The following is a 72089-nucleotide window of genomic DNA, read 5'->3' on the forward strand; positions in this document are numbered from 1 at the left end:
TCTAGATCTGGAGTATTTCTTTACTGGAGCAAAGCATTTCAAAATGTGTCAAGCTTAAAGGAGGTTTGTTCAGTGCAGTACTGCACAGAAGTGAAAGGAATGAAGGGGTGGTTGCATTCAGACACCGGCTTGAGTTTGGGACACTATATGGCTTCATAGCTTTTAAGACAAGAAGGAACCATTTTGATTATCCAGTCTGACCTCCTGTATAACATAGGCCCAGGAACCTCAGCCAATAGCTTCTGCATAAAGCCCATACCTTCTGTTTGAACTATAGTATATTTTATATAAAAAACCCACCAAAGCTAAACTAGTAAATTTAAAAAAAAAATCAATCATGATCTAAAGACTTCAAGTGATGGAGAATCTACCACATCCTGTGGTAAGTTGTTCCAATGATTAATTACTCTCTCTGTTAAAACTTTTGCCTTATTTCTAGTCTGAATTTGTCTAACTTTGGCTTCTAACCCTTGGAGCTTTCGTCTGCTAGATTAAACAGACATCCACTATTAGAAATCTCTTCCTATTTACAATACCTCCAAGTAGAGATTTATAAGACATTGTTTCCCAGAACTCCCAGGGCACAGAAAATATGTGCCCACTGCACTTTGCCTTAGAACTGTTCTATGTGCACTCTTCATCTTTTTCTGCCTCCTCTGAGACATCCAACACTTGGAGTGATGATAACAGAAAGTAGTTCCTGTGATCTCCTGAGTCAAATTTTGCCCTACCACCCTGTGGACCACATATGAGCCAGTTACAATCTGGTCCACAGTAGCTTACTTACAAAAACAATTTCATATTTCTAAGTTGAATCAGAGTGCATGGAAGCTATTTTTGCCTCTTATTTGAAATAAATGAAGCCGACAGCAATAGTTCCTATGCCTGAAAGATGATGTTTCTAACCTTAGTCACTGGGGATATTTTTCCTCTTTAAAATTAAAACATGTAATTAAAATGCAAATCAGTGCCATAATGATATGATATAATGTACAAGTTAGTTTGAACTTGGCTGCTTCTACGGTGGGGTAGAGGTGTATATAATAAACTATAAATAGTGAGTAGTGCATTCCAATTACAGAAGACTGTCAATTCCACTCCTACTGCAGTACATAGAACTCATTGTGGAAATATATAGTTCATCTTCTGGTGTTTTTGTATGATGTGTGTAAATGGCTATTCTGGTAGCAGATGACTTGGGATGAGAGGAAAAAACAGAGAATTTCTAAGGGGGGCGGGGGGAATAAAATGCCACCAGTAGTCTACTCCTTAGTTGGGTTTCATCAGTAAAGAGGTGTCTGCAAGGATGTTTGCAAAATAAGTACAGTCATACATATTGGCCAACATTTTCAAACTTGGATATCTACGTTAGGTGCTGAGGATGAGATCCATGAAGGAACATAGCCATTGCTATGCTGAGTGATATAATGCCTAACTTTTGGGTGCCTAGAAAATTACAGGAATAACACTCCACTCCACAAAGTTAGGTACTGAGGCTCCCTGAATAATAAAAGGGAGAGATAGGCCCCTATGTATGTGATCCACAAAAGCCAGCACGCTATGCAGCTCCCTGCTAAAGGTAGCCAATGGGAGATGCTGACAAGCGGGGTGTGTACTAAACCCTACTCCTCTCTTGGAGACAGGCACCTATGTCAGCATAGTGATCCATGAAAGGGAATCCACTTACTGAAATCAGGTGGCTTAGACACCTAAACTGCTTTTTGAGGGAATGAGTTAGGTGCATGCCTCACTCTACACAAATCAGCAAGGGAAGGAGGAGGTGGTGGAATGTTGCCCTTACAAGCTTTATCCCAGTGGTTAGACCATTCCCCAAACCCAGGTTCAATTCCCCCTATCTGGGAAATTCAATTTCCCCTCTATTTATCCACAGTGGACTAGTCAGAGACTCTGTAGTCCAGTGGTTAGGTCACAGAGTCCCTAGACCCCTACCCCAGTCGCTCATTTATTATTTATCCAGAGTGCATCAGCTTCAACAGGAGAGACGGAGAGAACCTGTCATACTTAGGTATCTAAGAACCTTTGTAGATCCCAAGCTCCACTGCTCTCCTGAGATCCCACAAAAACACCCTTGGACACTTTGTATGCTAGCACCATCAAGAGTTTTATTTATATTACCTCCACCAAACCACCATCACTATCCCATACAGCACCCCTATCTACAGTTTTCCCTGGTATTCAGTCTTTTCTCCAGGGTAAGAGAAACACCACCCTGAGGTCTCTCAGCTTTGCTAACCTCCCTGCTTGCATTTCCTTTCATGATTTTTAACTACCCTCTCAGCTAATGGGATAATTAGCTCCCTAGCTCATCAGCCCCTTCACTCTAGCCTGATTAGGTAATTGAGTACTTCACTCCTCCATCAGGCCTTTTTGGGAGAAAATAATTAATGCTTAAGTGATCAGAGTACTGGGCTAACTACTGGCTCTCAGTGCTCTATCCCAGAGCCTCATCCAATAGCACAGTGGTTAAGGCATGCATCTGAGACCTGGGAAATCCCTCTTCAAATCCTTTCTCCCCCTCTGGCAGAGGAAATGAACTTGGATCTCTAGACTGTTGTCCCCAGTTTATAAATAGCTCCGGGGCTTGGGCAAGAGAGAGGCATCTGGATGCCTAGAATGAAGTAGCAGTAAACATATCCTGAGGCCAGAAAATAGGTACTTAAGGAACCATTACTCTGAAAAACTTAGGCAATGAGTGAGTTTAGGTGCCTGCAAGGTTCAACAGGACTTCTTCTATGGAATGCAGTGGAGCCAAAACTCTCATAAAGCTGACACTTAGGTATCTAAGAACCTTAGTAGATCCCACCTATACCGCAATGTTAAGGCAGCTTAATATAAGTGTCCTGATTCTTTTCAGAGGTGCTCAGCACCTACAACTGACTTTAATTTCAGTGAGAGTTTTGAGTGTTCAGACCCTCTGAGAAAAACAACAATTAAGGGAATTATATTAAGATGCTTAAACAAGGCTGTAAGTGTTTAACTTTAGGTTCCCTAACCTGCAAATTTTGGCCAATACTTTTACAACTTACTGTAGCTTTAATGAAGGTAGCATTTCAAATTAACTAGATCAAATAAGTGTAGGCCTGGTTTAACATGAGTAATTGGACATGGGTGTGACCTTATTTTTGTGGAGACAGGATTAGGGAGATAAATGGATCAGCAGGCTGAAAACAAGCTAGCTAAAAAAAAGGAGAAATACACAGGAAACCATTTACAATAGACAAAATAACAATGAATAAAATATGGAGCAAATGTAAAAATGAGGTAAACAATAAGTTGTACATGGACAATAAGTGGCAAAGCATGCTGTACAGGGATTGGTTCCTACAAAGTAACCAAGCCAATCACAAAACATGGAATGCAATATATAGAAAATACAATAATGTGTAAATGTATATAAAGGAAGAAGTTTGCTATGTAACTTTGGATGTGTGGTATGGTTGAGTCTAATCAACTCAGCATAGCTTTGCTATATGCAAAATAAAGGAACCTGTCTGATAAAACTGAAGTTGAACTGAGTTCTTGGGGAACCAAGTAGAAGAGGTCTCTGGGGAATGCCAACAATAAGCACTTTATGTAATTTTATGGTAATTATTTATGACTTGTCAGAAAATTTTTCACGTGTTATTTAGGGGCATGACACATACAGTAAATAAGTCCCACACAAACTTCACTAAAGGAAAGTTAAGCTTGGATGCAGTGTTTTGAGTGCATGTTAGGAAACTCCCCTCCAGGCATACAAACATGTGAAACCCAGGCATTCAGCGTGGAGTCTACTCTTCCACAAGCAACATTGTTACACCCCAAAAGCTTAACTTTCTCAGTAGATTCATGACAACGTATTCTAAAACTGTTTAAAAAGTATTGAATACTTGTTCTTTTTCCAGTTTGACTAAAAGAAACCTGTGTCTTCAGTCTGCTTAAGCAGAAGGCAGTTAAGAGACTGATGGTGAAATTGTTGATTTAATTTGTGGGACAAGTCAAAGAAGGAGGCTTTCTGAGCAATGCTCGTGAACTGGACTCCTGATACAGTTGAGAGGTGCCAGGTGGCTAAGAGGGCTGTGGCGGTCATTGAAGTGAAAGCCCAGGCTTGGGAGGAGGGACCATTTTGGAGGGACCATGGAGAATGACTACCAGACAGCCTCAAAGGTGTTCTGGCAACCATCTCCCACCTTAGGAGGGGTCAGCAGGACGTTGCCTAGACTGTACTCATCACAGGTGGTGAAATGCTAACCTTGACTGAGGAGATCGTTGAGAGGTAGAAGGAGCACTTTGAGGAACTCCTCAACCTGATGGACACGTCCCCCTTCCAGGAGGCAGTGCCAGAAACCTCAGGTGAGATCGGATCTATTTCTGAATCTGAGGTCGACACGGCGGTAAAGTGCCTTCATAGTGGTAAGGCAGCAGGAGTGGATGAGATTTGCTTGAAGATGTTGAAAGCACTGGACAGTGTTGGGGTGTCATGGTTAATGCACCTCTTCAATGTGGTGTGGAAGGCAGGTGCAGTACCTCTGGACTGGCAAACTGGAATGGTGGTCCCAATCTTTAAGAAAGGAGACCAGAGGGTGCGTTCCAACTATAGGGGGATCACATTCCTCAGCCTCCCCGGCAAAGATGCCCCCTGGGAGGCTTCCTTTGGAACTCTACCGGGTATGTCCCAGTGGAAGGCCCCAAGGCTGAACCAGGACATGCTGGAGGGGTTATTTCATCCTTGCTGGCCTGGGTATGCTAGGGAATCCCCCAGGAAGTGTTGCAGAGGAAAAGAGTTCTGGTCTTCCCTACTCTCCATGCTGTCGCTGTGACCCTCACCAGGAAAAGTGGTATAACATTAAAAAGAAGAAGAAATTTGTGGGACAACTGTGAAATTTCTGCTCCTGAGGAGACAGTAAGCATGGTAAAAACGGACAGTTTCACGGAGGGTGGCAGATTTATGATATCAAAGGGAGCAGTGAGAGAGAGCACAATCCCCTGCACTAGCAGAGACTTCCTGTCTTGTCTCATTTCTACTGTGCTAGGTTCAGGCTTCAGGTGGGAGGAAGAAAGATAAAAGAGAGCTAGTAATAATCAGTGGCATTCTAGATCAAATTTCAGGTGGAGCACTGAAGTCCCACAGCCTGGGGCTGAAGCCCGGGACTCTGAGCCCTTCCACCTGGGACTGAAGCAGAAGCCTGAGTGACTTAGCTTCATGGGGGGCCCCTGGCAATTGCCCTGCTTGCTACCCCCTAATACCGGTCCTGGCTTTTATATGCAGAAAACTAGTTATTGTGGCATAGGTGGGCCGTGGAGTTTTTATAGCATGTTGGGGGGGCTGGGGAGAGAGGAGCTCAGAAAGAAAAAGGTTGAGAACCCCTGCTCTAGGGCAAATTCAGAGGTGATTTGTACTGTAAGATTCATTTCAGGAAGTGGAGTAGGCAACCTACCTTAGTCTAAAATAATCTGAACCGGTGTAATTCACATTCAGGGGTCAGAATGAAGTGTAAATTAAAGGAGGAAATGTCCTGTGAGTTGTTTTTCCAGTGACATACTCCAAAATGTTCATGGAGAGGACTAAATTATATCAGATTAGACACCATTTGATTTTCTTAGTTTCACCTGTGGATTTGTCCATATCCTTATAAACAACACTTGAAAACATATTTACATTTCTTGTCTTCTCTGTCATTATTTAATGCTGTAATTATAGCATTGATTTGAATGGAGGTATGCCAGTTCATACGAGCTGAGGTTCTAGCTCATACTACTTAACGCTGCATGATGGTATACAAAACAAAATTGTATTAGTTTAAAATAAAGAAACTACATTCCCCATTAAAAACCAAATTATTTCATAGGCAAAAAAAAAAAAAATTCTCTCCCCCATTGTACAGTGAATTACACAAGAAGTTAGGGCTTTGTTATTTTATTTTTATAAAACAATTGCCAGTTTTTCTTTTTAAACTTGTAAAGCAAAAAAAAAAAAAAAAAATCAGGAAAATTGCTTGAATCAGTTAGTTGTACTTTATGCCAATTAACATGCTGTACTTGACATTCAGTGAAATGCTGAATGTGACATTTATCTGAAATTCATGCATACTGAAGATGTTCCACTGCTTAATATTATTGCATGGTATTTATATTTTCTATGGTAACATAAACATATGGAGAAAACCCAAGTAAACCTGCAGTGTAAATTGCAGTGATATACAATATACACCACTTGGAGTAGGTAAAGGCAGGATTGGGTGGCAGGGGGAGACGGTAGGAGAAAGAGAGAATCTGATCCTCATGGTTATAGCAGTCCCAAATGGAGCAAGGAGTCAGAGACAGAACAAGAAGCACAGCATTGAAGACACACGTGCTTTCTCCTGGGTGTCTGCCTCCTGTAGTATTCTAGGATGCCTTTTTTGGGATGAAGTCAAGGACTCAGGATTGGAAGAAAGAGAAAAGTTCATTGTGTGGGTGAGGGACTGGAAATAGAATCTGCCCTCAAAGGCAGTGCTTGAGTGTAAGGAGGAGCCTGCATGTGAGATCTCATGTGAGTCTGTGGTGGAAGGGGGCATTTTGATGGCTATGTGCCTCACTTACCCTTAATACATTTTCCAGAAGTGATGTTTTACTATCCTCATCTTTTCTAAAATAGGCTCTCTTGCTGCCATAATGATGTTTCTGTCACCATACTGAAAAGTCAAATAAACACAGTATCTCCTCGATCTCTTAGATCTTGACAGAGAGTGGAAAGACTCCCATTGACTTCAGTGGGCTTTGGATCAGACCCCTAGAACTTCCACTTATATAACAGTTCCAAATACAGATTCATGTTGAGTAAGTAGTCCATAATGAATAACATATTCCATTAATTTACCCTCTTTCTGTTCACAAACTGTCTGCAAGCAGATTACAATTTTCTTGTATTTATTTGCCCACAATTATTTGCTGAATAATTCTTGGACTGTAGCTTGTTCTTTATAGTATTTGAAAAAAAGTGTAGTGCATTGACTAGTTTTGATTGGATATCAATCTCTTGGCATTGTTTCTTTTCTTGATTGCATGAGCATAACTCATAGAAGCAGCGGTTTCAAGCTAGTACGTGGGATTACAGATTTTTAAAAAATTGCTTTCATTAATATTATTTAACTGCTTAAAATTTGTTTCCATGACATCCCTGCCAGTAGACTCATTCATTAAAATATGTCCAGAAACTGAATACAGTCTATTCAATCTGTCTTTTTCCCTGATGAGTGAATATGGGGGTTGTGGGGAGGATAGGTATACATCCAGCTCTGAACTTGAGTGCACGAAGAAGAGACAATAGACGCATCAGGAATGCTCTGTTAGTTGAAATGGTAATATAATTATACCTGATATCCAGGGCCGGAGCAACGATTTAGGCAAACTAGGTGGCTACCTAATGGTTGGGGGTGCCTAAAAGCCTGCTTAGGCGAAGAGGTGGAGTGGAGGTGAGCTGGGGCGTGGGGAGGGCCGCCCGCAGTAACGGGAGGGGGGAGGCGCACAGGGGAACCGCTCCCCACCCCAGATCACCTCCACTTTGCCTCCTCCGCTGAACACACAGCCTCCGCTCTAAGTCTCTTCCAATTGGCGCTGCAAGCCTGGGAGGGGAAGAGAATTAGAGCGGCGCCGGCATGCTCAGCGGAGGAGGCGGAGATGAGGACGAGGTGAGCTGGGGCGGGATCCCTGGGCGGGGTTAGCTGCCATGGGGGGGAGGGCTCCCCAGGTGGGGTTAGCTTCCACGGGGGGGAGGGAGTCTCTCCAGGTGGGGTTAGCTGCCATGGAGGCAGGCTCCCTGGGCGAGGTTAGCTTCCGCAGGAAGGGGGGGGTAGATACTACGGGGGGGGGAGGGTCTGGATTAGCTGCCGTGGGAGGGGCGGGGTTAGCTGGGTGGGAGGGGGCGTAAGGTGGAAGTTTCGCCTAGGGCACGAAACTTCCTTGCACCGGCCCTGCTGATATCTAGAATCAATAAGACACTGAAATACAAAAATCCCTTTTGAATGTTAGTGGGCAAGGCTCATCAACACAGAGACTATTATTTGTTCTCAATTCTCAAGGTAATTTATAGAAATGGTTAATTCTTTGATACCCTTCTCTGCTCAGTCTTTGGAATTGCATTGATCAGAGAGTAAATCTCTCTCTCTCTCTCTCTCTCAGATGGTTTGATCTGTGCTGCCTCCAATATAGGCCAATGCCTAAATGCCATGACTGTCCCGTTGTTATTTGCAGGTTTCCCTGCCATTTCTGGTGCCAGCTGAAAAGCAGGAGAAATGGCTAGAAAAAGAACTACAGGAAGTGTCATGAGGAAACTTGTTTTAATTTGGGGCCCATTTTACAGATGCGAGAGGTTCCCCTAGTGTCAGATAAAGTTTGAATAAGCTTCTCAGTTGAGACATTTTGTGACTTACGGACAAAGTCTTCAAATGTGATTAGTGAATTTGGGTGCCTCCGTTTTGGGATTTTTGCCAACTTGAGACCCCCTTAAAGAGACCTGATTTTCAGAGAGAAGTTGCCCAGCACTTTCTGAAAAAAGGTCTGTAGTGGGGCAGCTGCCCCACTCCCTGAGAGTATGGGCTGCGGCAGGCCTAGAGAGGTTAACTCTCTAGTACTGGTTTACAGCTGTTTAGAATCTCCAGACTGGTGCCAGTGGGCCTGCGCAGACACACAGCCAATAGGAGAAGGGCTTACTGGGAGCCAATAAGAGCCCAGATTGGAGGCAGCCAATCAGGGCCCGGCTCAGCCCTATAAGAAGGCTGCTCAGGGAGAGGAGAGTCAGTCTGTCCCAGGCCTTTGACAGAGGAAAGTCTGTCTCCAGAGCAAGGAGACTAGCACTGCGGACAGCACAGTGCTGGCCAGGCTCGGGGAGCAAAAGGGAGTTCTAGCCTGAGGCCTGCCAGGCTGCAGGCCCTGAAGGGAAGGGCCTAGTGGGTGCAAGGGGCTGTAGGGGAAGCGGCCCAGGGAAGTGGACAGACAAGGGGAGAGAAGGAGGACAGCATGGCTGCCAGAGGGTCCCTGGGTCGGGACCCAGAGTAGAGGGTGGGCCTGGGTCCCCCGTTTCCCCACTTGCGGTGCACCCAGCTATTGGCCATAGGGAGCAGCCATTATAGACCACGCCAGATCCCTGAGAGGAGGAATTAGACTTTGGGGTGTGTGGTTGACCATGGTGGCTGGACATAGAGACTGCTGATTGATTCCTCTCCCCCACCCAAAAGGGGGTGTGGATGGACTAAGGGGCACTGCTGGGGGCCAGTGGTCCAGAAGAGGACACTGTGAGTTGATGAGTGATGTGGGCTCAGAAGCCAACCGAAAGCAAGACAATGGGCGGGATACCACTGAGAGGGGATGCTCTACTGGACTGAGCTAATTCCCGGAGTAACAAATAGGAGGCGCCGTGGTGGTGAGACCCAACCTTGTTACAAGGTCCCTCTAAAGTAATTTAAGTTTGGAACCCAAAAATCACAAGTCACATTTGAAATTTTAGATCTGCACTGGAGGGGTGATAGAAACTGTTGTAATGAAAGATCCTGGAAGGAATTCTTGGTGACTCTGGAAGAACTCCTTCTGAAGACTCACAGAACTCCCTGGTGAATTTGTACTACTCTGGGATGATCTTGCCTTCATGCTACACTCTTTTTTTGGGAAGACTAATGCGACTATCTCCTTACTAGCCATATTATGCCCAGCCCCTGTATATGACCACAAGGGAGAGGGAAATCTCCTTAGACCCTCTTCCCACTTTCCTCACCACCAAGCTGCTTATCTTGCATATCACCAAAATCTTGCCCTAAGTCTTCACACATTGTGAGGTTTGCTCATGCCTAGTTTTATCATACCAGAAGTAGCCACCCTACAATTCAGGAGAGCTCTACAGCTGAACCTCTCAAACCCTGGGAGGATTTAATATTTATGGGAACACATTTTCCCATCTCTGTTAAATTCCATAGTGAGAACAAATTGACTGATGAATGATCCAATTCTTTACAAAACAAATCTGAAATGTGATTGATTTGTATTAATTGGTTTATTGAACAATGTAAATAACATCAAGTACCCAATTTAAATAAAGTTGTTTATGGTAGAAAAACCGCCAGAGTCGAAAAATGAAATATCAGAGTGTGATGCACATTGGTGCAGTGAAAACCATAAAACACAGTATTTGGCTCATTTCGGGAGGTATAGAGCACCATTGACTTCAATGGGAGTTCTGGGTGTTCACCACCTCTGATAATCAGGCTGTGTTATCAAGAAACTTCAAACTAAATATTTAAACAAGCCTCTGAAATTTTCTGCCACTTCCAATAACTAGCTCTGCATTTTGTATTACATGCAATGAGTTTTAAACACCTGTTGTAGTCACTAAGGCCCCCATTTAGCAAAGAACTTAATTGTGGTATGTGGAAAACAGTATTGAAATTGTAGAGCTATCACTTTAAATGGTCAGGGGTTTCCTGGTCCTGCTTGCAGGCTAAGTGGCTCTGTAGGGAAGTATGCAGTCTGTCAGCAGACAGCCTAAAATAAGGTGGGGTGAGTTGTTCTTCACTGTTTTAGGCAGTAGCTTGCTTTGTCACTCTTTTGGATTCTTGTGTGCTATCGTTCTGAATACTGCTTGGTCTACACTACCCCCCCCAATTCGAACTAAGGTACGCAACTTCAGCTACGTGAATAACGTAGCTGAAGTCGAAGTACCTTAGTTCGAACTTACCTTGGTCCACACGCGGCAGGCAGGCTCCCCCGTCGACTCCGCGGTACTCCTCTCGCCGAGCTGGAGTACCGCAATCGACGGCAAGCACTTCCGGGTTCGACTTATCGCGTCCAGATTAGACGCGATAAGTCGAACCCAGAACTTCGATTTCCAGCCGTCGAACTAGCTGGTAAGTGTAGCCAAGGCCTAAGAATAGAAGTAGTGTTATGCTGCAAAATTCCAGTAAGAGTATTTGATGTATTTCAAATGTGTATGCCACAAACATAATATTAAGCATGTGCTTAAATCTCACTGAGGTTAACTCTCTAGTACTGGTTTACAGCTGTTTAGAATCTCCAGACTGGTGCAAAGCCAGTGAAGAGTACAGGAGAATCTATCTTACAACTCTAAACTTACCTGGATAGAACATTGCACATTTTGCTTAAGAATGCCTTTAAAGAATAGGGCCATATCCTTAGCTGATGTAAATGGGCATAGGACTATTGATTTGGGAACTCAACAGCCTTATTGAAAGTAGAACACAAAGGATGTCCAAGGGAGTTGGGGCTACAAGGAGCAGATTGTGGTTTCCCAATTCAAGGCCACTGAGCCCCAGCAAGAATTAGGGCTGCACAGGGGCAGTAACTAGTTTCTATACCATTTTCTTTCCCTCAGTAATGGATGGTCTTTCTAGAAGATCTGCTGTAGTTCAAAAAGAATGTATGGCATGGACTTGATCCAAAAATTCCTGGGTGAGGTTCTACGGTCTGCGTTGTGCAGGACAGTCAGACTAAATTATTGTAATGGTCCCTTCTGGCCTTAAAAATCTATAAAAACTCCACGCCTGAGACCTTTTTAGAAGATATTTCTTCAGGGGTTAGTTGTTTTTCTGCCAGTCACAAAAGCAAATCAACTGAAAACACAGGGCAATAACTCCTCAGAGGTTTTAGCAGCCCAGGAGGGGAAAAAAGATAAACCTTTTATTATTAGCTCCCCTTTAAACCACCTTCTCCTTACCTGTACAACCCCTCAGAGCAGCCATGTGATCAGCTGGGATATGTTAACCCTTTACAAGTTGCAACAGCTTTACTTTGTCACAAAGCATTTTGATATCAGCACAGCTGCTGACTGTGACAAGACAAGGTTCCACTGAAGTTTTTCTGACCAGCTCTGCTGTCACACCCTCTTCCCTTCTCCCCTTCCCATCCATAACTCCTTTGCCTTCCTCTATTTCTTTCAATGTTTAAATTATAGAGATAATATAAGCTTTGGTTTCTGGCTGATACCACTATCCATATAATTATCCTTTTATACAATTCTCTAAGGACCTTAGCAGGTCACCATGTAACCAAAGTGACATTTTCAGTTGTGTGATGCATTATCATTCACTGATCCCAACTATATGTGGTAAGAACATAAGAATGGCCATACTGGTCAGACCAAAGGTCCATCCAGCCCAGTATCCTGTCTACTGACAGTGGCCAATGCAAAGTGTCCCAGAGGGAGTGAACCTAACAGGTAACGATCAAGTGATCTCTCTCCTGCCATCCGTCTCCACCCTCACCATTCCTTACCCAGCCTGCCTAATAGCCATTAATGGACTTAAACTCCATGAATTTATCTAGTTCTCTTTTAAACCCTGTTATAGTCCTAGCCTTCACAAACCTCTCAGGCAAGGAGTTCCACAGGTTGACACTATGCTGTGTGTGAAGAAGAACTTCCTTTTTATTTGTTTTAAACCTGCTTCCCATTAATTTCATTTGGTGGCCCCTAGTTCTTATATTTTGGGAACAAGTAAATAACTTTTCCTTATTCACTTTCTCCACACCACTCATGATTGTATATACCTCTATCATATCCCCCCTTAGTCTCCTTTTTTCCAAGCTGAAAAGTCCTAGCCTCTTTAATCTCCCCTCATATGGGACCCGTTCCAAACCCCTAATCATTTTAGTTGCCTTTCTCTGAACCTTTTCTAATGCCAGTATATCTTTTTTTGAGATGAGGAGACCACATCTGTATACAGTATTTATGATGTGGGTGTACCATGGATTTATATAAGGGTAATAAGATATTCTCCATCTTATTCTCTACCCCTTTTTTTAATGATTCCCAAGCGGTGTAATGGTCCATATTGTGCAATTAAGAATGTCAGTTTATTTTGTAAAATTCAGCATAAATCAATCACAGCCAACTCAGATGAATTTTAAATTCAAGTTGCCAGCTGGTCTCTCAAGGTGTCAATGGACTAATCCATACATTAAAAGTCAGTGGCCTGATTTTTCCACTTACTTACATCAGCTTTATACCAGTGTAACTGCATTGGCAATGGGAATTAGGTATCCAAATCGCTAGGGTGGTTTTGAAATCTTAGCCTTAACCTTCTAGCCCCATCTATCTCACTGATAGCTGAGATTAAATCTTCATCCTGCTTTCTCAAACAGCATTGAAATACATTGTGACGTTCCCCTGGTGTTATCTAGACAGGAGAGCTGCTAGGTCACTCCAATCCTTGACTCTGGGAGTCAGCCTTACCTTTCTCTGCTGTGAGAACCCCACCTCCTGCGCTGTTCACGCACAGCCTCTGGCATGTAAGCTGTTCCCAGCTACTTGCAACCGAATGACACTAGCCAATATCTCCAGGCCCAGACACAACCCTAGGAATCTCCATCTTGCACTGTCCAGTTATGCCCGCTGGATGTTGCAAGTTTATTTGAGTTCATCAATTTAATAAAGAAAGTGATATGTACCAGGCTTGTTTATCCCAAGGGGAGTCTGACACGCTTCAAACCAAACACACTGCTTCAGGTAGAATAAACAAGTTTATTAACTATGAAACTTAAATTTTAAGTGATTATAAGTCAAAGCGTAAGAAGTCAGATTTGGTCAAATGAAATAAAAGCAAAACACATTATAAGCTGATCTTAACACTTTCAGTGCCCTTACAGATTTAGATGCTTCTCACCACAGGCTGGCTGGTTGCCCTTCAGCCAGGCTCTCCCCTTTGATCACAACTTCAGTTACTTGGAGATGTCTGTAGATGGCGGTGGGAGAGAGAGAGCACATGGCAAACGTCTTTCTCTTTTATCATGCTCTTTCTTCCTTCTTGGATTTGCTCTTCTCTCTCCCCCTGCCCACAGAGTCAGGTGAGCATTACCTCATTGCAGTCCCAAACTGACCAAAGGAAGGGGGGATGACTCACTGGAGAGTTGAACAGATCCTTTGTTGTTGCCTAGGCCAGTGTTCTTTGTTCCTGTGAGACTGGGCTGGGGTTGTCCCATACATGCCCTGATGAAGTGTGAACTGCCCCTCTGCTCTTGGGAAGTTTTTGCCTGGGCTTGCTTTAAGCCATGAGGACACATTTTTCAGCTTCATAACTATATACATGAAAATACAACATATAACATTACTATAACAACATGTCCTATAACATTACCATAACAATGCTCAGTACTTCATGAGCCTTCTGAAGACACCTGACATGACAAACTTTGCATTAGATACCACACAATCATATAACAAGGATGAACATGGGAGTGTAGGGTGTTCCCATAAGATACAGAACATCACATACATCTTATAGAAAAATCTCATAGAATGTCACAATAATATTTCTTTGGAAATTTTAAACCAACCAATAGAATTCTACAGCATGGATATAATTCTCTATGGGTCAGATCCTCACATGCTATATTAGCATGAAGTGACCCCAGTTTCCACCAGCTGAGGATCTGGCACAGTATGCTGGTTGAAAAAATTCTAGAAGAATGATTGTATTCTCTATTAAATTCTAGGTGTGTTAAAGTAATCCTATTTGATTTCTACAGTACTTCATTGGTTTCACCACTTCATTCTGCGAGACTCTGCCAAAAGGAACAAGAAATTATAAAAAGCTTAATAGAAATAGGGATTAAGACTCACCAAAAATAAATGTTATTTGTCAAACCCTGGACAAAACAGTTAATGGTCAGAGAAGTAGCCATAAAAAGAAGATAGGAATCTGCTACTCTCTACGTGACACCTGGCAGGCACGGGTATTTTTAGGCAGCCTAGAGTATTTTGCTACTATAATAAACTCTCTTATCTAATTTGAAACAGAAGCCAAAAGTCCAGCACAGCTTCCAAATAGGGGCTAGTCTCTTGCAACCAGATAGATGGTTCCATTTTCTCCTTTGCCTAAGCCTGCTCTTCTGTCTTTTATTTTTCCTGGGAGGGATGGTGGTTTGCAACTATAATGTAAAACTGCTGTCACAAATGATGCTCTGGAACCTAGGACCAAACCCCTGGGACCATAGCTCTTTGAGGCAGCTTGTACAGCATACATTTAGGGCAAAATAAAACTGCACTTGAATCATATTGTGCTAGATTTTGTGTCTTTGCAGATTTATAAATCTTTCTCCCTCTGTTTAGAATATTTCAGAGACCTGTGTGAACCTATAATCTGTAGAGATTTCCCGCAAAAGAAGGGCACAAAACAGTTCATAGAAAGACGATGTGTTTCAACTCTGGAAGGGCACAAAGTGCACACCTTCAGCCAGGGCTCAACCAAGCTTACTTATCACAGATGCTCAGTTCCTTTAATGATTATTTATCAAACCACAGGGAAGTTGTCCAGCCAGGTACAAGTTTTTAAAGTAGGAAATTGCTTACAATGACAACAGGAAACAGTGAATATGGATCCAAGCTGCACAGAGGTTTCTGGGGGTCTGAGGCAAAATCTGAAACTGAGAATTCCCCCTTTTCAAAAAAAATTACCACTAAGGGGATTAGAGATCAAGCCCACACCACACTCATCCTGTAGCAGTGGCTCAGCTCCTGGCATGCAGCTCCCCTCTCAGGGCATTGCAGCCCAAAGTGCGAGGTTACAGCGTCACTAGGTTTGGGGTCCTGTTCAAACAGAGGGCTGGGGGAAACTGCCCTCTTTGTTCCCCTCCCCCCCCCCCCCCCCCCTCATTATGGATTCAGACCTAATTTGACAACTAACAGTACACAAGGAATTATGCATACCCCTGTGTGTTACAGGAGAAGGCAATTATTCATTTTTGTTATGATAGTCCTTCCAGTCCCAAATGAGATCAGGGCTCCATTGACTAGGCAGCGTACAATCACAGAATAAGGGACAATCCTTGTCATGATCGACTAAAAGTCTAAATACACCAGACAAAGGTTGGGAGTAAAAGAGGCACAGAGAAACGTATAGAGCTGACTGGAAAACAGAATTTAAAAAAAAAAAAGTCCAAATTGTGCTGAAAAATCAAATATTCAATTTTTTATGGACCCAGAAATTCTGAAATATTTCATTTAGAAAATCTGCCACTGCCCAGGCAACAGGAACATTTATATGCTCCCTGGAACCCACTGCTTCCCTGCACCTGTTGCGAATGTCCCTCTTCCTGAGCTGCCCTCCTGCCAGGCTGGATAGTTGCCTGGCTAGTAGCCCAGGGAGCCAGACAGCCCAGCAGCTTCCTCATTCTCTCCAGACACAATTTTGCACATTTTGCCTATTTCATAAAAGTTAAATGAACTTCCACATACAAATTGCAAAGCGTCTTACTATCATAAGAGGTAAATTAACAGTGATTCTGTAATCATTGAATTCCTAATACTATATAGGGGTCAAAAGACAACTCAGCTTTTTGAAATCTTCCCCTGCCCCAACCAAACCTGATGGGGTATTGATCAAATTGGATGTGGATCTGAATCACAAACACACCTCTTTTTTTCTTAGCTGAGATTTAGCGAAATCAAAATACAGCTGATCTGCAAACTCAAAGCCATTCCATTATTGCTCATCTCCACTCAATAGGCTCATTAACCTCATTGGGACTTTTAAACGTACAATGCCTGCAGGGCTAGGCGAGTGTGGAAAGACTGATCAAATTACCTTCTGCTGCATAGACTAGAAGGGTTAGTGAAGCAGAGAGCAGAATTGCTTGTTTATCTAGTTGCTTCAGGGCTTGGATAAAGAGGAGGGAGAACTTTGTTTTTGGTATCTGATAGAGGACTAATAAAAGCCCGAGTGATATGGCTCAGGGTTGTATCTAATGTATCCCCTAAAACTGATCAAACTGCAGCTACTTGGAATGAATAGACTTGCCTTCAAGGGACATGTGGAAGTACTGAAGCCTTCAGAGCATCAAACATGGCTACAGATATTCCTTTTCATTGGCTTGACAGCTGTAAGCATATCCCTCTGTTAATATGTAGCAAAGGCTTCTCTTTCTTTTTATTTTGTGTTCTTTCACCATGGACTTTATTCCAAGCTCAGATACATGGGGGCATATTGTCATGCACAGTAGATTTATAAAAGTCTCACATGGCTATTTGGCCCTTTTTAGCTCCATGAAGAGCTACTGTTTATGGGTTTGTAAGTGGAGGCAAGTTAGGCCTAATGGTAACTTGCTTCATTTGTCATTTAAACAACTAAGATGGCTGTTTTGATAGTACTTTATGACCCCCTTCTGCCTAAAGAAACAGTAGAGGGGGAAAAGGTATCCAAAAAAGTCATCAGTTTTCTTCTTTGCAGGGTTGCATCGTATGCTATGGACATGTTGCATGGGATCAGCAGTCATGTGGAAGGGGCCTGGGCATTTCTTAACATCCACATGATGTCCAGAGAGCCACAAGGCATGGGAGACCCCATAAATGGCAAGCCATCTGCTCCTCTTACAGAGATAGCAGTGTGCAAATGAATTGTGCTGCTAAAAGTATGCATGAATTATCTCCAAAACTTCTTCTGGCCTGGGAGGGGAATGTTAAGCAGCTGTTTGTTGACTCCTCACTCCATGAGGAAGACCTCCACCTACCGCAGCAGCTCAGCTGTTAATTGCTATAGAGGGAATTAGTGCAGCTATGGGATACCACAGAATCATGTTGTGTGACTGACCTCCTTGTCTTCAGAGCCCCCATCACCTCTTTCTAGTATAACTAGTTCCTATCTGTTCCCTTCGTTTCCACGTAATGAAGAATATCATTGGTTTGTGAACCTCCTCTTGAGAGGAAACTGATAAGAAGCATGTGTAGAAAAGGTAGTTTAATGGACATGGTCTCAACTTGGATTTAAAATAAACACAAATAAACAAGCTAGGAAAGGTTCTAAATGACAAATATCTATAATGCCCAGAACTCATCACTACTAGCATTTACAGCCTAAGTGACTACCACATTTATCACTAGTAGACATTCCACTGCAGATCTTGCCTTCATCTCTCTCCTGCCGTACCCCACTCACTTCCTATCAGCAGGGGCGGCTCTGTGGTTTTTGCCGTCCCAAGCACGGGAGTCGGGCAGCTTTTGGCAGCGCGCCTGCGGGCAATCCGCTGGTCACGCAGATTTGGTGGCGTGCCTGCGGGAGGTCCGCCGGTGCCGCGACTTCAGCGTCCATGCCTCCAAATTGCCACCAAGGCCGCGGTACTGGCGGACCTCCCGCAGGTGCACCGCCGAAGGCAGCCTGACTGCCGCCCTGAAAGCAACCGGCAGGCTGCCCCCTGTGGCTTGCCATCCCAGGCACGTGCTTGCTGCACTGGTGCCTGGAGCTACCCCTGCCTCCACACAAGAAATCCCCACAGCGTTTGTGACATTACCCAGGGTACAATCTGGACTGCTGAATACCTGTGTCTCCTCAATTTTCCAACTTGGGGTGCCTTTTAAACTGCTTTACTGGTGAACAGCCACTCCGGGCCAGTTAACACATAGTCTCTGGCATGCACCTTGCTCTCAGGTACACAGTATTGAGTGCTACTAGCTAGCCACTCATGAATTACACTGCAGACGAACACCAGCAGATTCTCTAGTTCCAGACTTTCCACCAGAAATGTGCGTCTTGTATTGCCCAGCACCTTGCTGAACAATGCAAGCTCATATAAATGTCATTTCATCAATAGAAAATGATACGCATCCACTTTGTTATCCCAAATAGAGTTTCCCACCCACTTTAATCAAAACTCACTGGTTAAATAAAACAGTGAAACAAGTTTAACAACTACAGAAAGAAAAGAGAGATTATAAAATATTAAAATAATGAGACATAAAAGTATCAATTGGTTACCAAGAAAATAAAAAGATAAAATGCAAGCTCAATGCCTAACTTAATAAGCAAAAATGGATTCAAAGTAAATATTTTTCTCACCAGGTGCTTTACAGTCCCCTGGCTGAGTTTCCTTTCAGCCAGGACTTCCCCCACCAAGTTCAGTTCTTTAAGTGTTGTTGATGTAATGAGCAGAGATGAAGGAGGAGAGTGAGGTCAAACCTTTTTCTCCCCTCTTTATAATTCAATTTCTTGTTCAAGAAACATCCTTGCTGAGTCATTATTACAGTCTCTTGGGGGTGTGAGGCCTGAACCATCCTTATGATGAAATGTTAATTTCTTGTTTGTGGCTTCCCTCTGTCAGAGAATGGTTGCTTAACTAAGTGATAGCCCACTTGGCTTTGTTGATACCTGTCTGGGGTGCCTGTGTGTCTTTGTCTCCAAAAAACTGGTTTGGGCCTACCTTTCTAATTTTGGAACATGTTACAACAATGTTATAGAGTAGAATCTTATAACTTTACATACAACATTGCCACACATATTTTATCAGGACAATAGTGTTCAGCAGATTTTGAGTTTTCAAATGATTCCTCACAAGGCTTACTTTGTACAGAATTTATCATGGTTTTGTAAAAGTGGTGAACATCATGGTATAGACTGTCACCGGATCGCCATCAGTTGAAGTGCTTATAGAGCTCTCCTCATTGTGGTATCTGAACATTTCACATTTTTGTATGAATTACCTTCACAACAGCCTTGTATGGTAGCAAGTGCTATTATCCCCATATTACCAGGGGGAAGTGACTCACATTGGGTCACACAGAAAAATGTGTGATAGAGCTAGGGTGACCAGATGTCCCGATTTTTATCGGGACTGTCCCGATACTTACTTGTTTGTCCCGTGTACCAACCGATGTTCAGTTGGGACGTGAATTGTCCAGATATTTTGCACCCAACCCCCAACTCAGCCCCGGCCCCGTTGGATCTTTCCTGAAATCCCCGCCTCTTTCCCAAGCACGCTGTATTCCTCCTCCTCCCCCCTCCCTCCCAGGCTGGGAGGGAGCAGGGAGAAGCAGAATGCAGCAGCCCACTCAGAGGAGGTGGAGGTGAGCTGGGGTGGGGAGCTACCGGTAGGTGCTCAGCCCCCACCAATTTTTCCTATGCTCCGGCGGCTTTTTTTTTTCCTCCGCCGGTGGCCCCCCCGTCCCGATATTTCATGTCTCTCATCTGGTCACCCTAGATAGAGCAGGGAATTGATCTCTGGTCTCCTTTAGTAGAGGCTAGCACCTTAACCATTGGGCTATCATTCCTTTCATGGGCTAGACACTGCCTGCATGAGGACATCCCCAAATCCTGCTCCCCTTTGTGCAGTGAGAGCACAACAGTTCTTCTGTTTGGCTAAGGAGGAAAGATTTTCACTTAAGAACCAAAATCTATCCTTACCTATTGCTTCTACTGCCTTTCCTTGTATTTTGTGCCTGCAAAACCACATGCAAAACTTGGCTTTAGAATGGCAAATAAAACCTTGACATTGATCCAATAGTCCCCCTCTTCTTAGACAAGTTTACTCATAGGAAACCCAGTCCTACTCTGTGCTGTCAATTCTGAACTAGAAAAATAAAAATCTTGCAAACAGTATGGGCCTTACATTGCATTTAAAAAACAGATGGCACCCTTGAAGCCCAGGCAACAGATAATGTCCAAAAGAAATCTGGATTCTTGGTGTATTAAGTCTCAGCAGAATGTGGGCTAAAACTGTTTTAAAATTAAAAAATGAAAAATGTCCCCCCACCCTCCTTCATCAATTCCTTTTTCCTGGTGGGTTCTTTCTTTTCTTTAACATTTTTAGATGAAATCCTCCTGACCAGTCCAATGTGGGCATAAACAAGCTAAGTGTGTGCAACATCAGACTTTGTGAATCTTAAATCTCTGAAGTTTAGAATGTTGCAAATTAACTAGTTACTCACAGCTGTCCCCTCTTTGTCCTAATTATAACTGAACTCTCCAGTTTGAGTTCATCCTTTCCCAGCATGTTATCATTTGGTAGCTGGCCTTTAAATCTTGGAGAGACAGCCAGCTGCAGCTCTAAAGTGGCTATTTTGCAACTGGCTGCTAGAGGAAGCACTTTTCTTCCTTTCATCTGGTGAGTATTTTAGCTCTTTTTATGTTTTCTCCTGACTTCTCCTTTCTCTCATTCCTAAATATCTGGTGCGTCCTCACAGTACCTTTTGATTCAGGGGGTTAACAACCCTTTAACAACAGTGAAAGTAGCATGATTACAGGCAAGTATCCAGAGGTGAAATGATGGTGGTGTCACTATACTATAGATCTGGTAGTCCAGCAATCTTTGCTTTACTACTGGTTTTACCAACGACTTCTTGTGTGGCATTCTTCAAATGAGTTATCTTTCTTGTCTCACTTTCTCCACTTGTAACATGGGTTATAAACACACATCTGCCTCACAGGAGTGTTGTTGTAAGGCTTAACTGACTTGATTATGTATTTTTATTAAAGTAGCACCTAGAGTCCCTCATCAAAACATGGGCCCTCTTGTGCTAGGCATTGTACAAGCACATAGTAAGACACAGTCTCTGCTCTGAAAAACATAGTCTAAACAGACAAGACAGACAAAGGATCAGAGGAGAAAGAGGCCTAGAGAAATGAAGTATATATTGTAATGTGCTAAGGGATCCTAGTAGAGAAGGCATTATGGAACTGAATGTATTAATTGTTATATAGTCCTTTCGAACTTAATCCCTATCTCTTTAAAATATAACTGGCAAAATTCTTTTGTGGTATCAACCGTGGAACTGTACCAGAGATTCACCCAAAGAGCTTGTTTTAAGAACTTCAATATAAACATACTGTATAAATTAACTTTCAAAGAAAAATTGTGCTTCCATTTTTAGCAATATCCTGGTGAGTTGTAAAATGCTCATCCTCTTCCTAGTGATAATTACAGAAGTTTTATTTATTGTTTGTCTGAATTACCAAAATCTCTATACAGAAGAATAAGAGAACTTAACCAAGAAGGTTGAAAATAGGAGAGAACAGGATGCCTGATTATTATTATTATAAATTGCCTTCACTCAGATTTCACTATCTGTTAATATGTCTTGTTTAATTACAAAGTATGGAATTAATTACTAATTAAGTCATTAGGGATTTCTCTAGCGGGAAGAAATTGTATTGTCCACATACAGTCTATACTCTGCATTTTCTTGGATTTTGTGCGCTGCTGATCACAAACCGCTCATCACCTAGGTTAATAAACAGTGAACACCGGGAAGTTGTTTGAGGTAGGAGTCAAAAGCTGTGCCCAGTTTTCAAAAGTTGGGCATTTTATGAGCCCCCAGGCTAAAACATGGCAACATGGCTAACTAACACAGCTGTGCATGCAAGTCTTCCTCCTGACAGGGCTTTTTAATAATATTGGCTGACTCAATTAAGCTACCACAATGGGGGAGTGGGGGGGAACACAGCGTTTTCCCTTATCAAGACAGAGCCCTAGGAACTGCTCATGTACATAAGTGACTGTAATGTTAGGATCACCACTTGTTCCTTTCTACCCCTACTTTGGCTGTTCTAATGGAAATAGTTTTAAAACAAAATCATTCAAGAAAGCATGAAAGCACACTGTCAGGCTGTGATTCTGTAAACACTTATGCACCTGCTTACCTTGAAGAATGTGAATAGTTCCATTACCACAGATGTGTAAGTGTTTATAGGATTAGGACCCAAGAAAACAAAAAAAGAGCAAAAGGATCTGCAAACACTAAATGGAGAAATAACCTTCAATGAGAAGTGTGTAAAAAATATACTGAAAGCCCCACTTGTGAAAAATATTTGCAGTGTTTTGACAAGCTTCCTAATTTGAACACACCTAAAAGTGAAATTGCATTGTCCAAACTCTGCTCCCAGCTATTCGTATCACCCAATGCCTGGTATAACTTAATTGATTAAGACCCATATCCTCAAAATGAGATTTAGACACTACAACAATGAGCATTGCAATGCCTAACTTTTAGAAAACCACAGGAACACTCTGCAATCCACAAAAGCCGAGTTAGGTGCTAGGCTTCCTATACAATGAATGGGATCCACAAAACCTAGCATGCTAGATGGTGAATCACCTAAACTAGCCAATGGGAGAGGTTGATGAGAGGTGTGTCCCCTACGGCCCTCCCCAACACACACTTTTATAGAGATAAATGTCTAAATCTAAGCTCCAGAGAGGTGCCTAACACTGCTAACAATCCACAATTCTGACCCCCTCTCTTAGAGGCACATAGCTTAGGTGCCTGTTCTATGCCACACAAAACAGCCTGAGGAGGAGGTGGTGGTGCCTGCCTTTTGCACCGGGGATGTGAGTGTGTTACAGGCCCAAGAACTCCCTCCCTCAGGGGGTCCCCTGGGAAAGCAAAACACCATTGTATGTTGCTAATGCGGTTGTAAGCTTGAATGGAAGTCAATCAGCAGCAGACTTAGGAGAGCTAGACTGAAAGCAAAACATAATATCACCCTGGTTCAGTGCTATGCTCTGACAAATGACAGTGATGAAGAAGTAAAGACAAATTCTACCTTACATTACAGGCGGAGTTAGAGAGAGTACTGCGCCATGACCTATTGTCATGGGAGACCTGAATGCCAAGGTCGGTAAGGACAACAACAACAGAGCAACCCAAACAATGACAGAGCAATGGGAAGACATGGTTGTGGCACTATGAACAAAAATATAGAAAGGCTTGTTGATTTTTGAAATATGAATGACCTAGTCATTGGTGGAACCCTATTTTAACATTGTGAAATTCACAAGCTGATATGGTGCTCTCCAAATGGCAGAAATAAGAACCAGATTGACCATATCATGATCAATGGCAAATGGCGAGACTCACTGACAGATGTGAAAGTGAGAAGGGGAGTAGATGTTCGCACCTCCCAACTAAGGAACCAATTCAAGTTCAGCAGCTTCTCATTGGAGTCTATTTTTGAAGCTTTTCTGTTGCAAAATTGCCACCTTAACATCTGTCACTGAGTGATTAGAGAGGTTGAAGTGTTGTTCTACTGGTTTTTGAATGTTATGATTCCTGATGTCAGATTTGTGTCCGTTTATTCCTTTGCGTAGAGACTGTCCGGTTTGGCCAATGTACATGACAAAGGGGCATTACTAGCACATGATGGCATATATCACATTGGTAGATGTGCAGGTGAACAAGCCCCTGATGGTGTGGCTGATGTGATTAGGTCCTATGATGGTGTCACTTGAATAGATATGTGGACAGAGTTGGCAGGATAGGTTCCTTTTAGTGTTTTTGTTGTATGGTGTGTGGTTGCTGGTGAGTATTTGCTTCAGGTTGGGGGGATGTCTGTAAGCAATTTTGCAACAGAAAAGCTTCAAAAACAGACTCCAACGAGAAGCTGCTGAACTTGAATTAATATGCAAACTAGATACCATTAACTTAGGTTTGAACAGAAACTGGGAATGGCTTGATCATTTCACTAATTGAATCTATTTCCCCATGTTAAAGTATCCTCTCACCTTCATGTCAACTGTCCGAAATCGGCCATCTTGATTATCACTTCAAAAGTTTTTCTCCCCTGCTGATGATAGCTTCTCATAATTAATTAGCCTCTTACAGTTGGTATGGGTACTTCCACCTTTTCATGTTCTCTGTATGTATAAATATTGTCTTACTGTATGTTCCATTCTATGCATCCGATGAAGTGGGCTGTAGCCACGAAAGCTTATGCTCAAATAAATTTGTTAGTCTGTGTCAGCAAAAAGAACAGGAGTACTTGTGGCACCTTAGAGACTAACACGGCTGCTACTCTGAAACATTCTCAGAAAAGAACAAGCTGATTTTCAGAAAGGGGGTGGATGCACAGACCATATCTTCACTCTACGAAACATAATAGAACAATGGTTAGAATGCCAAAAAAATTGCAACTCTACATAAATTTCATAGACTTTTTGATAAGGCTTTTGATAGCATTCACAGGACCAGCCTGAAGTGCATTCTGCAGGCATATGGAATCCCCCTCTGTATAATCAACATCATCAAAAGCTTCTATTTCAACTTTACATGCAGTGTTGATCACAGTGAGCTCAGTTTTGAAGTCAAAACAGGAGTATGTCAGGGGTGTGTCATGTCTGCAATCCTCTTCAACATTGCCATCGACTGGCTAATGCAGTGTACAACAGAAGACATGCCATAAGGAATTAAATGGACACCCTTCTCATCCCTTGAAGACCTGGACTTTGCAGATGATCTCGCTCTCCTATCACATACCCAACACCATATACAAGAAAAACCAACTCGACACAATGCATTGAGCCAGCAAATTGGACTGAAAATCAACCACAATAAGACAGATATCATGACCTTTAATCTTGCCTCACCATCACTAGTATGGATAGAGGATTATGTTCTCACCAATATAGAAACATTCACATACTTGGGCAGCCAGGATGGTGGAACAAGCCAGGGCATCCGGAACAAAATCAATAAAGCCAGGAACACCTTCAGGAGCTTAAATACAGTTTGGAAATCATCAACATACAAAACCAAAACCAAACTCAAGATTTATCAGAGCTGCGTACTTTCAACATTACTTTATAGTGCAGAACACTGGGGAATGAGCAAGTCTGACATGTCCAAACTGTCTTCATTCCATACAACCTGCCTCAGAAAAATCCTCCATATCTTTTGGCCCAGAACAATCTCAAACCAAGGTCTATTGACACAGTGCATCCAAGGAGCACCATCATTGCCAGGAGGCGTTGGAAATGGATCGGTCATGTGCTTCAGATGGAAACTGATTCCATCACCGGAGTGTCAATAAAATGGACACCTGAAGGCAAGTGAAAATGAGGCTGCCCGAAAACAACATGGCAAAGAGCCGTGGAAGCTGAGCTGAAAAACCTGAGGCTCAGCTGGGGAACCATTGAAAGACTTGCCAGAAACAGGAGTGGAGGAGCTTCGTCACTGCCCTAAACACTAGAGGCGTAATGGGAACATGATGCTGCTGCTGCAGTGGTTAGAGCACCCTCCTGGGACACCTCTGTTCACATCCTTTCTCCCCTTCAGGCAGAGGGAGGAATTGAAACTTGGTCTCCCACCATCTCAGGTGAGTGTTCTAACCTCTGGGCTAAGAAAGGTATAAGGTGGGTGGCACCTTCCTCTGGCCAGATTTTGAATAGGACCAAACATGGAAAGTGTGCTCAGAGGCCACTTACTAGATTGAGCCCTACAGGCAAGACAGGTAGAGGAATGCCTATCTTCCCCCAGTCTGTGAATTGCTCTGGGCCTTAGGTAGGAGATACCAAATGGGGCAGTATTGTGCACACCCAGAAGCAGAAATTTAAGCTTAGGGGAACTTCTACTGCAAAAGCTTAGGCCCCAAGTGAGTTTAGGTATCTACAGAGTTCAGCAGCCAGGTTTAGGTGTCAGCCGGTTTAGGGAGCTTTGTGGATTGCAGCGGAGTCTAAAACTGGGATTTTGTTGCCTAACCCTCAGACTGAGGTTCTTGCACACCATTTTGGATCCGGGCCTAGTATCCTAGAGGATATCTTCAGCTCTCTGATGTGATTGAGAGGCAGATGATGGGACTCAGTACCACATGGATGATGATCACCAATTTACAGAACTGGGCCCTTACACCTGTGGGACAGCCAAATTTTTCAACTTATTTGTAAAGAAAGTAACAGTCACTTGTACCAATTACCATGACTCACCACCTGCTACAGAAAGAGGCAACCTGAAGGATCTGTGGAAGTCTTTGTCAGTTTCAGTGTTGGACTAGGAAAAAAATGCTTTTAATGTGAATAAGTGAGTTTTCCTAGGACATAGAAGAAACTATATCTTCCATTCAAGAAATGCTTCCATGTCCTTATGGATCTACCATGGATTTGATGCCATTCTGTTAACAATAATACTTTTCTCTTAAAGATATGGCCTCTGGCGTGCAAAGGAGGGGGGGTGGGGTAACACTTAAATGTTCTTCGAATCTTTAACACTAAGGTGCTATAGAACACAATTCAGTTTTTCTAAACTTCCCTTGAACTACTCTGAGTGTGACCCTTCAGGCTACACTTAAACTAAATTTAACCCTTCATGTGTCATAGTAACTGATATAGGGCTAATTTGCAAAACTGGGTTCACAGATTAATCACCAAATATCTTTTAAAAGATTCCCGCTTGGAAAATTTGATTTCTCATATATGTACAATGAGGCCCTCTTTGAATCAATGGCAACAGGTATGTGACGATGAGCGTTTTAGCTGCTAAGTAATTAGTTTAGGAGTATCAATTATAGAATTCTAAGGGTTAAAAATCAGTTATTTTATTTCCCAAAGAGAGGAGCATGCAGATTACTGAGCCATCCTGACTGGATGACAGTGAATCAAATGCTGCATCTGCATCTTGATTTATAATTAGAGAATAAATTTAATCTCTCTGTAAGTGTAACTACATTTCTATCACAAATTTTATATCTGTGCTCCAGTGGCAGAGGGGCTTCTACAAGATCCTGTTTGACAAATAAGGTGTTTTTCTCCCTCCCCCCCCCCCAAAAAAAACCCCCCTGATCTGAAACTTCTCGTTTTTTTTTTCCGTGAGATTTGTGGGTTTATTTTGTAGTATTCAGTGAAGAGAATTCTACACAGTTTATACAATCTTTAAGACCTATGTAACAGAATTTGAGATGCCTGAAACCACAGGGGCAGCACACAAATGAGCAGTTTCCATGAAACAGATTAGCTACAATTGAGAGTTTAATAATAATGTGTAATTTGTAATAGATGGACTTTTTAAACTCTTCATGAAAACTGACACAGGCTCCTGTGGATTTTATAAATTCCATAAAGAATTCTCTTCTATTTATAAGTTCTGGAGTTGTTAGTCGGACCACCCTCCAAATTGTAGTAGTTCAACCAACCTTGGGTTTAAACACAACAGTGTTATAAAAAATAAGTTTATTAACGTGAGAAGTCCCATTAACCCAATAGAACTAATCATCTGAGTAAATATTACTGGATTTGCTGGATACACTCCTGTATTTCCGTAAATACATGACAGTATTTAATCTGTACTGAAACACCATCAAAATAGTATAACTTCAATTAAAATAGACAGACTATAGGTCAAATACAATTCTATTTCTGGGACAGTTCCTCATCTGGCATAAATCAGCTGAGCTCCATTGACTTCAGTGGAGTTATATGGATTTCCATCAGTTGAGGATCTGGCCCTCATTTTATAACATTAATTGTCCTTGATTAACTTTCATTTACTGGCAGAAGTGGTTTAAAAAAGTATTCAAGTAATATATTTGTGCCTTGCCCCTTCTTCCATGTTTGGCCCCAGTAAAGCACCTCATTCTCATTGGCAGAACCTTGTACCTGCACAGAGCCCCACTGAAAACAATGAAGAACCTAAAGGGCATAAGAGTCCATCTGTATGTATAATGGGGGGGGGGGTCCTGAGTTAATAGCAAATCTGCCCTTGACTTCAGTGGGACCAGGGCATGAGCCTCCTGTGCCAAATTCTCTGCTGGTATAACTCTACTGAAGGCAACGGAATTATGTCAGCAGAGAATTCATCCCACCAAAGGAATTGTGCTTAGCAGAGAATTTTGGCCCATAGTGTGTTAATTCTTAAAAGTAAACTGCTCACTGCATATTGCTTTATGCAGTCCCTTTAATATGTCTCTTGTTCAGCATTTAGGGAATGTCCTTTTTAAATTCAGGAACTCAATGGTGTTCAAAGGAAGTCACCCAGAGGAAAGGATGAATTTAAAGTGCCTGGCATTGAAGGATATTAGAATTGTTAAATGGAGCCCTAGAACAGAATGAGAACCTTAGAGGTAGAGATAACAGAAACAAAGCAGGGGTTGGATTATGATGGTGGCAGTGTCTGGTTAAAATAATTGGCTACCATGAATTTGGAAGATGAATAGATCTGGCTTTATGTAAGCACAGCATGCATAGGCACTGTGCACATGTTAATGCATGTCATCTGTACCAAGTCACAAATTCCCGGCTTTCCAATCCTGATCGGTAAAGATTGATAATTATGCTGTATAATTTTGTGATGAGCACAAATGAGAACTGGGATGAGTCTGTCAAACTCATGTCACCTAATGACTTAATAAACTAGGGTTTGAAACTAGGTCTTTTGAGGGCAAAGATAAGTTCCTTTAGCCCTGGTCTGCACTACAGGGCTAGGTCGAATTTAGCCAGGTTAGGTCAATTTTATAATGAATGGTTCTGCACAAGCAACCCAATTCTGTCGACTTAAAGAGCTCTTAAAATCGACTTCTGTACTCCTTCCCAGCAAGGGGAGTAGCGCTAAAATTGACCTTGCTGGGTTGTATTTGGGGTAGTGCGGATGCAAATCGACGTTATTGGCCTCCGGGAGCTATCCCAGAGTGCTCCAATGTGACCTCTCTGGACAGCACTTTCAACTCCAATGACTAGCCAGGTACACAGGAAAAGCCCTGGGAACTTGTGAATTTCATTTCCTGTTTGGTCAGGATGGCGAGCTCAGCAGCACAGTTAACCATGCAGTCCCCCCAGAATCACAAACAAGCTCCAGCATGGAGCAAACGGGAGACGCTGGATCTGATTGCTGTATTGGGAGAAGACTCTGTGCAGGCAGAACTCCAATCAAAAAGAAGAAATGCTAATATATATGCCAAAATCACACGGGGCATGATGGACAAAGGCTACAACAGGGACACACAGCAGTGCCGTGTGAAAGTCAAGGAGCTCAGGCAAGTCTACCAAAAGACATAGAAGGCAAATGGTCACTCTGAGTCAGAGCCCCATACATGCCGCTTCTATGATCAGCTCCATGGCATTCTAGAGGGGGACTCTTCCACTACCCCACCATTGTTCGTGGGCACCTGCCGGGGGGAGTCTCATGCAACACGGAGGAGAATTTTGTGGAGGAGGAGGAGGAAAATGCACAGCAGGCAAGCGGTGAATCCGTTCTCCCCAGCAGCCAGGACCTTTTCATCACCCTAGAGCCAATACCCTCCCAAGGCAGAATCCCCAACCCTGAGGGCGGAGTAGGCATCTCTGGTGAGTGAACATTTGTAACTACAGTACAGGATTTAAAAGCAATAGTGTTTGTTTGATTTGCCCTGAAGACTTGGGCATTCGCGGCCAGTACAGCTACTGGAAAGGTCTGTTAACGTGTCTGGGGATGGAGTGGGAATCCTCCAGGGACATCTCCATGAAGCTCTCCTGGAGATACTCTGAAAACCTTTGCAGAAGGCTTCTGGGGAGGGCTGCCTTATTTCATCCTCCATGGTAGGACACTTTAACACGCCAAGCCAATAGCAAGTAGTCTGGAATCACTGCAGCACAAAGCATGGCATTGAATGGTCCTGGGTTTTGGTCGCATTCGAGCAACCTTTGGCCTATATCTTTCTGTGTTAGCCTCAGGAGAGTGATATCATTCATGGTCACCTGGTTGAAATAGGGGAATTTTTGTAAGGGAACAGTAAAAGGACCCCGTTCATGCTGGGCTGTTTGCACTTGGCTAAAATGGATCATCCCTGAGAATAGCCACGTGGCGGGGGGAAGGGTGAAGGGACCATCCCAAATAGCCACGCGAAGGGATGGGGAGAGGTGTGTGCTGCACATCTACCTGAAAACCGCAGCATCTCCTTTTAAATGGCAAACCCAACCAGCATTGCTTGCTATGGGAAAGGAGGACGCTGCAGTTTGAAAATATTCGCACATGTTTAGGAAGACATTAGAAGCCAAACCTGTGTACCCTTTGGCTTACCATGGCTGCCTGGAAACCGAATTCTGTTGCCCAGCCATGTGTGATGTGTCACCATACCGGCAGGTGCTCAATATAAAAGGCAAAATGCAACTTTGTACCTAAAGCACATGTGCTGTCTGCTGTGAATTGCTTGATTCACTGTGAAAGAGTCTCCCTTTTTGTTCTCAGAAATGTATCATCTTAAATTTTACTCTCCGTTTTTATCCCCCCACAGGTGCAAATGTTTCTATGCTCCCCCTATTATCTCCATCCCTGAGGTTATTGCAGATTAGAAGGCGAAAAATGCACTCGTGATGACATGTTTTCTGAGCTCAAGCAGTCCTTCCGCACTAATAGGGCACAGCTGAATGCATGGAGGCATTCAGTGGCAGAGTCCAGGAAAGCATTAAGTGAGCACGATGAGAAGAGGCAGGATGCAATGCTGGAGCTAATGGGGGAGCAAATGGACATGCTCAAGCATCTGGTGGAGCTGCAGGAAAGTCAACAAGAGCAGAGACCCCCGCTGCATCCACTGTACAACCGTCTGCCCTCCTCCCCAAGTTCCATATCCTCCTCACCCAGATGCCCAAGAACGTGAGGCGGGGGAGGCTCCGGGCACCCAGCCACTTCACTCCAGAGGATGGCCCAAGGAACAGAAGTCTGTCATTCAAACAGTTTTGATTTATAGTGTGGCTACAATAAGCAATGTGGCCTTGTCCTCCCCTACCCCACCTGGGCTACCTTATCAGTTATCTCCCTTTTTTTAATTAATAAAGAAAGAATGCATAGTTTCAAAACAATAGTGACTTTATTTCCTTTGCCAACTGTGATCGAAGGGGGGAGGGTGGTTGGCTTACAGGGAATTAAAGTCAACAAAGGGGGCAGGTTTGCATCAAGGAGAAACATACAACTGTCACACCATAGCCTGGCCAGTCATGAAACTGGTTTTCAAAGCCTCTCTTCTAATCGCCCTGGTCTCTGGTGTTCAAAATTGGCAGTCAGGTGACTTGCCTCAACCTCCCATCCCACCATAAATGTCTGCCCCTTACTCTCTCAGATATTATGGAGCACACAGTAAGCAGTAATAACAATGGGAATATTGGTTGCACTAAGGTCTAACATAATCAGCAAACAGGGCCAGCGAGCTGTTAAATATCCAAAGGCACATTCTGCACTTGCTTAGCCTATAGTTGAACTGGCCCTTACTACTGTCCAGGCTGCCTGTGTACGGCTTCATGAGCCATGGGAGCAAGGGGTAGGCTGGGTCTCCAAGGATAACTATTGGCATTTCAACATCCCCAACAGTAATTTTCTGGTCGGGGAAGTAAATCCCTTCTTGCAGCTGCTCAAACAGCCCAGAGTTCCTAAAGATACGAGCGTCATGCACCTTTCCCGGCCATCACACGCTGATGTCGGTGAAATGTCCCTTGTTATCCACCAGTGCTTGCAGCACCATTGAGAAGTACCCCTTGCGGTTTATGTACTGGTTGGCAAGGTGGTCCGGTGCCAAGATAGGGATATGCATTCCGTCTATCGCCCCACCATAGTTAGGGAATCCCATTGCAGCAAAGCCATCCACTATGACCTGCACATTTCCCAGAGTCACTACCCTTGATAGCAGAAGGTCAGTGATTGCATTGGCTACTTGAATCACAGCAGTCCCTACAGTAGATTTGCCCACTCCAAACTGATTCCCGACTGACCGGTCGAGCAGTCAGGTGTTGCAAGCTTCCATAGGGCTATCACCACTCGCTTCTCAACTGTCAGGGCAGCTCTCATCTTGGTATTCCTGTGCTTCAGGGTGGGGGAAAGCAACTCTCAGAATTCCAGGAAAGTTTCGCAGCCAATGGGAATCATCCCATACCCACAACACTATGTGGTCCCACCAGTCTGTGCTTGTTTGCCAGGCCCAGAATCAGTATTCCACTGTATCAACCTGCCCCACTGCCGCCATGATGTCCCAATTGTCACACCCTGTGTTTTCAGGAACATCTGTCCATGTCCTCCTCACAATCATCCTTGTGCAGCCGTCTCTTGGCCAGGTTCTGCACATACTGCAGTATAATGCGCGAGGTGTTTACAATGCTCGCAACAGCAGCGGTGAGCTGAGCGGGCTCCATGCTTGCCGTGGTATGGTGACTGCACGGGTAACCCAGGAAAAAATGTGCAAAATGATTGTCTGCAGTTGCTTTCACGGAGGGAGGAAAGGAGAGAGGGGAGACTGACGACATATATCCAAAACCACCCGCAACAATGTTTTTGCCCCATCAGGTTTTGGGAGCTTAACCCAGAATTCCAATGGGCAGCGTAGACTGTGGGATAGCTTCCCACAGTGCACCGCTCCGTGAGTCGATGCTAGCCATGGTAGTGAGGACGCACTCCGCTGACTTAATGCGCTTAGTGGGGACATACACAATCTACTATAAAATTGATTTCTAAAAATCGACTTCTATAAAATTGACCTAATTTTGTAGTGTAGACATACTCTAGTCTAATCTAATCCTCCCTAACTCTTACAAGTGATTTTTACTAGTCTCACTGGAGTCACATATTTTTCTCTGCACTTTTCATAGCCTTGTGATGTAAAGTGGACGTTGCCTTAAGCCCTCCCAAGACTCCCACCCCTGTTGTCACAACCCCAAATTTGGTGAATGTTCAGGGGTCTTTGGGTGTCCCAAATCCTGACGGTGGTGCTCCTACTTCTGCATCCATTGAAACATATTGATTTTACACTGGGAGTCAGTTTTACTCCTAGTTTTTTAAAGTGTTGTCTCACCATGGTGGGAAGAGAAGGGAGGGAAGGAGAAGAAAAAAATTAATATAAGAGCTTCATAAACTCAGCGCTCTCTCCTCTTTAGAAAAATATAAATTCACAATGAGTATACAAAGCAGAGGTCAGATAATTTAGCTTTGATAACAAGAGCTTGTTTTTAATGCTAATTAGCCAAAACTTGTACATTGTTTTTAAAAATTAAAATCTCTAATCACTTCAGTTTAAAGTTCCCTTTTCTGTTAAAGATTAAAAAGAAAATATGCAGCCTCTTAATATTTACCTGTCAGGAAATAAACAAAAGCTGATAAAAGAATGAAATCTTAACATAAAAAGAAAATTTAATGAGATCTCATGAACAATTAAAAAGACCATTTGCATTCTTTTAAATCTATTGGAAAAAGAAAAACAAGGAAGGTTTAGCTATAATTACATGCTGCAAAGGACTAGAAAAGAGAACATTAAATGCTTCTCACTGTTCTTCCTAAAACCATGAATAGTGCTACAAGATGCTTATTAGCATGCACGTTGGTGTGACCTGGTTTACCACTGCTCTGCACTTAGGCAGGTGTTTAAAACAGATGCTCAGTCTTTTTTTATCTCTTTCAAAACATGGTAGATGTGCAGAGATTGCACGGTTAGTTTATCTGTGCTCTCTGCTTAAGGTTTTGATGGACCCTTTGCAGGGAATGGCTCTAAAGATCTGGTTCAAATTTTAACCTTTGGAGGTTCTGATGGCAAATAAACACAAAGAACTTCTGAAGGCAAATTGGACAGTGAGTCAGCACCCTTTAGTGACTAAAGCTTGCTACCTTCCAAAATATCTTATGTAGCACTGTGTATGTCTTAGTGTTTTCAACTTTCGTCTTGCTAGTCATTAGTCATTCATCAGATTTCCTCTGCACTTACGTAGCAGTGCCAACAACATCTGCAGCCATCCCGCACTGGCTTTGCCATTTGACAATCTCATTCTGTGGCTGTTGTGCTACTAGATGTATAAATGTCTGAAAGAGAATAACAGATAATGATATCTAGCCACTTTAGTTCCAGAGTTCAGATGTGCTAAAGGGCACAGCCATGAACTTATAAGGGATGTGAGCATTTCTATTGCAGAATGGGAGGACATTCCTTGCTCTAACTCTTCTTATTCATGAGAAATCTCTTGGGGAACTCTGGGTCCAGTCCTGTGAGGTGCTGAGCTTCTCCCATCAAGGTCAACTGACATTGACTTCAACAGGACATCAGGATGCTCAAGACCTTGGTGCATTAGGGCAGTTTCATGCAAGTTTCGTGTTCTCCACACACCGGTTCCATGCATTTTTACCTGGTGTACACTTGCCTGGTGCTCTTTTGATCTTTTTTGTTTTAGGAGCATTTTGTTTTATACCACATGGTACTTACCCACACTTTCCCATTCAGAGTTTACTGCTGTCTACTCACTACTATTTACCTATGATACAAAAGAAGCTATCCACTAAAAGGGGTGTGGAAGGACTGTGACATGACGTGCTATAGAACTGTCATTAGTAGTTTGGTACAGGTTTTGGGATCAGGGTGATTTAGGAGGATAATCCAGTTCTTTCATTACAAGATGCTGCATAGAAAAAATTCTGGATCTATGGACTTCATAAAAAATACTTGTTCAATCTGACAAGCAACATGAAATTGTTATAAAAACAACTAGGGAAGGAATAAGAGCAACCTTCAAAGCATGCAAGGTGTTGAACTCTGATTTTAAATGATGCTTATATAGTTGATGGTTTACTTAGTGGGGGAGTAGAAAATTCTAGTAATACAGTTAGCAGTTATATTGCGCTCAGAAAGAATGCTGTCACGGACATCTCCCAAAGGACTGGATCAATCTAACAAATTGTTTTGGGAGTATCTTGTTATTGATTTATGTACTACCATCACTGCTCAATTGCTTTTTACTCTTTGGAGCTGAGTGGATATCCTAGATTTCCCTCCTACTTATTATATAATGATGGATTGCCTTGTGGGTCAAGTAATTAGACTGGTTAATTTTACTCACCCCAGAAAGGAGCTGCTTAACTATCAGAAATGCAGGAAATTCATTTACACTTGCATATGTGCATTCCAACAAAAGGATAAAAATATTAGATATTTAGAGCACTTAGAAAAATCAGCTGTTAAACAGTAAGCTAGTCTTATCCTTAACTTAAGTGGTTTTAATGCCCCCACACATTTAAGAGGTCCTTTCTAATCAAAGGCATTCCGCACCTTGATATCTGAGTGCCAGGCAACAATTAAAAGTAGCATTAGGCATACCTAAAAGGAACTCTGGTCTCTCCATTTCTATGTGGAAGGAAGGATGCTCTTGTGGATAAGTAGTGGACTGGGTCTGTGGCAATCTGGATTCAGTTCCCAGCTTTATCACACACTTCCTGTATGACCTAAAACAAGTCATTACCTTACCTCACAGTTGTGTTGTGAGCTAAATGCATTGTTTGTGAAGTGCTCAGTACTAAAGGCACAATATAAATGTATAGAAAGATGGGTTCTCTTCAGGGCTGGCTCTAGGCACCAGCGCTCCAAGTATGTGCTTGGGGCGGCACTCCGGCTCCCTTTTTTTTGTTTTTTTGCTTGTGGCGCAAAAAGCTGTGAGCCGGACATGAGCGGAGGTGAGCTGCGGCGGTGGGGGCCATGGGGAGGGCTGCGGGAAGTAACCCTGGGTGGGGGGCAGAGGAACTGCCCCCCCACTGCCACAGCTCATCTCCCCTCCCTTCCGCCTGCTCCGCTTCTCCCCCCTCCCTCCCAGGCTTGCCGTGCAAATCAGCTGTTTTGTGGCAAGCCTGGGAGGGAGGGGGAAGAAGCGGAGCAGCGGTGGCACGCTCAGGGGAGCAGGCGGAGCGGAGGTGAGCTGCGGCGGTGGGGGGGGGAGGGCCGCAGGAAGTAACCCTGGGGGGAACAGAGGAACCGCTCCCCCCACCCCAGCTCACCTCTGCCTCCTCCCCGGAGCGAGCCGCTGCGCCGCTTCTCCCCCCTCCCTCCAGGCAAGCCTGGGAGGAAGGGATAGGAGGGGAAATGCGGCATGCCCGGGGGAGGAGGCGGGGCTGGGGATTTGGGGAAGGGGTTGGAATGGGGCGGGGAAGGGAAGGAGTTGGGGCAGGGCCGGGGGGGGGGGCGCGGTAAAAATGTTTTGCTTGGGGCGATGTTGTGATGTTTCTTATATGTCATCTTAGCAATAGCAATTGAACAATAAATGCAAACTTTAATATTAACTAGTAGAGATGGGCTAGAGCTGCAACAATGGGTAGAATTCTGATTTTGAACCCCTCAGAATTCAGCTTCATAGATTCAGAGACTCTAAGACCATAAGGGGGCCACTATAATCATTTAGTCTGACCCCTATGTATACAGAGGCCATATCATTGTTCAGACCTAGCTATAGAAGGTGCGCCGTTCCGGGCTTTCTTAGATCGTAAACTGTTTGGAGCAAGGTTTGTGCTTAGTGGGCAGGGGAAAAAAATGAATCGTACAGGGCATTATACTAGACATCTCCAGTGTTCATAGCCAGATCTGGGTTCAGATTTTGAACATTTTCCCCAGGTTTTTCCCACATCAAGGGTTTTGACTGGATATATGTTCAAGAGTGACATTCTGGTTTCAAGTTTCCTTGCATGAGGCACTTGCTCCCTCCTTCTGACTGTAACGCACTTTGATTCAACCAATGTGGCCCCTCTCTCTGCTTGTGGATTATCAGAAAATAGATTGCAATTTGTTGTCTTTCAATGTATTATGCGGGTAAAACTATTCGAAGACTTTGCAACAATTATTTTTGTAACTCTGTTGATTGGTTGTGAACACCTTTCTGTGTTTGCTATTGGCAATTCTAGCAGAGTAGATTGATATTGGTCAGCTAATTCACATGCTATTATTTTTGTTCCCTGATTCAATGAGGGAATTCAATTTACTTCCCAAGCAAATACTCACGGAGACAAACACAAATTTGTTTGTGAATAATCTTGCATGCAGCTTTCAAATTTGATTGGTTCATTGACTTTCAATAGAACTTAAGCTTCTAGATCACTTAGGTGCTTTTGAAAATTTTACCTTTCATCTTGCAGTTCTCATTCAGACAGCGTGCTCATTAGTTTCACAGGAGTTTTGTAAGTGTGGAGGATTGGGCCCTACATCTGATTTTCATGACACTTTACATGTACGTGGATCTTGGAAACAAGGGAGTGCAATCTCAGACAGCAACATGGCTCAGTGCCTAGAGCAATGGACTAGGAATCAGTAGACTGTTACGCTCTGAAGAGACTTAAGAGGTTTTAAAATCATTGGGAAGCTCACTATTTATTATTTAGAACAGTTTAATCTAATTTTATTTTCTCACTGTTTCATTGCATATAGGTATTGGGTTCCTCCCTTCCCCCCCTTTGGGGAGTTGCTTTATAGCACAGATAAACCAAAGGCGCTCCAACCCAGATATGTAGTCAGTATTATGCATTTCATTAATAATGTATAACGAGCAAACTTGTTCCTTGTTCAACCTGCTCAGTCTGTCTCCACTGGGCATATGTGATGTTGGATCATTGAAATTCATGTAACAAGTAAGCTTCCCTCTCTCCCCTATTGCATATACTTTTAAATTTGTGTCCTTCATTGCTTTGTTATAATTCTTGAAGGAGGTTTCCTGCTGCTACATCAATGTCACCTTTTGCAAGTGACAGGAAGATTAAGTAAAATGCTGTACATATAATTATAGCCAGGCCATTGGCAGCGAGTGACATGTTGCAGATGACATGGCTAATTTTGCAGTCGAGACATAATGTACGTGGCAAGAGTTACCTGTAGCTGTACTTTTTAAAAGTCGTACTGTCTCCAGAGTAGTGACAGGTAGTGCGAATCTCTTTGATTTACAGGGGTGACAACCAGGATTCCAAGACAAGCTCAGTACAGCCCGTACACATACCTTATGAGAATATCATTAGAGAGTAAGGGGCTGCTCACTGACATTGATCTTAACTGACAACTGATCAGAACATTGCTTGGATAGTGTTTCTTTTATTTATTATTTTTTAAAATTAAAAACAGATGTTTTGTGTCTGATTCTCTGCTCTGAATTATTGGCAGTGCTAAGAAAAATATATAAATAATGTACTATATCTCATGGATTGGGGGGAAGTTCTGACAGCTTTTATGTGCTTATCCTTGCTAAGTTGATCACTTTCTTGTTATGCATGTGTGGAGTGATTCCATCTCAGTTTGTCCTTGACTCTCACAAAGAAGTAATATCACAGCATGTTAGTTAAAATACAAACAAAAAATAAGAATATGGTGAAAATCTCCCATTTAATTTTTTTCCTTTTTCTATAAGTGCAATTTCTTTTAATTGACCTAGCAATAAAACTAATAATGGAGCTTCCTTTTTTACCTCTCTTTATTACTAGCCACTAAAAGTGTCCATGAACCGTAAGCAGGGTTTGAATGAGCTTTCCCCTGACATCTAGAGATGCACTGGGCAAGAGATTTCAGGAATAGGCTGTGTTTGCATAGACACACCAACTCTACCTCAGTGTGCAGCATAATGGAGCTGCTTTGTCAAAATGATAAATTTTTGGCTGGTGTTGGGTCACAAATCATTTTAGTATTTGAATGCAGGAATAATTAAATGTTGTTATCCTTATTGTACAAATAAAGGGCAGCAGAATTTTGCTTTGCATGCCCTGATTGAGTTCACCCTAAACTGAACCTCACTTGCTAAGGAGGTGGTAGAGATGCCAAATTCCAGTGAAGATGAGAGTGGGCAGAGACATGTGTTTTTGCCAGGTGGTGTGGACTTTGCCTAAAGACCATTTGACCTGCCTATTGCCTGTGTTTAATGAGAGAGCTGATTACTCTGAGAGTCCTTGTTTCTGATTGGTGATTCCTAGACCTGACATCACTGCTGAGCAGGTCTAGGGGCTTGGCCTTAGACCTTATGTGGAGACAGTGTTGCAGCAAAAGACAACACAGAAACGGTACTGGCTGTGAGGTTCCCTACTACCTGCTGAAATCACTAAGACCTGGGTTAAGTGGTGGAACCTCAGAACGTGATGTGTAGAGAGAGCAGCAACAGCAAAAGTGGCCAGTGGTGGCTGAGAGACAGGGGTACCTACTTGTTTGTTACAATAGAAATTCAGGTCTTGTTCACACTAGAAGAATATATGGATGGCTAAAGAACTAGAATTATTATGACATTGCAAGCACCGGGGAAGAAAAAAATTGATTGAGACTGTTTAGAGTCTTGGTTGGTGGGGTGGGGTTGCTTGGGTGTCATAAACATCTTGTTTACTACACATTGTGAAAACAGTTGTCCTTTATGAAGGATTCATCTGGTGGTCTGAACGCAGGAGAAAGAGTCAGGAATTCCGAAATCTAAGCCTTGGCTCTGTTAACAAGATGTCCTAATTCCTGCCTCATGGAAAAGCCTTTTGAAAGAAAATCGCCACATGAATGCTGAGTATTGTTCAGTGGGCCAGTTAGTCTGAGGGTAGGTCACAGGAAGGCATGCAAGGATGAGGTGACTAACAAATGTTTTGGATAGACATAGGTTCCGTCCACTAAATTTGGATCCAAGTTAGGATTTAAAAACAAATACAAACCCAAAGTTAAAGGATATTTTGGATCTAGAGTTTACTTCAGACTTCTCATGAGTTTTAAGCAACAAATATCTATGGGTCTGAGTTTAGAAATAGTTCTAAACAGCACAGTATTTGGGGTGTTCATTAAGGCCAGAATATGACAATTTCAATTTGCAAAATGTTTTTAGGTTTCAAAAGTTTTCTTTCCGAGGTGGAATGAAGCAGACTTTTTCAAAATATTGAGAGAAAAAAAAATCAGGCAGAGGAGGGACTTCAACCTTGATCTCCCAGGCCAATGCCCTGACCAACAGGCTATAGTCAGAGCGAGAGACTTGTGTAGAAACAGACCCAGTTTCGACAATGTTTTCCATCAGAAAATCTTTTTGTCAAATTTTCAGGGCAGCTCTACTGCTCACGTATAACCCTAACAAACTGAAAGAAGGGAGGGTGGGAGGAGATGTTGCTACCTAGCAACCAGCAGCTTCAGGCCGGAGAAACTTAAGAAGCATCACTGGAGCACAGCAGGTGGAGTAAATGAGAGCTGAGATGGAGGTGTATGTGCCTGGTTCCCTCTCACTTCCTCTCTGCTTCAAACAGGTCATATTAGTTGGAGCATCTGGTAGGAGTAACTAATGACAGTGAGCTTTTATGAGGAAAAATAGATTAATGCAGGGAAGCTTGAAACCAGAATGTAACTCTTGAACATATATCCAGTTAATACCGTAGATGTGGGAAAAACCTGGGGAAAATGTTCAAAATCTGAACCCAGATCTGGATATGAACCTTCTTGTCTTCCATGATGCAAAAAGTACTGAAGGTGTAGAGGATCCACCCAGATGTGAGCTAAACTCATGGGAGTCGACAGATAGCACAGTGCTTCGCTTTTCACTTACCTGGGAGCCTCTGGAAGCCCCTTTCCAAAGACACTAAACATTTGGTGAGGAATTAGGAAGCAGCCTTTCTATCCAGCATCCTTCCCTTGGAACCTGCTGGAGTCTAAGAAGGCGTTGTGGGAATTAATACTGATCGGCAAAGCATGAATAGTCCCTCTTTGAACAATTTACCCACCACAGTGGTGGTGGGGTTGCCTGGTGGGGATTCCCATCTGATAAACACTGCAGGGCGGCCAATAGGAATATGGTTCCTGAGAGAACCGTTCTACCAATGGGAAGAGGGATCTACCAATCTGTGGGATTTCAAGGCTGTTATCTAATCACTCCCACCAAGACTTCAGACCTTACCCTGTTACAAGGGAGCATTTATTGGACACTTTAGGAGCAGAATTCTGCCCAGCATTACACCCATTTCACCCAATAGAGATAAGTGGTTTTATGTGATTGTGAGGGACAGAATTTGGCCTTAGAAGGTCACTCTCATGGAGTTTTTTGAGCAAACTCTCTTTTCATGGGTTTTCCCATAGGAGGACATAATTAAATCTGAAAGACTAAGACTAATTAGGAGAAGTACTGCCGTGATTTTTTTAAAGGGAGTATTTTTAAAGCTTATTCACATGAAAGTAAGTGACTAGCAGTAATACATCAAAAATAAGAATGCTAAAGGATCTTGAGGGGAAGAGCCATCAATGGACAAGCAGCAGGTGAATAATTTTCAATGGGAAATGGAGTGAATAAGCTAAGAGACTTTCTTTAATAGACTAGCCAAAAAATAGAGGACGATCAATTGCTGCATTAACTGTAGTTGTGTAAAATTTGGCAGTTGGGGTTTGCAGGATTTTGCATGAATGTATGTTTGGTTTCCATCACATTTTTGTCTTTGAGATTCACATGAACCCCAAATGTCACACTTAAAAATTCAACAGAAACTGCCACATTTATCATAGAATCATAGGATGGGAAGGACCTCTAGCTGACCTCTCGCCCAGTCCCCTGCACTGATGGCAGGACACAGTATTAGACCATCCCTGACAGGTGTTTGTCTAACCTGATCATAAAAATCTCCAATGACGGAGATTCCACAACCTCCCTGGGCAGTTTATTCCAGTGGTTAACTGCCCTAATGTCCAATCTAAACTGCCCTTGCTGCAATTTAAGCCCATTTGTATTTGAGTTATGATTACCATATATACTCATTCATTAGCTCATTCATTTATAAGCCGACCTCCCAAGATGGTTTGGTAAAAATAGCAAAAACTGTATGACCCTTTCATAAGCCGACCCTATATTTAGGGGTTGGCAAACTTTGCCTCCCGGCCCATTAGGGTAAGCTCTAATGGGCCTGGATGTTTTGTTTACCTGGCAAGTTCACAGGCATGGAGCCCCTCAGCACCCAGTGGCCACGGTTTGCCGTTCCCAGCCAATGGGAGCGGCGAACCACAGCCACAGAGAGCTGAGGGGCTCCATGCCCGCAGACATGTTTACTCCAGGTAAACAAAACGACAATGTATTAGATATTCAATTCAATTATTCCATAGAGTTTAAAATCATCAAATTTTGGTGTAGACCTGTTTATAAGCCGACCCCCACTTTTTGATGCGTCACTTTTTACCAAAAATATTCGGCTTATGAACGAGTATATACGGTAATTTGAAAAAAATGTTCTAGCTAAAGAGAAAAGATCTTGCTATGTATTAAGGAGAAAACACGTGTTATTCTTGTCCCCACTCCCTCAAAAACAGGAAGAAATTTCAGCTGACATAACTGGATATATTTAATGGACTCCATTTGCAGTCTCCCTCTCTCTCTGTATTTGCTTGCCATTCTGTGCACTATGATCATTGTTTTTTCTTTTGTTTTTTTTAATTTTCCCCATTTTTTAGTGTCTCCTAAGCAAACAATAATGTTCAAATTGGGCTTTCAAACCCACAAGATGTTAGTGGATTTGAAATGAGGTCCCATCACTACACAAGACTATTTAGCTGCACTAAAATTTTGCAAATGTCAGCAAACGTTTTGGTAAATCTGGGCCAAATTCCATTTTTATACCAAAACCTGAAAGCAAACAAAACTTCAGTCTCTCCTGGCTTCATATGATCTTTTCTACAGTTTCACATAGCTTGGCTGAGAACAATAAAATTTATCCAAGATACCTAAAACATTATTGAACAAAGAAGTTATTTAGATTTTAATAAATAAATCTTACTGCATATTAAGATAATATATTCCTTTCATGACTAAGTTACTATAGTGTTAATTAGCAGTTGTTCGTGTTCTAGCATCTTTACATAATTTAAGGTATTAGGTCATCCTAAGATTATTCTGAAATTTCAGAAGAATTTATTTTAATGAATTTGGAAAGTTTGAGCTACTTTAAGTTATTAAAATAAAATAATTTTATGTTAATTTATATTTCAGAAATAAAGGTTAAAATATCCATTCTTTATTTTCTGTTAAATGGAATTAAAATCACAATATGCTATTCTATTTTCTTTGCAATTCCTTTCTATTTTGTGGATACCTGTTTGTTTTTTCCTAGACTGAGGTGCAAGGCAGGGAACAAAAGAAACAACAATCTAGACATACATCCTCAAAATCATACTCAGTTTTCACTCAATTCTTAGTCAGGTATTCCTTGATTTCAATGAGGTTTGGATAAGTATGACTCTCAAGACATGACTGGGTGGCGCAGTCTTGCAAACCTAACTAACACTGAGTGAAAAGGTCTATGTACCACTTCAATTATTTTGAGGATTTAAGTGGTGCATGAGCTTTGTGCTGCACGAGCTCTCTACACTGGCGTGACTTTCACCCACCAAAAGTAAGAATTCCATCTTTAAAGTTGCTACATCTGTCCTCTTAATTGAGCAAGATCTAGTCACCAAACCAGTGTATTCAAGCAGCAGTTGTTTTGTTATTTATATTGCAGTATGACCTAGCCTGTGATAAGGCCCTATTGGGCTAGGGACTGTACAAACATACTGTAGATAACAATCCCTGCCCAGAAGAGTTTGCATGCTAAAAGTAGATGACAATTGGATGAGGTTGAGAGAGAGGGAGAACAGGAAAACCAAAACAATGTTTTAACATAGACTTGGTGAGTACTCAAATGATAGCCAACCAGCAGCAGTAATCATCATATTATTGTTACATCCCAATGGTCCCCTCACTTAGGGAGTCCCCGGGGAATTCAGATTAGCATTGTATGTGGCTAATGCTGTTGCAAGCATTGCAAAGCATTTTGGGGAGGGTTGTTAAAGGTGTGAGAGTGGGAAATGGAAGCTTTCTTTGCAGGAGTACGAGAGACCAAGGGGGTGGGGGGAGAAAGAAAAAAGCAGAGAACGGGTTAACTTGGCACTTTAGCTAGCTCCGTGTGAAGATAAGATGCTGGCCCTGGCCCAAGGTCATGGGCTCGATGAGAAATCTACAAACAAGAAATCTACAGCTGCCCAGTCATGAGAAGAGGAGAACTAAGTGAAGCACAGCTGCAAAAATAGCAGCAAAAACAGAGCGAATAAGGCAGTGACAGTGAAGGCCAACAGAAGGAAAACCAAATTTTTCAGAGCCGGTGTGTTTTGGGCAGCCGAGAAGGCCACAGCAAGCTGATTGGAACTGGTACAAAGAGCATCAGGCACAGAGGGCCCTGGATGATGACACCCCCAAAGAAACCCAGGACTTAAAAACCTCCCGAGAGCTGGAGCAATTCAGAGATTACAGCAGATTCTTGGATGACTTGGGCCCAGGGTAAAAAGACCCATTCACCCCTCCCCCTCTTCTTCTTACTTTACATCCAGGCCTGGCCAGTTTTGGGTAGTGCATGTGTGAGTGAGAAAGTGGGTTAGGACTTGGGGCTCTAATGCTTTATTTCTTCCCCTGAGTGATGTGGGAGTATTCCGAGCACTCTCTGATGTATTTTATTATTTTATTAATAAAGCTTTAAAATTTAGACACTTGGTGTGCCTCGTCATCTCCTCTCTCAAAAGAGCCTGTGGTCTCAGGCTGATCAGCTGTGGTCCAGGCAAATTGGTAATGAAAATCTGTCACAGTTTTAGTGAAAAATTGCGGGGGGGGAGCCCTGCGGAGCACACCAACTGGTCTGCCCTTGATATTTCATGTTTGCTCTGCCTAGCACTGTTGGTATTTCATGTTAAGGATTTTATAATTACAGGTGTACCCCACCCTCAATTGTAGCATAGCTGAGAACCGGAGGGAGGTTTAGCATTCCTTTCTCCACCCTGGTCAGCGGGGGAAGGGTGCCGGTGGGTCAACCCCCGGTTGTAGAAGTGCCGGGTGCTAGGAAAAGGACGTAGAGATCCTCGCTCCAGGAGAGAATCCTTGGTCTGTACACCCTCAGTTGTAGAAGGGCTGAGTGAAAGAGGAGAACTTAGGGTTTCTCGCTCTGCCCCTGAGGGGGTTTTGCATTTGGTGTATGGACCCTCAGTGGTAAAAGGCCAAGCAATATGGAGGGAGGCTTAGCATCTCTCCCTCTGGCCCAGTAAGGCAACATTGGAAGCTCCAGTGCTGGCAAGAGCAACATGAAATCTCAAGTAATTAACAAACCTTAAGAGCTGTACTAATGAATTGTATCATGTTCAGGAAACAAAGGGGTACAGCTGTGGACTCGGGAGTCCCGCAGTCATGGGCGATGGCATCAGGAGCGCGGACACAAGAGTCCAGCTGCCCGGTCAGCTGGCGTCATGGGAGGCAGGTGGACCTGATGCCCGAGCCGCAGGGGAGGCAGCAAAAAGGGACGGGACCCTGCTGCCTCTTTAAAAGGGGAGTAAAGACCTCTCCTGGCTGGAGAGGGCTCTCACCAAGAAGGAATACAATCCCTGGTGTTCCGTGGTGAAACTTCAAAGCAGTGTGCATTCTTGGCAGGACTTGTTAGACTTGTATGCCGAGTTGAAAAGCAGAAGGGCAAAAACTTGGGGGCAGATGTGGGATTAATTTGGACTGCAGCAGCCATGTGGTATCAAATGTTGTTGGAAAAGAAAGAGGAGTTGGGAAGAAGTGTGTACCCAACAATGTGGAAATTGAGCAACTAAAAGCGCAGATCACTAACCAGGCAGCAAACCAGGCCTATGCCCAGTACAAGTTGCAAGCCTTAAGACAGGACTTCCGGGCAGAAAAGGCAGAATGCACCCACCTGGAAACACTGGTTAAGCAGGTACTGGTCCTTCAGGAACTTGTCAAAAACTTGATTATCCGTGCTCAGCATACGCCGCAACGCCAGTGTGCTTGCCATGAAAAGAAAATGAAACAGTTAAAACATCAATTGGCCGTGCATTCGGTCCAGGCAGCAAGCCCCACGGAGGATGATTTGGGTGACCCTTGTGAGGGCTGTGATCTCTCCCTTCATGAGGATCCTCAATTTTGGGCAGAACCTTGTTGTACCCCTATAGCGGCCCTCATTAAGACTGAGGAGAGATCCAGCGGGTGAAGGTGGGGAGAAGGTCGTATGTACAGCACCCCCAACTATGAGGAGAGCACCCATGGTGGTAATATGAAAAATTAGAAAAACAGGATTGGGCCCAGACAAGCAGGCAGGCAACAGATAAAAAATTTGCAGGAGTGAAAAAGGGAATAAGTGCAGACATGGGGAATTTAAATCCCTATAACAGTACTTAAAATGGTAAAATCTACATTAATTAAGGTGTCATTTTGGGAAATAAGCAAGTGATTTAAGAAAAAAAAAGTTAACTCTGCAGAGGCTGGAGAGAATTAATCAGTTAAATGTTGTAAAAGGTGTTATGAAAAGAAAATTCTTGGTTTCTTTGCAGCCATTCTGAAGGAAAATGGGCCCTTTTCCAAAGAAATGTCTGTAAATAATCTAGGCAAAAAGGGTTACCTAAGTAAAATCATTTGACTATGAAAAAGTTAGTCAAATTTGCTTAAAAAAAACAAAAAACAAACAAACAAAAAACACTCCTAGTGTTTTGCAGGTTTAAAATAAATTGGTGTTTTAAATAATACCACTAAAATCCATTTGAATCTTCCATTCAAAGTTGCAAAACCAAAAAACACTTTTGCCAGACACAGGTAACTAGTGTTGTTTAACTTTGGTATTTAGCATTTAACCCTGGAGGTACCTCAATGCTTTAAAAATGTAACCTGTTATAAATAAAGACCAAAGTCGTGGCTGCAGCAGGGCAGTCAAAGCCAGAAAAATGGGGGGGGGGGAGAATGAAATCTGGTTTTTTGAAACAAAATAGCAAATAAAAGCTGTACTAAAAAAAAAAAAGAAAAAACGTGCTTCACACTGAGCCTTAAGGTGGCTCTGTGTAATCAAACTGTCACTTTGCCAAGGGGAGCCACAATAGGTTGTATTTTCTTTTTCAAATCACTTTGTGTTTTGGAAGCAGGAGTCAAAAGTTAAAAGTAATCAAAACTCGGGTGAAAGTTAATTGTGTCCCTTTTAAGAAAAAGTCTCTAGGCTACTGATGGCTTTGAATCCAAACGCAAGCCACAAAGGGTCTGTGTTAATGCAAATTACTGAACTAATAAAGCTAAAAACCATTAAAATCTGGCCTGCCTATAGAACAAACACAGGAAAATATGGGGGTAGTTCCTCTGTTTCGCCTGCAATCAGCAAGGGTATTGCTAAAGAAATAAATATTTTAAGCAATAATTTGTCACACTCGCCACCCCCAAGGGTAGAAGCATGTTCTTTTGTCTTTCAAAAAATCAGAAAAAGCTAATGCTAGCTGAAGAGGAACCCAGAATACCATAAATCTACTGTCACAATAAAAATTGTGTTTTGGTGTTCTATGTTGTGTTTTGGGTTATTTGTCTTGTTGCTAGCATTGTTGTGTATTAAATGCTGCAGAAAAACATCCTTAGGCAGCAGACAACATATTGGGAAAAATTGGTTTTGAATCAGGAATTATAAATACTTTAAACCTGGAGGTAATTAAGAATAAATTAAGCTCTTTGTCCCAGCTACAGAAAAGCCTAATACGGAAATAAATGAAAATAAAAAACCATACTGCTATAGCTATGAAATGTACTGAAATGCAAATACTTGCTTTGTCCACCTTGGAACACACAACATGTATGAGGTAATATTAGGAAACACTAAGGTTTTAATACACTTGCTAAAGCTAAATAAATAAATAAATCACTAATTAATACTTATCAGTACAAATGAATGCAATATGTTTCTAGCATAGTAAGGTCAAACCTTTTAATTGGAAATTGTTGTTAAAATCGCACACCAACAGGCTCTGGAAGCAAAGATATGAAAAGTTAACTCACTCCCCATATTGCACATGAAATCCTTCTGTCTACCCCGGACCTCAAACCAGTGGGCTGGGGAGGAAGGGAAGCAATTGAACACCAAAGGTGGTACCGAGTGGGTATGCTTGTCCTTGCCTGTTGCTCCAGAGCCCTGTAGTAAAGACATTTTACTAGAATCCTGTATGTGGGATGAATTGAATAATAAAATCAAAGTCCTGTATAATGGGCAATGGGTATGTGTTAATTCCTGGAAAAAGGATTTTAAAAGGATGAAAATGTTAGCAACCCACTAGTAGACAAATGTAAATGTAATGTAAGTACTGTGTTTACCAATAATCACATTTACTGTTTGCCACCACCAAAAAGTCTCAGCTTTGCCCAGCTGAGGAAGGAGCTACGTAAAACCCGTGAAGTTGTAGAGACCACTTTAGATAAGAAAAAGGCCAAACGTAAGATAATCGTCAGTAAAGACATCTGGGGATGGCAAATTGAAAACAAGGTAATGTTGCAAAAGCTGGGGAAGGCGGCCCACACTCTGGAAGTGGTGGGTCTGTACTCCATTGTAAATAGCATCTCCCCAGTAGTGTACCAGCTTCAGCTACCAGGCAAATTGAAATGGGCGCATGCCAATTAGCTCAAAATATATGTTTCTCCCTAGGTTTCTGGTCATGGCATCATGGGCTTCGGTTGCCTGAACCATCTGGGTTTCCAGTTGGCCATGGAATTCTCGGGATGATCATAATTATGAGGTGGGAAAATACCACCAAAGGCTCTCCCTGGTTCGAGCTGCTGATGGGGCCTGAGCCATCGTGTGGCACAAGGCTGGAGGGAAGGTGCCTTGGAAACAGTGCATAGTCCGGATAAACACAGCACAGCCATAGCAAAATACCTGGTGGGTGGCCCCAAGCCTCCCCTGAATCCCATTAGGACAAACCCTGTTCCTCCTGTGACGGCCTAAAGTAAAAGTGAAATGGAAAGCCTTTTGGCAAGCAATAGCAATTACTAATCTTGAAATGTAATATGGTTGTTGTAACCTCCTAAACCAAGCAAACAACATCCGCGATGAAAGCCGGGGAGGGCTGTAATGGGACAACTAATAATTTAGGGAGTTTTCATCCATGCCTCAGTTTCCCCAATAGGCGCATTTATGTTGTTCTTTTTCCTTCCCTCTTGCTTTGCTAACAGGACAAAGCAGTAATAGCAAGAGCCCAGGGACACCCCGAACAGAAGTGGTGGAACTGCTCTTGCTGCTTCAAGCCTGCAAAATTCATCAGGGAAAGAACATCTATGTATAATAACACATCTCTATGGAAATCCTTAAGTCTCCATTGTTTCTGGCTTCCTTTATTAATTTTACCAGTGTCCAAAATTGGCCCTGGTAAAAGAAAAGGTCAATTATCCAGTGGCAGGAGAAAGGGGGGGGGAGGGAAATTGTGGCTTAGCATCCTAGAAAGGTGGCATCATGTATTATCTGGGATGGGGTGGTCCATGTGAAAGGTGGCTCCCTCCAATAACATGGCTAAGCGGTATGTGCTGACTACATCTTCTATCAGCACATATGGATTGCAAAGGGCAACACTTGGCAGCTGTAGCCTATGAAGCCCCCTCAAATGGTGTGTAAAGAAAAGGCAGTGCCAGGCCGCTTTTATGAGATAGGTCAACACAACTGGTGGGAAGGAGAGGCATCGGGATATGCTCCCACTAAGGCCCATGTGTTTACCAATACCTCTGCGTGTGTTTGGAGGACCACCTACCCCAGGGTGCCTCTCTACTTGTGGTTTAAAATCACGAACACAAAATTTTTCAGTGCATTGGCCCATTGTTATGCAACAAACTGTTAATGTTTCTAACAATGTTGTGTTTAATTTTTCATGGATAATGCCTAATGTGTTTCTCCCATAGGCACACACCCAAGAGCAACTTTCCGTATTCCAGACAGATGCCTCCTTCTCCACGGTGTTAAAACACACATTTAATCTGGAGAAATCTGCCTTTGCCACCGCCATTCAAATGGGGCATCTATGCCAACAGGGGGATGTGTTATGCTATGTAACTAATAAAGCCAGAAGTCATTAGGGGCTAGTGTATGCAATTGTTGCTATTCTAACAATCTTGTGTATGCTATATTGCTGTTTATGTAGAAGGCCAATAGTAACCCTTGCGGCTATACCAGGGTGAGGATGGAAACCTAAATAATGACACCTCCCAACAAAACGTTGATTCAGAGTCAATGGGGGGAGTGTCACACCCCAATGGTCCCCTCCCTGGGAAAGGCAGATCAGCATTGTATGTGGCTAACGCTGTTGCAAGCATCGCAAAGCATTTTGGGGCACAACTCATCAACTATCTAGTATGGTAGTTTAGCCACTGGTTTACCTACAGGATCACCAAAGGGCAAAAAAGTTCTGTTTCCATTTGAAAAACAGAACAATAAAAATGAAGATTAAATCTTGTTGTGTCACTAAAAAGCAGATTTAGAATAAAATTTTCTCTGGGGGGGGTGGGGGCAAGCTAGTTTTGAATCAAAATAGTCATTTATAATCCATACACTGGAAAACCAAATAATAAGGAAACTAGAAAAATAAGTTGTTAATGAAACAATGAAAAATAATATAGGAGGGTGAAGACCCACAGAAGGGTGGTTCTTGAAGCTGTCCATGCTGGATAAATAATGAAAAAATCACTGGCCCGGAGATAGAGACCTAGTATAAGAACGACTCTGTAGCCTGATGGTTACAGCACTCACCTAGGAGGTGGGAGACCCAGGAGAGAGGGTGGGACTTAGTATACACTCCCCTCGCCCCCATCTTGGCATTGCACACTGGCTAGCTCATGTGAGGAGCCACCTAGAGTGCTGGCTTTTGAGTGTTCCATTCTGAGGTGTCAATCTCTCTCCATTCATTGTAGAGGAACCCTAGGTGCTGAACTCACGTTTTGTGAATCTAAGGGCTTGTCTTCACTACCCGCCGGGATCGGCGGTAGAAAATCGATCTCTCGGGGATCGATTTATCGCGTCTCGTCGGGATGTGATAATCGATCCCCGAATTGACGCGCGTACGCCACCAGCCCAGGTAGGAGTAAGCACCGTCGACGGGAGCTGTGGCGGTCGATTTGCTGCCGTCGTCACAGCGGGGTAAGTCGGATCAGATACGTCGAATTCAGCTACGCTATTCCTGTAGCTGAATTTGCGTATCTGAAATCAATCCCCTCCCCCGTAGTGTAGACGTAGCTCTAATGATTTTCTGTCTAGGTACCTAAATGTTAAGCATGGCAACACTGAGCATCACCATGTTTAAGTTCCTTTGTGAATATAGCCCCAGCTGTTGGTGGTGTTAGAGCAGATGTATTTTGTTTATTTTAAATGTTTTATCATTACTTGTGTGTATAGTGCCTAGCACGATTAGGTCCTGATCCCTGACTAGGGCCTCTTCTTGCTACCACAACACAAATAATTATGATTTTTTTAATAAAGGCATGTACTTACCAGCAGCTTCAGGGAGTCTCATAAATAATCACTACGATCTGTACTATTTATTAGTAGTTAACTAAATTCTTCCAGTGTTGCCATTCGAGATGTGCATCTTTCAGTCCATGGGTTAAAAACCTCTTTAGAAAGCAGAAAGCAATAGGCATTATGGGTCACAGGTGCACAGTCACAGATCTAAACCTTCAGAACCAAGGTTGTTAAAGATGGGGCTCATAGCTATGCCTATAGTTAGCTACCTGACACTTTCCATGGTAACTCTTTTTGAAGTTGCTTTGATAAGCTATAAGAAAGCATTCAGTTGAAATGTTCTATGCTGGATGTCTGTCAGAGGCTAAATTGTTCTGGAACATTTAAGCAAAAAAGAAAAAAAAAAGCAGTGCAGCAATTTTGCCAGATGAGGTTAGAGAAAAATATATGGTCTTGTCCAAGTTACATTTTTACAGTGCTTTCACTGATCCTCCATTCTTTTGAGCAGACCTGAAATTTGGTTGGGGCGGGGGTGGGGGGAGGTTGTCCTGGTTTTAGGGATGTGCCTTGTGATGTCCCTGTGAAAATGTGCCCAACTATGGCCAAGTTGTGAGTTTCTGAAAATCTGTTTGCACAGACTTGTTAGTTTGACAGAACATGCTCAGGCCATACAGAATCTTCAAAGAATTTATCTGTCACTTCACAGCTCTTATAAGCTGAACAGACAGTAATATACTATCCCACAGAGTCACTAAGTACACTGGAAGCATGGAGGAGAAGGATTCTGACTGGAATGCAGAGGGGTGAGGAGCCAAACCTGGGGTGTTGATGAGGGAGTAGACTGAGGTAAGGCGCCAGGGGAGACAGGGATGAAGACCCAAGGGGAGTGTGTGTATGTGGCAGGACAAAGAACCAGAGGGAGGGTTGGTTTGTAGGTGTGTGTGTGATGTGAATTTGGACAAGAAGCTGATGGGAGCATGTAGGGTGGAGGATGAGCTAGGACAGAGGACCTGAGGGGAGTGTATGTAGAGGGGTGGGGTGGAAGAAACTGGGACAAAGACAGCTGGAGGAGACAGGGAAAAGGGATCAAGCTTAAGGAGGACAGGGATATAAGGATCTTGAATCATTAGAGTACCCATTCCCTATCAAGTCTGGAAGAGAACCCAGGATTTCAGTGTCTCAATATTTGTCTGCTGTCTAGCAAAGTGGCTGTGAAACCTCTGCAAAATATAGGCCTCATCTCCCTCTAGTGGCTGGGCCACATACTGGATAACCTCCTATTGCTGTCAGATACTCCATTAGCTCAAGTAGCAGAGCTCACTGCTCTAATCTAAAGGTTCCAAATCTTCTGATGGCCCACATGGAAATCTATATGGTACAGTATGATGGAATTTTGGGAGAAGGTTCAGTTTTGTTTTGTTTTTTAAACCTACAAAATTACATTAAACAACTACATTAAAGGAGCATTCAGTTTGCAAAGTCAGGCACACTGAAAAACCAGGCACTTGGCATCTCATTTTGGACACCTAAAAATTGGTGTACACTTCTGATATTAACTTCTCTGTGCCTTATTCCCCAAAGTATAAATTCAGGATAATACTGTGGTGCTTTCTTGGGTGCCCTAGACTGAAAGTCACCTTGTTATCTCTCTCCCTCCAGCTAGAGAAAGAATTGCTTGTGCTTAAGTGGGCATCAGCTCCCTGGCACTACCAGTCTGTTAGCCACCCAAACAATATCCTCAGGGCAATGCTAGCCCTCACTATGTTTGCAGGTTAACAATAGGTGCACCCCAGGTCCGGAGTCCCTTTTGAGGCATCCCCCTGTGATAACCAATCACTACCAAGAGTTACTGTTACAGAACAGTGAGCCCTTTGCCAATTGGTACTGAGAGGTTCTTTGGTCACAAATACTACCTCATCTCAGAGGGGCATTGTGAAGATCATTAATTTTTGTGACGCGCTTGGATACTACAGTGATGAGTGCCATAGACAAGCCCAAGAGGAAATTAATAATTCTGGGTGCAGATTAGGGTTTGAATTGTCTGCAGGAAACACGGTATGGGGCCACACATTGAAAGATAAGATTAAAATGCAATATTGAGTAACTGTTCATTTAGTGAAAACCTTCCAGACAAACTTGAGTTCACAGCCTTAAAATTGTTTTAATATAGTTTATGTAGTATAGTTTACATAATATAGATAAATGTTACAGTGTGAATTAAGACTCATAGGCCAACTCCACACTTAGGTCAATTGGAATAGCTCCATTGAAATTGAAGGTGATGCTCTGTCTTAGGATCCGGCCTTAAATATTCAGTTGTAATATTCCTAATTTAAGCAGTAGGCAGACCATAAAATATCTAATGCAGAAATTTGGGAACTGTTTTATGTAACAAATAAACTTGAATGTATTGGAATGTGCTTGTTGACAGCATAACTCTATTTATGTACACTATCAGCTCTTACCATGTATAACTTTCCTCTGTCTATGCAACAGTAGGAAAAGAATATATAGAGTTCAGCATGTAACTTTAGCCAGTGTGTGTTGTTTCTAAATGTTCTGCAAGCTTAATTTGTGTCTGAGTGTTTTGAACATTGACACATTGGGAAGCATCGCTCCTATATACAGTTTTAAGTTTCTGTGAGACAGTTGGGTTCCCCCAACAATATTAGGAAGGAACATGCAATCCTTATGCATTTCCTTTATGAACTCATTTAGCCTTTTTTTTTTTTTTTAAGTATAACTATTGTTCACTTCCTACACGTAGACTCTGGAGGGCAGTAGTCTTTCGATGCTCTAAAAAGTTGAGAATTTCTTAACTTTTCAGTCAAAACATGCTTCAAATAATTATAACATTGGCAATGCAGAGGGATGCTAGAATTCTATGTGTCATTCAATCAATCAAAATGCTGCATTCTAAATATTCATGCCCGTTTGTTCTTAAAAAATGTCACATAAGTATATCTGTGTTGCATTATGGTATGATCTGTGTATTTGGACCACATGTTCGTACAAGTGAGGCTCTCTTTAGAAGTCCTCCAACAATATTAGGGATCAACAACCTTGGAATAAAGCTTCCATTTTCCATGGAAATTAGAAGATTTTGTGGAATTTAGGGTTGAACTATGCAAATATAAGAAAATCTTAGTCCTTCCAAAATGTGGCTTAGTTTACCACTATTTAGTGGTTTAATTTATATGTATTCTATATCTAATCTAAATAATGTTTATTTGCTCTAGTGCTTATTGCAATAATCTATAGTAAAACCAAGACTGCAAAGTCAGGCAATCATAGAACCAATATATAGGGCAGGGGTAGGCAACCTATGGCACACGTGCCGAAGGTGGCACGCAAGCTGATTTTCAGTGGCACTCTCACTGCCCTGGTCCTGGCCACCGGTCCGGGGGCCTCTGCTTTTTAATTTAATTTTAAATGAAGCTTCTTAAACTTTTTAAAAACCTTATTTACTTTACATACAACAGTAGTTTAGTTATATATTATAAACTTATAGAAAGAGACCTTCTAAAAACATTAAAATGTATAACTGGCAAGCGAAACCTTAAATTAGAATGAATAAATGAAGACTCGGCACACCACTTCTGAAAGGTTGCCGACCCCTGATATAGGGTCTAACCACTTCTCTGGACCTGAACACAACTCATTTTGGGAAGCCCATATGGATTTGTTTAATATTGGTTCAGTGGGTTTGATTTGAATTCATTTTCTGGGATTTGAGTCAGTTCAGAATCAAAACCCCATAGACTGCTTCCAGAAATGTTCTCTCCCTCTGCCCTCCCCACACCCCTTCTATTCCTGTACAAATTCCCCCACACAGAAAATCCTGTCCTCCAACATTGTCCTTCTCCCACTTGGATCCAAATCGCACAGTACTACAAACAGGGCTGGCCCACAACATTTTGGCACCTGAGGTGGGGATCTCAAATGACGCCCCCATGCCCTCTCGCTTGGATCTAAATTTTGAAAGGTCTCAATTCTGCCTTCTTCCTGTTCTACTCCTCTCATGGTACCGCTCTGCTACTGACCCCAATAAAGGAGAACTAACAACTTAAAATGCCTTGTTCAAAAATTTTAAGTAACACTTAACTTTCAAACACCTGAACAGCAAATGTAACTTTTCTTGTCTGCATAGTAAACACTGGCATTTTTAACTGTTTAAATAATCAAAGCGGTGCTTTCCATGCCTTCTTGGTTGCAAAGATTTGAACTGCTTCCTGAAGGTCCACAGTCTGGGCCAGCTCATGCTCTATTGAGATGTTTGCAAGGCCGACCAGCCTCTCCTGTGTCATTGTGGAACATAGATGTGTTTTTATTAACTTCAGCTTGGAGAAGCTGCGTTCTCTGCTGGCAACTGTTACTGAAAGTGTTAGAAGTATGTGCAGAGCAACAAAATCATATGGAAAGAGGGTGGTCAGCTTATTTGTGCACATATATTCCTGAACAGCCTTTAGAGTTGATCCTGCTGAAATGTATCTTGAAAGGGCTTTCAATTCATCACCTAAATCACTTGCATCAACATTGTGCATGTCATCATGTGTCAACACTGTCTCTAGTGCTCTGCATTGCTGGTGTGGAACTTCCTCAGGTATAGTGAGGTGTTTTGGAATATCATACAACATCCCAAATATACTGCTGTGTTCCTTGAGCTGCACGAAACGTTCTTCAACTGACTGTATTGCACAATCTAGCACCTGGTTAAGGAATTCAACTTTGAATTGTTGTTTGAGGTCTCTTATGGGATTATCCCTTGCCTTGTAATCAAAATGTCGTCTTCTTTGGTGACTCTTGTATTCTTGAATGGATGGGAAAACAGCTTCAGTGTGAAGTTCCTCTGCCAACTTCTATGCACTCGTCAGAACATTTTGAAATCCCTCATCTGACTGGTAAGACTGTAGGTATGACTTTGCTTTCCAGTTGTTCCATTGCTCCAGATATATGAAGGTCAACACCTTGGAGTCTCTTGCTTACAACATTTATTTCAAACAGTATGTCATGCCACAACAGAAATTTGAAGTTATGTATGTTTCTGGTGATTCCATTTCCCTCTGCTGCTGTTCTCCCACGAACAGTTCCTATCATAGCATTATCCTACGTAATGGCAACTATGGCATCATCTATCTTCCCAATTTGGTGTTTGATAGGCTTTATCACCTCCACTCAACTTTCCCATCATGTGGCACTCAGTGGTTTCACTGTCAGAGAGGATGTTCCCAGATGTTGCTTCAAAATTTGCCATTGATGAGTTGATGCAGAGAAAATAAAGAGATGCTTTAAATTACATTAAAAAATTCAGCAGCCTCACTAGAAGCTGATGCTGCATCACTGACCACAAAGTTCAATGAATGAGAACTGTATGGGACAAAAAAAGCTCCAGGGTTTAGCTCTCGGATCCGTGTCTGCACTCCTCTGTTCTTTCCTCTTATGTTGGCACCATTATTATAGCCCTGACCTCTCATGTCAGCTATTGCAATTCCTGTATCTCCCAGCTTTTTAAAGAAGAACATTTGTCTTACTAGCTCCTGTAGTATCATCAATGTCGATAAATTCTAGAAAATGCTCTCTGACAGTCACCATTGCAGGAACATTTTCACTAGGTTCTGTTGTTGTTACAAAATGCACCATTAAAGTCATTTATTCCATATGGTGGATGTCAGGTATGCAGTCCAGAATAACAGAGTAATATCTTGCTGACTTCAGATCTGCCACAATCTTCTGTTTGACTTTTGTTGCCAGTAACTATATGATCTCATTTTGAATTGTTTTTCCAAGGTAGCGGTGTGTACATTTCTTGGGTGGTGACTCTTCTTAGATGCTCCTGGAGTACAGCATCAAACTCAGCCATCAGCTCTACAATTTTAAGTAAGTTTCCATTGTTTGGCCCATACAGCTGATCTGAAGTGCCACACAGTGCTAGGTTTTGGGTAGCAAGCATTCTCACAATGGCAATGAGCCTTTTCAAAACATTTTGCCTCTCTCTCCCTGTAGCTCCTGCTGCTTTCTGTTATTCCCTCTCACCTTTTCTCCTGCCTGCCTGTTATGTCTCTTGTGCCCTCCTTCCTCCAGCACAGCCCTCCACCATTTCTGTGCATCTAGAGCAGAGAGAATACATCTGCACCAGCAGCAGACACAATTTTCTACACTTTGGGTCCTAGTGGCTCCCCGCTACAGTCTGGCACCTGAGGTGGCTGGCTCAGTTCACATTATGGTAAGGCCACCCCTGACTACAAAGCACATTTTCTCACCCATTTGGGAGTACTAGATTTTTATTCTGATTAGCTCTGCCTAGGTGTGCTTGGTGAATGGAAAAGGGCCTCCCAACTTTCCCCAGGATGCACCCACCGAGAAGTAGTCAAAATAAATCCAGAGCTTTCAATTAAATTGGAACAATTTAAAATTTTTCAACCCATGCACACTATTACATTCGCAAAAGTGTTTTTAAAAAGAAACAAATTAATAGCAAAATAATCTGAGATGCAAGCACAATTTTTGTAGTAAATATCACTCAAATTTTAAAAAGTCTAAATATTTTGAGGCTGAATAAATATTCTTGACTAATATTCTGTGTCATGGGAGAAAAATAATGTTACCAATTTCTTTTTTCACCTAAAGCACCCTTTAATACTAAAGCCAAGACCATGTTTGACTTTCATAATGACTTGTTTAGAAGCTCTCTTTAAAATGCAAACAGATTTCATGTTTTATTATGAGCTCCCAAATGCAATTACACTGCCACTTATCAAAATTATCATGCTACTTTCCTTCCTACAAGAGGAAGAACATTTACACACATATTCCTTACTGCAATAGCATCTTCCCTTGTTCATGTATTTCCTGCCTGCTGAGCCAGTTGGAGCTATTTAATTTATTCACGATGCAATACAGGTGGCACTGGAGATTGCTAGAGGATTATCTGTTTCTTTGCTTTCTTTGCTACTTTACAGGAGCACGTTGCCTAATTTGTTTTTAACTTATATTTGGCTAGACACTCTATTACCATTGTTTTCTACTTAAAGGAATGTCAGGGCCGCTCAAGCGTGTCATAGCATATAACTCATATATCCTACAGCCAAAGGAAGTTCTCTATTAGCTCAAATGGTAGAACCCTGTGTTTCTGGACTAAAGAAGTTGAGTTTCAGAGATTTTAAGGTCAGAAAATGGCCATTATGATAATTTAGTCTGACCCAAGTGCAAAACATAGGCCATACATTTTTACACAGTAATTAGTACAGCAAGCCACTACCGTCTGTTTGATATAGAGCATATATTTTAGACACACATCAATCTTGATATAAAGGCTTGACAGGATGGAGAATCCACCACATCCCTAGGTAAGTTGTTCCAGAGGTTAATTACACACACTTTTAAAAATCTGTGTCTTATTTCTAGTCTACATTTGTCTAGTTTCCATTGCTAGCCAGGAATATTAACATGGCGTATTGGATGGTCTTGATATGATACAATGATAGTTGCAAAGGACTTACTGGCAACTGAATTGTTAGTGCCTTTGGGCATGGGCATCACTTCATTATTTATCAGGTCTATTGTACAGCTTTCCTTCTCTACTATAGGTCTTGGCTACACTGGCAGAGTTAAATCGCCGGCTGTTACAGCGCCGCTCAGAGAGTGCTGAAGGGAAACCGCTGTTGTGTGTTTGCACTGTCATCTGCCTGCGCAATAGCGTGTTCACTCTTGTGGCACTTGCAGTGGTATTCGGAGCGGTGCACTCTGGGCAGCTATCCCACAGAACACCTCTTCCTTTTCTGCCGCTAAGAGTTGTCGGAAAGCGGAGGAGGATCATGGGGCATCCTGGGTCCTGTCCCAATGCCCCATGATGCATTGCTTTGCATCCCAATAAACCCTGTGCTTCCATCCACATTTGGCATCATCTTTCAACAGTTTGTGTACTGTGAGCTCTGCCTCTTCAGTCTGCAGGAATGGATCCCGCACTCTTGACCAATATGCTGCTTGCTCTCATTAACACATCACAGTGGCAGTGGAGTTAATTCTTAAACTACAAAAGCAAGAGGAGTTCGACTTTGATATCGCCACGCGTAGTAGCTACCACACGAGATTGCTTGTGGCATTCACGGAGGTGTCGGACCACTGTAGAATGCCACTTTGGGGCTCGGGAAACAAGCACTCAGTAGTGGGATCACATCATCATGCACATCTGGGATGATGAGCAGTGGCTGCAGAAATTTTGGATGAGAAAAGCTACATTCATGGGACTGTGTGATGAGTTCACCCCAGCTCTGCAGCGCAAGGACACGAGAATGAGAGCTGCCCAGTCACTGGAGAAGCGTGTGGCAATTGCACTGTGGAAGTTCGCTACTCCAGATTGCTACACGTGTTGATGGACATGTGCAGGGCCATTAATCGCATCCTTCTCCAAAAGACTGTGACTCTGGGAAAACGTGTGTGACATTGTGGATATCTTTACACAAATAGGCTTCCCTAACTGCAGAGGGGCGATAGATGGCACACATATTCCAATTCTGGCACCAGACCACCTAGCCACCGAGTACATTAATTGGAAGGGGTATTTCTCTATGATTCTCCAGGCGCTTGTGGATCACCATAGGCGTTTCACAGACATTAATGCAGGCTGGTACAGAAAGGTGCATGACGCTCGCATCTTTCAGAACACTGGCCTGTTCAGGAAGCTGCAAGTAGGGACTTTCTTCACGGACCAGAAGATCACTGTAGGGGAAGACAAAATGCTCTTTGTTATCCTGGGAGACCCTGCCTACCCCTTAATGCCATGGTTCATGAAGCCATACTCTGGGCACCTTGACAGCAGCAAGGAGTGGTTCAACAACAGGCTGAGCAAGTACAGAATGACTGGTGAGTGAGCTTTTGGCCATTTAAAGGCTGCTGGTACTGCCTATATGGGAGGCTGGACCTGGCCGATGACAATATTCCTATGCTTATAGCTGCGTGCTGTACACTCCGTAATATTTGTGAAAGGAAGGGTGAAAGCTTCACTCAGGGCTGGACCACTGAGGCTCAGCGCCTGGAGGCTGAGTTTGAACAGCCAAAGACCAGGGCTATTAGAGGGGCGCAGTGTGGGACCATAAGGATCAGGGATGCCTTGAGGCAGCAATCTGAAGCTGAAAGCTACTAATAGTTGTTACTATGCTCAGGAGTGCAGTGCTTGTAATGCTAGGAGGTGATTGTGATTGGTGCAGACGATGCAATATGATGGTTTAAGAAAATTACCTGTTGCTTTACAGGGTTCTGTTTGCTTTCAATTAATGGAATAAAGATCGCTTTCAAACCAAAACAATTATTTTATTAAAAAACAACAACCAGAGGAGAGAGGCAAACAAAAAGAACACATCAGCACTGTGGGGGATGGGGAAAGGGAAGGTCCCAGGAAGAGGTGGGGTCCCAGGACAGTTAAAGATTTGTGTATGTCCAGGTATCATATGCAACCTTGTCCTTTGGAGTACAGTGCAGCGGGTAATGTACTTCAGCAGGGCTAAACTGCAGAGGGACAGGTTTTGAGTGCAGAGGGTATTGGGAGTCCACAGGGCTGGACTGTGACGGGGGAGGAGTGGAATGCAGGGGGTATAGACTGGAGTCAGGAGGTTGATAAGATTGTGTTGGCAGTGTCGGGGGGGGGGGCGCATGGGAAAGAGTTTTGTGACAGCGGCTGCAGGGGAGGGCGGGCGCGGAGCTGCTCGGTTTGCAGTGCTAGTTGCACCTGGACCATTTCCGCTTGGCACTCCATAACTTTTAAGAGCGCAGAAAGCTGTACAGCTCTCATCAGGTTGGGTTTTTTTACAGCACTGCAACTGCGCAGTTTGTGCACACTAAGTGGGTTGGCAGTGTGTACACCTCGGGCGTTACAACACAGAATGCTGCTTTACTGCACAGAAACTTGCCAGTGTAGACAAGGCCTTAACACTATCAGTTATATTAGTAGAATGCTGGAAACTGCAGCAGATTACTTTATAAATATCACAGTAACAGGTGCACCCCCCCCCAAGAAACCTCACTTTTACCAACTAAAAGACAAAGTAAAGCTTGGTAATCTACTCCAAATAATGAGCTTCCAATAACATTCTTGAATTTGTGTAGTATTTTTTGGAGTGAATAAATTACCATTGTTGATAGTAATTAGTTGATTCCCCACATGCCCCCCCGCAAATCTGTCTGTTGTGTTAAAATGTTGCGATCATTAAAAGTGAAGAAATGCATGACACATCAAAAGGCTGTATTGCTCTAAAATAACTGGTCTCTCACAGCCACCATCAGCTGCAGCAGCAACTAAACTAAGTTTGGTGGTTGGTTGGTTTTTTTGTTTGTTTGTTTGAGTGTTTTTGTTTGTTGGTCTAATATAATGACAGCAGGTTACTCCTGTGTAACTATCTCCTGTAGGGCTTGAGCAGCACATGAGGGAAAAAAGAAAACCCTGCTGCAGCTAGCTAGCCAGCTAGTGACAATTCTAAAGGAAACCTGATGTAATTTGTGGATGGAATACAACTGCTCAGCAGGCCTGAGGAAGTGGTAATATGCATGGACTTATTTGCATAGGTGCATAGCTGCATTGAAACATAAACCACAGTGGATCTAAAGAAGTACTTCCAAATTAGGGCCAAATTCAGACCTGCCTTCACGGGGGTACAACTCTGTTGACTTCAATGGAAATCCATGCACCTGCCCCCAGTTCTGAATTTTAGTCTATATGTGCATCTCTGTAAATTTGTGTTTAATATTTTTTTTTGCGGGGGGGGGGGGGAGAAACAATGGGGAAGGAAATTCTTCTATGAAGGACCACTCTACTTTGGGCCATTCTCTTCACTTTCCAAACTCCTCTTCACCCGAAACAGGGTTACAGTGAAGCAGGGCTGGCTGATATTGTTCATAGTCCACTGCACTCTCTCTGTCTCTGAACACATTTCCTTCACAGCACTCCCATCCTGGTGCATGAAAATCAAACCTTTTATGGAGTTGTGCAGAGACTAACTCCAGGAGTTCGATTTTTAAAAGGCTATTTTATGCATTCTAGAGAGTTCATATAAATTCACCTCTAAGTCCTCAAATAAATTAGACCTTTTGTGTCAATCAGTATATCTGCTCTGCGCGCATATATTCAGTCCTATATATCCATTCCTCCCTATGAAGAGTTTGAATTCTTTGCTCTGATATGTATAAGAAAGTAATCCGTTAGGTCAAATATAGACATCAGCAACAGCATGGGTCTCAACTGCTCTTTATCTAGTTAAAAATATGTTCTGTAAATAAATCCCTTTCTTCCATCATGCTTTTTCTGAAACCATGGTTTTGATGTTTCCAATATCAACTCTCAAGTTTTGGAAAATTTATCATGAGAAGAGGGTACTGGGTTTATGGCTATTTATGAAGTTCGTCAGCAGGAGTTTCAGAAACTGAGACCACAACAGTGGTCGGAGTCTGCTTTCAGTTCTACCTGTGCAACTCCTTCAGGGTTGTAGCTGAGCAGGTCTTAACCTCTGGACTTGAACTGTTAAGCATCCACCTCTGTTCTCTCTCAACTGCCCAAACCTTCCTCCTCCTTTTTGAACTTTGGAAGGGGAAAGAACAGGGAACTGAAGGCAATACCCAGGACTCCTTGCCACAGACGCCTGCCTTATGTGCTATCTACATATTATCTTCCCTTCAAGTTTCAGATAGCAACTTCTTTATTTCCCCTGCAACTTCTCTGTATTTGGCGATAATACAGAAGTTTTAGATTTCCAAATAGGAGTATAAAGACAACTAGGAAAAGTTGAAGATTTTAGAATGTTCTTCTATATTTAAATAATAAAATCAATTTACAGGCTTTGTGTCCTTTCTTTCATTGTATTACTTCAGTTAGACCACAGCATAAAGGGGGACCGTCAGTGCCTAGGTCTTCCACATCCTGTGAAGGGGGGGGGGGGTTAGCTACCTCTGTGGCACTATTTCTCAACCCTACCCAATCAAATGGAGAGAGGTCCCCAGAGCTGGGGTTGGAATCTGGAGAGTGGATAAAGGCTGAGCAGGCCTGAGAAGAGTGAGCAGAATGGAGGGTGGACTGTATTTGGAGGATACGGTCCACTCTAATCTGATGAAATTTAGATAGGAAAGCTTTTCCCTGCAACCCTTGCCACCGTCTGGGGGCACACCCAGCCAGAGAGAGTCTCTGGTAGTGCAGTTCCATTGGAGTCAGGGTGTCATGGAGACAGGGTCCACTGGAAAACAAAACTGGCATGGAAGAACAGAACCTTCAAACCAATGGTTTTGGCTTTCCACAGATCCACTCATCTCGTCCACCGCACCCCACTGCTGGTCTTGAAGTGTGAAATGTATTATACTGTCATCCTTATTCACACAGCTTTAATGCATGGTAAATTTTAGAACAGTTCTTCTAAGCAGAAAGATTACAGGAAAGTGCTTTGAACTGCCAAACTCAGAGAGTACAAACAATAGCACAAGAGAGGGAAATGTCACCCTCTTCAGCGTTCTAATTTATTCCCTGCTATTTATCAAGTTGTTCCACAGTAATCTTTTCAGAAATGTTGAAGAATCTCACACTTGCATTCCCCTAGTCACAGTTCAAGGCATCGCTGAATTTTTGTTTCTTTTCCATTGATCTGAAAAGATGAATATTTGACTCCTGGTATTGTCAGGTGGGAGAACCTGCTGAACACAGAATTACATTAACTTTTAATTACAAAATATAATAATGGAAGTGCTAAAATACTTAAGTTCTATCAGTACACTCAGCTCTGTTTAAGATACAGATGAAGATGTAGTCCTGACTCAGGGAGTTTACAATTTAAATAAGGCAGACAAATACAGTGCATATAGACACTACCCTGATGACTAATACATGGGGAAAGGTCCATATAGTATAATTGTTGCTTCTTGTTTATAATTGGCCTCACTCACTCTTGGATCAGCACTTACTGGCTTTATATAGGAAATGCATCAGGGAGGTGAAAGAGGAAAACTTATTGATAAGTAGTGTTTTTGATGGAATGAAAGGATGTGAGGTGAATAGCAAGAAGGTCAAAAGATAGGTATATGGTAGTTGAGATGTCTAGAACCTAGATTTGGCCCTTGTGGGCATGAGAAGGAATATCATATGATTCTTGGAACTGTTGTAGTAAGGGGAAAAAGCTGGATTTGGCAATTCCTACAATCTGGAATGCTGGGGGTGGGGGGAAGTGGAATAAGAGAGTCTACGGTGAAGGAAGAGAAGATGCCTGGCAGAGAAGGGGATTTGGGAGGAAGGTGGGGAATGTGAGAGCTGGATGAAACCCATCTGTCAAAGTTCTCTTTTTCTATGAAAATGGCAAGATCCCACCTGAAAGAAGTGGATTTGAAAAGGAATTTGAATGTGAAGAAGAAACTCACTAGAGGCTATCAGGGCAGAAGTCCTGGAGTCAGAAGGTGGAGAATTTGCAACATTTAACTTGAGTTTCTTGCTCTATTTTACTATATATATATATATATATATATATATATATATACACACACACACACACACACACTATACACATACACCTGCACATTTAAAATCATAAAATTGGCTCCTGTCCATATTGGCCATTTAGACTCCCGGAGCCTGATTCTCAGTTACTCTATTCCTGCATTTGGAGCATGGAGGGAGGATTGGGGCGGGGAAAATATCTTTAAGCTACTTTTGCCTTTGGTATGTTCTGTGAATGTGCAGGAGCTGGCCCAGATCCATTATAAACTAGAGCAGATTTTGGGTTGCTGTCACTTGTGCTCTGCTTCCCAGGGCCTCACTGCTTCCCAGTGGCCAATAGCATAGTGCTTTCTGATCACACCCCTGACAAGTCCCCTGTGGCAGGAGAGTAGAGCCTTATGCCAGTTTTACACTAGGGACATTCTTCAGGTGCCTTTTTGCACCCACTTTAGTACCCCTTCATGTGACCAGATTGGTGTAAAAGAGCCTTACCATAACTGAGGATCAGGTCTTTAGTGTTCACAAAAATAGCTTATAGTTTAATTAGTGCCAAATGAACTTGGAGAGCTTCAGAGTTGGTTTAGAAAAGCATTCAAGTTTGGATACTTGTCCAAGCTAACCCAATTTTTAAAAGTGCCCTTCCCTCTCCCAACTCCAATATCCTTCCCTGTAAAAATTCCCATCCGTCAGAAAATGGAAATGTATTAGAATCTCAATAAGAATTTGTTTATCTTAGGTTCAATAGGGTAGAAGGGATTCTTCTTATGGTACTGAAGTAGACCCCCCCACACACATACACACAAAAAGTCCATGCTCTAAGGAAAAGAGAATGTGAATAGTGCTTTGTCAGAGAGAATTTGTTTTTCCTCTCTACTTGTGTTTTTCCATGGTTGCTGCTATCATAAAACTGTCCTACAATATCTCCACTCCCCCACCCCCGAGTATAAACATTCTCTTTTCTTTTGTTCTTAAATCAAACCTGCCGACAAAAAAGGAAGATGCAAATATTTTGATTTCAGAACAGGCTGGCAATCAGTCTTTATGCAAATGTAGGGGTCACAGAAATCTACACAGAAGCCATAAAAAGCCAGTGCCTTCTTCAGTTAAATGGCTGAACAAATCTTGTCTTCACTTAGATCTGTGCAAACCCTGCTATATTTAGTAAGGAAGACAATTTGGTCAGTGCTTATATAGGGAGAAAAAAAGGAAGCATAAATTGATTGCTTTCATTCTGTGTGATTTCTGATTTCTGCCTGAGTCAGTGAGATCAGACTCAGGACCACTAACTATAGAATGAAGCTCCTGAAGCCCCAAAATTCCAATCTGTTCAGTGGTGTTCAGGCCCCATGTTGGTCATCATAAAGTTACTGGCTACTTACAAAGTCCAAGTCTGAAAGCTAGTTCATGTTTGAAATGCCTTCACCATTTGGGAGGCATTTAGATATCAAGCTTAGTTCATGTTCATCTCTACAATGGAGCAAACATGATTTCCTGCATAATTGGGCACAGAGGGTTGGTTCCTGAGAGGTGTTGGGCATCCACAACTCTGAGTGAAGTCAGAGAGTATTGCAAGTGCTCAAGACTACATGGGCTAAAGCTCAAAGTGACCAATTCATTGTTACCGGGACCCTTGCATGGTCACGTACACCAATGAGAAGTGCCAGATGAGAAAGGGGCTGTTTTGTGCTCATTTTGTACTGGTCTAAATGCCTATGACACAAAGTGCAGAGCAGTGGCGAATCAGGCCCAAGGTGAGCAGTATCAAAGCATCAGGCAACAGGAAGCTCATAAGTGTTCTGTCTTTGAAATTGTGCAAACATTTAATGTGAATGCAGTATATTTTTAAATGGTAATTTTCTCTTCACTATTATTACAGTCCTTGAAAATGAATGACAATCTACCACCTTCAAAACTGTTCTCTAAATAATAATTGCATATTTGCATGAATCCTTAATATGCTGTATGGTATAATTGCTAAAACCCAATAGGAAAATTATCTAACATATTCCTGAACAAATATAATGACTGCTGTTTGGGAAAAAAAAAGTATCCCACTAATAGTACTAATTGCATACCTATTACAGCCTTGCCTGCCAAGATAATGAGGAAAATTGTATATGGGCTACTCTTAAGTAACATATTGGCCAATAATCTTTTTTTTCCTGTACGTCATAATTTTGCCCAAAAGCAGAGTGCAATTTATAGTCACATTCTTTCATATACGCTGTTTTTCTATCACTGGAAATTTTTAAATATTCGGTGGGCAGGCTTTTTATGTCCTGTAGTGCAATTTTATTTTTCTTCTTACTTGACATTTTTAATATATCCTGACACACAAATAAAGCAGAATCTTCATCACAAACATTACAGCTCTGTGTCAGCATGTGCAAGAACTGACAGGAGCAACATGATCCAATAAAAGTTGTAAATACATTGACATTCGTACAATACTATTGATTAAAGGTGACTGTAAATGTGTAGCATCACAGTAAAAGAAATATATAATATACAATGTGTGCTCTATGCATCTCCACAATGACTGAGATATCAGAGGAGAATACCTTTTGTTTTAATAAAGCCATTTAAAATACTTTTTAAAAGCATTACTTTATATATAGTGGCCACCATTTATATATATTAATTGACTTTACAGTGGAAAGTGTGATATTTCCTATACTCAAGACCAAATTTAATTCAGATGAAAATCTGGAAACAATGCCACTAATTTAAGTAATGGAATTATCTCAGACTGGTTCTGGTATAAATAAAAGAGTCATTGGAATGCTCCCTTTACCATAGTAAAGTCCGCTGTATAGTGCCAAGGTAACATTGTTGGGGTGTGTGCTGGGGGAGGGGGAGGGAAGGCAGTGGCAGGGTTGGGAAGGATTGGGGGGGGTTACCTGTTATACCTTAAAAATCTCCATTGTTGTGATGCTTACAAAATTCTTGACAACTGTTAGGCTGCTGGTGCACTGATACCACTGTCTATCGTGCTGACCAATATTGTCTCATTGTTTTCTTGTACGCCCCTGTCAGTCTGTATCCATCTGTTGTCTCTTCTCTTATATCTAAATTGTAAGCTCTCGTGCAGCTCCTATCACAATGGGATCCTGGTCTACAACTAGGGCTCCTAGACATTATGGTAATAATTCTGGCAGGGGTCAGATACAACGGACACCCAAGGAGTGAAAACCTGTGTATCCCGCTTCCCTCTGAGCTATCCAGACCTTCATAATTTAAGTATATATCAATGTATACCCCATTTCCTCTTTGCCATTTCAATGTGGTTTATATGTAAGTTTGTCTTGTGGATATTTGTCCATCTATGTAAATATTTTTGAAAATATCAACTTAAAAAACAAAAAATAAACAAAAAAAATTCTCTATCACATCTCATTGTAACTTCATATTAGAATTGGCTATATTAAAGAGAGTGAAAAACTATCTGAAAGTAATTTATTGTCCACCAGAGGTTTCACCTTCAGATGGCATCCAAGGTTCTAACACAAATTGTCAAGATTAATTTGATTAAAATTCAGCCATAAGCAGAATATTTTTTCCAATACAGTACATCTTATGAATGGATTAGAGATGGTGCATTTTAAGCATGTTATGTTATCATAACCTTTTAAATAATTATAGAGGACATATTTAGTGGATAAATATTCTTACAAGTCTTTGTCACTACTTAACTAAACAATTTACCCCAACGTTTTCAAACCATAGCTGTTAGCCATACATATTTCGAACATTTAGCAGTGCTTTGATGATGTACACCTGCATATTTTTTGTTTTGGCATAAAGGTACTGTAGCCTCTATTAGGTGATCAGATACCAGGGGGAAGAGTGCATAGGGAAATAGATTGTTCGATTAAAGAGTCATTGGCAACAACTACTTCACAGTGAGTGATTTTTGTGGCTGCAAACCTGTAATTAGCTCAGTGTGGGCTCAGGGATCTGCCAGCCTGGAGGTAGGATCGGGGCCTGATATACCACAGCTGCCAGTTATAGAAGATAACTGTGTCAAATTTTGTCAAGTATCACCTTTTAATTGTGTCACTGTGCCTTGGTGGATCACAACTGAGAATACCAGATTCAGAACACACTACTGAGAAATGGGGCAGATTCACCCCCAAACTGGTGGTTATTCTACCATTAGATATACCAAGCCAGTAACAAAAGTAAACTGTCTCACCATACCAGTTAACAAGAAGTCAAAAATGCAGCCTCTTTAGGCATACCAGCACTTATTTCACCATACAGACACTGGACTTTATGATAAGCGGTAATTGAAAACCAATTTAATCAAAAAAGCAACAGAGGGTCCTGTGGGACCTTTAAGACTAACAGAAGTATTGGAGCATTAGCTTTCGTGGGTGAATGCCCACTTCATCAGATGCAAGTAATGGAAATTTCCAGAGGCAGGTATAAATCAGTATGGAGATAACGAGGTTATCAAAGTGTTCTTCTGATCCCAAGAGATTAGCCATGTAGCCAGGTCAATATATAACTCAGATCTTACCCAATAATCTTGATGTTGCCAGTCCTTTTAGTAACTAAACTATAAAGCTTTCTTTATAAGACAAAAGAGGAAGAGAATTAAAATGGTTAAGGAAATCATGTCCATACAAGTGATTGCAAAGTTCTTATATCCGATTTGAAGCACTGATTGAATAAACTGCTAGTTTCCAAAAATGTCTCTGGAAATTACCCAAACAGCTTGGGGGGCATCATCAGTCCTTATTTAGTGCTCCTTGTTAGAAATCCAGTCCAGAGAAATGAAGCAGGTAATGAAGACAAAATGGAGATGTTTCCAGGGTTTTTTATACCCTCCCCCATGTGGATGGAATTTTAGTGTCCCAAACAAAGCCCACGGCACCGTTTGTGGAAAAATACAGGCACAAGATGGAGTCCAGGGTCACATGAGCAAGTCACATACCCTTACATGGCTTGCTGATTCACAGGGACAAGCCATTGGCTACTTGGAGGCTAAGGCATCTGCAGGAAGAGCCATCTGGGCAGAATGAGTTTCTTCTGTGGCTAATTGTGAGAGTCAATTTCCTTTGATAGCCATCAACACAAAACAGTCTGGCTTCAATGTAGATTTTACCTGCTGGATGTTACCCCAGGAACACATTTGAAATACAGCTATATAGTCAATATTCTTGACTTTAGATACAAAGATGATACATATTAGATAAATTGCAACATTTCCATTGATACCTTACAGGACATACTTTGTATATGATTTGTTGTAGTTCTATAACAGTGATAGCAACAATTATATACATGGTCATATTTTAATCATACAGCATCACAAATGGTTTCTGCCATATTATGATACACATTTTAGAGTAGAAAAGTTATATTAAATTAAACCAAGTTGTTTTTATTGTAGCTGGTATGTAACCACTTAACTTAGTTTAATTACACTTATGGTGAGGTGGTTTCCAATGAAGGCATTATTTAACCTCTCTTCATTCTTGCTTCTTTCAGAAACATCAACATGGTTGCTACAGCTGGTTTTTAATTTGTGTCTAGCTGCTGGACTGTCGGCATTTTTTCCACTGCAGGGTGGTGCTGATCCTATGCATAATGTAGAATGCAAGAGCTCTCAAGAATATATTTATAAAATATTGTGCGGGAGGTAAAAAAAAAAAGTAATGTTTTACTGTAGTGAGCTGGTGTGGCACCCGTCTGTCTCCGACAGAACCGAGCTTCTTCCAACCCCAGCGTGGGTGGAGCCACCGGGTCACGGCCCCGACCCGGAAGTATAAAAGCCCGCCAGCAGAGCTCAGTGAGGTCTAGACCGCCCGAGAGAGCAGATGTCCCGGGCCGAGCTCCTGCTTGGGAGACAGCCGCAGGCCGCCTGCTACCTCCCCGCGCTGATCAAGCCTGCCCTATGCCAGCTACCCCGAGGAGGACTGGCCAAGCCTGCCCTATGCCAGCTACCCTGAGGAGGACTGGCCAAGCCACTGAGGTAAGCCCCGAGGGGGAACAAGGAAGTAACCCGGGGATAGCCGACCCCGGTCAGGCTGCAGAGGCCTGTGAGCTGATGTCAGTGTGTTTTGGTCAGGACACCCCACTGACCGGCAGCGGCAGTAACCGCTGCTAGGGCCCCGGGCTGGAACACAGTGGAGTGGGTGGGCCTGCGTTCCCCCTGCCACCCCGCTCAAGGTTGGCAGGCTTCCCCATCACCAATGCTCTGGTGTAGACCCTGGGCTTACCCCAACTGGTTGTCTGCTCAGCCCCTGCACCAGAGGGCCTGAGCTCCTTAGCTGCTTGTTTGCTCAGCCCCTGCATCCAAGGGCTTGAGCTGTGACTGTTTGTGCCCCGCCCTGACCCTGGGCCTGCTTAAACTGCCGATTAGCGCTCAGCCCCTGCCTAAGGGCCTGAGCTCCCTGAACTGCCAGCCGCTCAGCCCCCGCATAAGGGGACCTGAGCTTTGATTGTCTGCGCTATAGTGAGCCGGTGTGGCACCCCTCCATCTCGGAGGGTAGAGCCCCGGCGCGACCCACTACATTTACCCATTTTGAAAAGTATATTTTACTCATTTTGAAAATTTACAAGAGTCTATTATGTGCCACTAGACTCCAAAGAAATCAAAAAGTTCTGTACATTTTATTGAAATTATATTTTCATGGAGTTGACATGCCAAATCTGTGCCTTATGAAAGTCCCTTTGTGATGTTCCTGAAATTGCAGGCAAATAGCTCTTTAAGGGAGACAAGAACCTGGCACCCCTTTCCCTTGCTGGTTCTATTCAGTCACAATTGTGTAGCAGAGGGTGCTTTACACTCTGATAATGGCATCTGCTGTGTAAGAATTACCTACAAGGAGAACTTGGTGAGGAAATAGGAATGAGAAAATACAGAAATGAAACCTATGAGCTGAATAGTCATGTGCCAGGACAGAGCCCTCTATTGGGAATGAGAGCAGTAGACTTGCTGGGGCCAATTCAAGCCCCTGGCCTTTGTGGCGACTAGGAAACCAGGGCACAGAACTCCCTTGCCACATCTTAATCTATTCCAGAAAAGTCAATCCTATTGTTGGATGGCTGCAAAGCTGAAGGAGCTGGCTTTGTGTCTGGGGGTGTGCTATAGTCAAATCATGTATCTGAAAAGGGGCCACAGGACAACTTTTAGTCTGTTAGTCAGTGATTTAAGAAATTAAAGGAGATCTGCATTAGGGAAATGTCACTATCTTA

The 72089-nt window shown here is 42.6% G+C and overlaps 2 long non-coding RNA genes across 3 annotated transcripts; one reads left to right on the forward strand and one right to left on the reverse strand.

Moving 5' to 3' along the window:
• Positions 1–20790: 20790 nt before the first annotated feature.
• LOC117873066 lies at positions 20791–50365 on the forward strand. Of its 2 annotated transcripts, none has more exons than XR_004644631.1 (3): positions 20791–20850; positions 48629–48719; positions 49156–50365. It is a non-coding gene; the product is annotated as an uncharacterized LOC117873066 (long non-coding RNA). The 2 variants fall into 2 exon arrangements; XR_004644630.1 differs by lacking the exon at positions 20791–20850 and adding an exon at positions 43905–44478.
• Positions 33694–48092, reverse strand: LOC117873067. Its single transcript, XR_004644632.1, has 4 exons — positions 47989–48092; positions 45881–45971; positions 35541–35665; positions 33694–34255 (listed from the first exon to the last, which is right to left on the reverse strand). It is a non-coding gene; the product is annotated as an uncharacterized LOC117873067 (long non-coding RNA).
• Positions 50366–72089: the final 21724 nt, after the last annotated feature.

This window comes from Trachemys scripta, chromosome 2, assembly GCF_013100865.1.
Source record: "Trachemys scripta elegans isolate TJP31775 chromosome 2, CAS_Tse_1.0, whole genome shotgun sequence".
In the NCBI taxonomy this organism is placed as follows: Eukaryota; Metazoa; Chordata; order Testudines; family Emydidae; genus Trachemys; species Trachemys scripta.